Raw genomic sequence first — 72,089 nt, forward strand, 5'->3', positions numbered from 1 at the left:
TGAAAAAATATTGGACGAATATTGGACAAACTAAAACATAGAATCCTTCAGTAATTTAAATTTTAAATTCCAGAATTTTTCTCTATCTCTTCATCCAATACCAAATAAAGTGCTATTTAGTACTTTTCGGATAATTGTAGTATACATTTCCGAGACCACCTCCATAAGTCCAGGCTTCACATGAACAGCGACCCTAGTACCAAATTTTAGATTTGAAGAACTAGATGATCACCTAATAGCAAATTGTACCAAATATAGAACTATTTAGTACTTTTTGTGCACTTGTAGTACAAATTTTCAAAACCAAATTTTAGTACTTTTCGTTTCCTTTTAGTAACGTGTAATTTTTATAGGAATTACCTGTTATGGTTTTAGCTTACTAGGAGTGCAGAGAATAGGATCCAGAATGTACCTTCATAATCTACGTTTTGAAATTTCGATAGAGATGTTGAAGAGACTGGGTGAACTAGGCTAGAATTATCTAACCAATTTCCTGTGTAAGTGGACCGAGTGGTTCCTAGGGACATACACAGTTGAGGTCCTAGGGCAACATTCGGAAATTATTAAATTGAAAGGGTTCAAAATGCATTTCTAGGTACGTCGCTGGTGGTGAGGCAACTTAAGATAGGATATTGAAAATATAAAAAGCTATTAAAATTAAATCCAGTAAACCCTTTCCAAATTTGTCACATTCTAATATTTTTTGAATAGAGTTCGAAGATAAATAATATTTTTTCAGACCTTTAAAAAAATAGTTTTCATTATGGCCCAATAATATTGTTTCTATTTCACGTTCTCTTAAGTCTGAAAACTGATAACCTCATCTGATCCATGGCGAATATGTATTTATTGTCATTTATCCAAGTGGATCAAGTATAATTCAATTCCCAATTTCAAACAATGAATTGAATCATTGTTCGTATCTGTTGGTTATTATGGCAATTGTGAATATATAATATAACATATATTGAAGGGGGTTCATAAAGATTTAATATTTCAAATCGATTGGATTGGCAGGCATTTTGAGGTTGGTGTAAATTGAAACATTATAAGCATATCGTACATGCAGTTTTCTGAAAGATTGGGAATTCTGAAAGATGGGAGTAAAAATAAAAAAAAATTAAATAGTATCAGTCGGGTTTTCCGACATATGTACAGGGTGAGATAAAAAAAAAACAAAAACAACAAAGTCAATTGCCATAATTTTTACATTCTTTTTAATTTTATTGGATGAAAGTAAAAAAAGTCGGAAATTGCATTAAATTTTAGAATAAGTTTAGATTTGTTCGAATTGGTCGCCTTTGGCACGAATAATGGCCTTCAAACGGCCAATGAAACCATCACACGCTGCCCGAATGTTGCGGTATTTTGGACCATTCCCGGCGAAGCGCTTGCTTGAGGCACTTTGGTATTTTTTAAGCGCCAACCTTGCTTTCCAAAATACTCCAGACACAATAGTCCAACGGATTGGTATTCGGAAATTTTGGAACCTCATTTTGTAACCATTCTTGGGCGGCGCATGCTGAGTGCGATGGTGCTGAGTCCTCTTGGAATGTCCGAGGTCTGCGATCAGAATGATTGCGTGCCCAAGGCTTAAATACACCCTCCACAGTATTTTCGCGATAATATTCGGCATTTATTTTGATGCCACGGTCGATTAAAACTAGCGGAGAGCGACCATCGGCTGTTATGGCGACATCACCATGGCTTGAGTTCTGGTGGACAACCGAAGGTGCACATTTGACCTCTCTGGCAAGTACACAGAATCATTTTGTTTCTTTACAAACTGCTGGACAACGAATGTTTTCTCATGGGAGAAATGCAAATTCGGCAGTTCTCCACTTTCGGACAAGCGAAGCAACTCTTTAGCTCTTTAGAGTCTACTTTCTTTCTGTTGCGGTGTAAATTCTTGCACTTTTTGGAATTTCAATGGCTTTACCCCGAGCTCATTTCTCAATATTTGCCGAATGGAATATTGCGATATGTTCAGCTCACGAGCCATTTTTTGGCCATTGCGACGCTGGTTTCGATCAAGTCGCTTCTTTACTGTTCGAACCAATTCTGCTGATGTTGCTGACGTTTTCTTCCGTCCACTTTCTTGGCGTCGGGCTACGCTACCAGTGTCACGGTAACAAGCGATGGTACGAGATACAAAAGATTTATTCACATTTAAATTGTGGAGTGCTCTAATGATAGCCACTTGTAGTTTTCCAGCCAAATATAACAAAATCTCACTATCACGCTTGAATTCCATCACGAATAAATCTGGAAAATTCTCACCAAAATGCTTTTGTACGCTTGTAACCAATATAATGAGCTGTCGCTGGAATAATTTTAACAGCTGTCGGACGAGTGGCTTAGTAATGACAGCAGTCTGAAGTTGATTGCAGTTTTTTCATCTCACCTTGCATACCCTCCATACAATGTATGGTGGAGGGCATAAGTATGCAAACGGAACAAAAATTTAGCACAACTATATTTATACCCTACAACACTATGTGTTGGGGGTATTATAAGTTTGATTGGGCCAAAAATTATGTAACACCACGAAATATTGATTTCCCACATAGGAAAGTATATATGGATCTTCCTACCTCGCCGAGCTGAGTCGATCTAGCTATGTATGTCTGTCCGTCCGTCTGTCCGTCTGTCCGTCTGTCCATGTTAATTTGTAATCACTCTACAGGTCGCAATTATGGTCCGATCTTCACGAAATTTAAAATGGAGGTGGGGCTAGGGTGAGAATAGAACCCTATTTCTTTTGGTGATGATCGCATAATAATTAGGGGTTGAAATGGACCAAAAACTGAAAAAATTCCTGATTTTGCACTTGATCTATAGGTCGCAATTATAGACCAATCGACGCGGAATTTCGCATGTAGCTAGAGTTTAGGGCTGGCAAGAAGCCTGCCAATTTGGGTGGTCATCGGATAATATTTAGCGGGTAAAATAGACCATATCTTTTTTGTTGAAAAAATTCAAAATTTTTCATTAAACCGCGAATATTTTAAATCCTGGCGAAATCACAAAGCCATGACAAGGTTACTTCTGATCTTTACATTGATGTTAACATCCAACAAAACGGATATATAGCAAAATATGTGCGATATATGTCTATCAAAGAAGATATGCTTGAAAAATCTCTTATATGTCGAGAACGGCTGAACTGATTTCGACAGTTCTCATTAATTCAGAATGGCCTCTTGACAGGAAACATAAAACGTCTAAAAAAATCGCATAAAAATATCTCTCTAAAGATGGAAATATTGATTTTGTAAAATTTTCTCATATTTTTTCAATTTTGTCATATTTTTGGCATATTTTAATTTTGAATTAAACATTTGGTAATATTTCTACAGCTAACAAAACTAAGTAGTTAGGATATCAGGATATCATATACAGATCGCATTTATGGCCCGATCCTTACGAAATTTTGCATGGAGATAAGATGAGGGTCAGAATAAAAGCCTATTCTTTTTGGAGATGATCGCCATATATTTAGGGGTTGAAATGGACCAAAAAATTGCAAAATTGTCAGCAGGTCGTAATTATGGGGGTTACCGGACATTGCAAAAGCCAAGCAGTTTTGGATGGCCATCCAAAAATATTCAATGTGTGAAGGAGTTTGCCAACTTTTCTAGACAAAATACGAAAATGTCCATTCCAGTGACTTTTTGGAGAATTCACAAATACAGGAAAGACACACTTCTGACTATTTCGTTAACGCTGATTTCGTTGAAGAATATAGTCAAATGTCTGTATCTCATATAGACGCGTTTCAGTCAAAAACCAATAATAAATGTTAATCTTTGCCACTTCTGAGAGATTATAGGTCTTTGGGAAATATTGGTTCCAGATCTTGGAAGACCATTTAATGCAACATCTTCCAATAAATTGGAAATAAGCAAATTAGTTTAAGTTGCTATTATTCGAAAATTAGAGAACGAAACCTGATGGTTTTCTTTTATTATTTGTCACAATATCTTGTGGAATTCTTTCGAATATCTCGCCTATATAAACTGTATCGCTTATCATAGTGTTGTAGGGTATTCAACGGTCGGCCCCGCTCGACTGTAGCCTTTGCTTACTTGTTTTTAACTAAAAAAATTGAAAATTTCCCATATTTTTTCATAAAAAATGTACTCCACATCTATTATTGGTCTATAAAACTTATTACCCTCTCTCATAAACAAGAATCAATTATTTATGCAAATTTATGCGAAATAAGTAAGTGTATGAATATTGTCATTAATGGGCTTTGAAATCGATTATTTTTTAATTATCGTACAATATTTATTATATTTTAAATAATAAATGGACTAAAATCTACAACCATACACCATTTGGAAATAATGACGCTAATATGTTTGCGGTGAGCCAAAGCAAAAGGTAGCTGCTCTTTTTTTGGCAAATTATTTACAGTCGGACAAATTTATAGCAAACGCCATCGATGGTTTAGTATGACAAAATTGTAAAAAAGTACTATTTTTTGGGTAATTTGTACTTCTTTGTTTCCAAAAACTACGCAAAGGAATTGTCTATTATTTTTAATGTTTGAAGTTGTACTTGGACTTCAGATTCTCCATCGGAAAATATGCACATTTTAAATATTAATAAATATTGAACCAGTAAAAGTGATTTTAGGTCTTACAACACATAACCTCAAAGAAAAGTTGTTAAGGCTAGGTTTGGTCTTTCTCGATCTTCAATACACTTTGTTATTTCCCTTTATTTTTTGTACCCTACACCACATAGTGGTAAGGGTATTATCTCTTTGTGGATTTGTTTGTAACATGGAGAAGGAAGCGAGATAGACCCATAGTTACTTTTGAATCAATTTGTGAGTTGATTTATGTCAGTCCGTCTGTCCATCCGTCCGTCCGTCTGTCCATGTATTCTTGTGAACAAAATGCAGGTCGCATTTATTATCCGATTAAGATGAAATTTTCCAAACAACATTTGTTTGGCCCAAGGACGAACCCTATTGAAATTGGAGATAATCGGTAAAAATTTAGATATATCTCCCATATATATCTTCGTCCTTTTATTGTGCACCAAACGTGTAATATCAGGCCGAATAGTGTGAAATTTTACAACCAAATTAGGCTTGAAAATAAGTATGCCAAATTTGATCGAAATCGGTTCAGATATAGCTATAGCTCCCATATATATTATTCATCCGATTTGTTATTTTTGTCCTCCGCAGCCGTAATATGCACTCCGATCTTCACCAAATTTGGCATGCTAGCTTCTAGACTCAATTCGGTCGCATGTGCCAAATTCCATCCCATTTGGGTAAATATTAGACGCTTGGTATACAATAAAAATAAAATCGGACGAAGTTATATATTTGAACCGATCTCGATAAAATTTAGCAAAGGTATTTCTGAGCTGCATTTGATAAAGCATTTGATATATATCAAATGCAGCTCAGAAATACCTTTGCTAAATTTTATAGAGATCGGTTCAGATATATAACTTCGTCCGATTTTACTTTTATTGTACACCAAACGTCTAATATTTGCCCAAATGGGATGGAATTTGGCACATGCGACCGATTTGAGTCTAGAAGCTAGCATGCCAAATTTGGTGAAGATCGGTTCAGATATAGCTATAGCTCCCATATATATTGTTTACCCGATTTGTTGTATTTGTTACCCAAAGCCGTAATATGCACTCCCTAACAACGATATTCAGGGAAATATATCAAATACAGTTCAGAAATATCTTTGCCAAATTTTATCGAGATCGGTTCCGATTTGGATATAGCTCCAATATATATCTTTATCTGATTTCAAATTAATTTTGCACCAAATGGGCAATACAAGTCCGAATTTTAATGCTTCGGAATATTTAGTCCTTTGAACTTAAAATAATAATTATAATCATAGCGTGTATGATTAAATTCTCCCATAAAAACTTTTAATTGTTATGTGGATCTCTACTAAATTAGAAACGTGGTGTGGGGTATCATAAAGTCGGCCCCGACTTTAAGACTTTCTTTACTGGTTTTATTTATTTTTGTTTGTCCGCTGTAAAATATAATGTCGTATATTAAGGACAGTTATATTAAATTCTTAAATTAAACAGACGCACATGCCGTTTGGTATTTTCCAATATCCAGTCGAGCACACATTTATACAATTGTCTGTCTGTCAGCCTTATTCTTTCAAAGGGATACAGTTTCATTAGCATATTTGCTCCATTACACTTACACCCACACAAATGATAGGCCACACGTTTTCAAAGGAATATTTTCAGAGACGCCGCTAACGCACCCATACAAAGGCATTGCAACAGTTCAACATAAAGACAACTCTATCAGAAGGTGTTCGAACCAGACGGACACCTAGCCAACATTACCAAAGGTATTTTGTTGCCCTTGATGGCGAGAAAGACAATGATGGCTTTTGCGATGGACCGTACACAACGATCACCATCTGCAACACCTACACCACTATCAGCACCATCGCTTTTCATTATCAATGTTAAGAGTATACAAAGTACAACCGCAAAACAACACCATTGCCCAGACGAGCTGATTGGTTGGCTAACAATGCAACAGACAATACACAGCCTATTTAAACATACATACCTTCATACATAAGTATGTTCGCGAATCTGGCATTGGGGTTAACATAAATAACCCAGCGAAAATTTAGTTCACTTAGAAATAAATAATTAGGTTGTGATTTTTCCAAAATAATTTATTTTAGATAATAACGAAATTTAAACAAAAACAAACCTGGCATTTCATTGGAAGTCTAAAAATTCTTCAACGCACTTTAGAGTTGAAAAACAATGCCAAGGCCAAACAAACATTTTTGAGCAGGAAACGGAAAAAAGGGGAATGAATTTGTATATAGGGATAGGCAAATTGTCTCAAATGTTACTGTATCATTCAAAACCCAGTAAAGAAAGTCTTAAAGTCGGGCGGGGCCGACTTTATGATACCCTACACCACTTTGCTAATTTAGTAGAGCTCCGCATAACAATTAGAAGTTTTTATGGGAGAATTCAATTATACACGCTATGATTATAATTATAATTTAAAGTTCAAAGGACTAAATATGCAGAAGCATTTGTATCTTTTAAATTCGGGCTTGTATTACCCATTTGGTGCACAATTAATTTGAAATCGGATAAATATATATATGGCAGCTATATCCAAATCGGAACCGATCTCGATAAAATTTGGCAAAGATATTTCTGAGCTGTATTTTGATATATTTCCCTGAATATCTTTGTTACGGAGTGCATATTACGGCTGTGGGTAACAAATATAACAAATCGGATGAACAGTATATATGGGAGCTATAGCTATGTCTGAATCGATCTTCAACAAATTTGACATACTAGCTTCTAGACTCAATTCGGTCGTAAGTGCTAAATTACATTCCATTTGGACATATATTAGACGTTTGGTGCACAATAAAATGTAAATCGGGCGAAGATTTATATGGGAGCTATAGCCAAATCGGAACCGATCTCGGAACCGGCAATAAATGCGAACTGGACGTACATGCATAAATCGAGTCAGAATGTGAATGTGCGATAACTTACAAATTCATATCAGATTTCTGGCTAAGAGAAATATTTAGTTATAGCAAGTTGTAACGAATCGCCGACTTGTTTCGCATTGGAAATTGTGACCCTTTGTAGGTAAGGTATGAGAAGGGGTTGGCAGATTTACAGGGTGTGATGAAAAAAACTGCATCCAAATTCAGACTGCCGTCATTTCTAAGCCACTCGTCCGACAGCTGTTAAAATTATTCCAGTGACAGCTCATTATATTGTTTACAAGCGTACAAAAGCATTTTGGTGAGATTTTTCCAGAAAAAAAATTATTCGTGATGGAATTCAAGCGTGATAGTGTGATTTCTTTACATTTGGCCGGAAAACACAAGTGGCTCCAGCATTTAAATTTGAATAAATCTCGCACCATCGCTCGTTACCGTGATACTGGTAGCGTAGCCCGACGTCAAGGAAGTGGACGGAAGAAAACAGCAACATCAGCAGAAATGTTTCGAAAAGTAAAGAAACAACTTGATCGAAACCGCGTCGCTGTAGCCGAAAAATGGCTCGTGACATGAACATATCGCAACCATTGAAATTCCAAAAAGTGCAACAACTTACACCACAACAGAAAGAAAATAGACTCAAAAGAGCTAAAGAGTTGCTTCGCTTGGCCGAAAGTGGTAAACTGCCGAATTTGATTTTCTTCCATGAGAAAACATTCGTTGTCCAACAGTTTGTAAACAAACAAAACGATCGTGTTTACTTGCCAAAGAGGTCAGCTGAAAATGTGCACCTTCGGTTGGCCACCAGAACTCAAGCGTCGGCCATGGTGATGGTGTGGGCCGCTGTAACAGCCGATGGTCGCTCTCCGCTCGTATTAATCGACCGTGGCATAAGAATAAATTCCGAATATTATCGCGAAAATATTTTGGAGGGTGTATCAAATCCTTGAACACGCAAACATTTTGGCCGCAGACCTTGGACATTCCAACAGGACTCAGCTCCATCGCACATAGCATGCGCCACTCAAGAATGGTTACAAAATGCGACTAAAATCTCCGGATACCAATCCGTTGGACTATTGTGTCTGGAGTATTTTGGAAAGCATGGTTGGCACTAAAAAATACCAAAGTGTCGATCACTTTGAGCATTCGCCGGGAATGAGCCAAAATACCACAGAGCAACATTCGGGCAGCGTGTGACGGTTTCATTGGCCGTTTGAAGGCCATAATTCGTGTCAAAGGCGACCAATTCGAACAAATCTAAACTTATTCTAAAATTTGAGATATTTCCGACATTTTTTGCTTTATTCAATAAAATTTAAAAAAAAGTAAGTTGCAGTTTTTTACCTCACCATGTATATCGGTCCAAATTTTATGAAAGATTAATTATAAAATGTATTTAATTTATGCAATTTCTTCTCTCATCTATACACCGCCCTATTTCTACCAACATTATCTTAAGTTTCAGGAAGGAATATACCTACCTTTTCAGTAACGATTTTCACAAACCAAAAAACTATAAATAAGGATATGAAATATGAATTCCATTTAGTCGACTTTTGGTATTGAAAAAGTCTAAAAGTCGAAACTGATTTCCTCGTTTTCTATTCTATTTTCTCGTATTTTCCTTAGATTTTTTTCATATGAGCCGAAAAGTATGTGACTAAAACTTAAAGTGTTCGTGGGTACATTTTCCAAAAAACAAATCTCTACAGGGTTGCCCATATTCGACGGACCCATCTGGCAACGCCATAACTTTTGACAGAGATGTCACATCGCTTAATGACATACCGCGTTTGAAGCTTCAGTCCAAGCAGATTTTTGCCATGAACCAATACACGTCACGCGAGCGCTCTGAAATAGTTGAAATTTACATTCAACAGAAGAAGTCAATTGTGAAAACTCAACGTGCTTTTAAAACATTAAAAAATGTGAGAAGTGCGCCTTCTAAGAACACCATTAAGCGTTTATACGAAAAATTTTCGACTGGTAAGGCTCTTTCTAATCCGAAGAGGCCATATAAAAGTCGACCAAGGCGATCGGCCGAGAATATCGCTGCCGTACGAGCCAGTTTTAAGAGGTCCCCAAGAACATCCCAAAAACGCCGTTCTCAGCAGTTGGGCATGGCTCGGTGCACTTTACAACGGATTATTCGCATTGATTTGCATTTTTTTCCCGTACAAAATTCTATTGACGCAAAGAATGTTGCCTGCGAACAAGCCTCGTCGATTGGAATGGGTCCGTCGAATATGGGCAACCCTGTAGAGTGACAATTTACAACAAAACTATCAGCCATTTGATGGACAAGGTTATAGTCAACTGTTACCTCGTAAAGCTTCAACAAACTACTGTGGCCACGTATCACTTCAATGAAGGAGTGTAGCCGCCTTCTGTGTCTGATGGCAAACCACAATGGTATTCGCCTGACAAAGTCTTTAGCGAAGCGAGCAAATGACGATGCACTACTACTTGTTTTTTTAGTATGTGAATATCTATTTAAGCTTAATTTGTTTGTAACACCTATAAGGGCATCATAAATTATGTAAATTTTAAAAACATCATCGGATTGAAAGCTTAATGTAGTATGACAATGTAGAAATCTGTATACTTTTTTCTTTTTGTCAATTTAAACACGGAACTTTGAAACATACTTAATGTGGCAAAAAGCAGCTAATTCTGCTTACTCTGAAGCACAGAAGCACTCTCTGAAAACGAAATATATTTTTCGAAAAAAAAAAAAATAATTGGACAAAATTGAAAATTTCTGTTGTTTTCATTACGATTTGGTTTTGTATTTTGTTTTGTTGTCAAAATCAAAATTTGGATGGATGCATTGTTTTATAGGGAACTAGCTACTTTGTCTGTGAAAAGACCAAAAAAAAAATTTAGAATTGTTCCAACGATTCGTGTAAGGCATTTTTAGTACTCAGAATTCACAATTTGTTCAGTTTAACAAGAAAATCAAAATTCCAGATCTGTTTCTTCACCCAATACCAAATTTAGTAACATTAAGTACGCATGTCCAAAAATTGATCCAAAGTTAATACCATCTAGTAATTTTCGAACTGAAGAACACATTTCCAAATCATTTGATACGGCCAAAACGTGCCGAATCAAAATAACGTGTTTAGACTCTTGGTCTCTTTGGACCAAATCCGTGTCCGGACATTTGGAGTCGATCTGGCGATGTTCGCACGTCCGTCCGTCTGTCTGGCTGGTGCGCACGATAACTCTCGAATGGAGCATTCAATTTGATCCAAATTTGTTACATCATAATATTATTACAAACTTAGATCCAGTTCGGAGATGGGCAATATCGGTCCACTCCTTTTGGTACCTCCCACACAAAAAGTCGAGATTATCAAAAAAATGTATATTCTGCACTGAAGGACAATATCGGTCCACTTCATCAAGTACCTTCCCCTACAAAGGGTCAAAATTGTTAATAATTATAACTCTTATACAATGTGATGTAAGAGTGATTATCCCCAAATTGCAGAGATCACAATATTTTTATTCACCCAAGGACTGGTGTGAAGATCGAATATATTGGTCCACTCCTTCTGGTACCTCCCTCACAAAAGGTCGAAATTTTGAATATCCATTAAGCTCATAAAACGCGGAATTAACACCCGATTCCATTTAGACTTGGCACATATCAATATTTCTATCAATAAAAGATCTGTTATAAAGATAATAGAGATCGGACCATTTCTTCTGGTACATCCCACAAAAAGGGTCAAAGTTTTGAATAACCAAAACTATTATAAAACCGCAGTTCTCTCCATATTTCACACATCCCATTATTTCTACTAACACAAGATTTGCTGAGTATATGGGATATATCGGTACACTCCACCACAGAGGGTCAATATTTTGAATAACTATGAAGCTCATAAAACGCGAAATTAACATGCGATTCCATTCAGACTTGGCACATCTCAATATTTCTATGAAAACAACATCTGTTAAAAAGATGGTAGAGATCGGACAATTTCTTCTGGTACCTCGCACACATAGGGTCAAAATTTTGAATAACCAAATCAATTATCAAATCCGATATAACCATCCCGTTCTCTTCAAATTTCCATTATTTTTACTAACACAAGATCTGCTGTGAAATGGTCGCTAAAATCATCAAAATACTAAATATCGAGAAGTGCCGTTATATGGGGGCTATACGAAGGCGTGGACCTGCACGGACAATTTTCTGTCATAGGCTGTAATATACATTCCGAATTTTAAATACCAAATTTGAAAAAAAAATCCGGTAAACAATGTCGCTAAAATCACCAATATACCGAATATCGGGCGATGCCGTTATATGGGGGCTATACGAAGGCGTGGACCTACGTAGAAAATTCTTCCAGGGAACATGGTATTTGGAAGGAACTGCTTGTGTAGATTTTTTAGACAATTCTATTTAAAATATTGATAAAATCATAAAAATACCGAATATCCGGAGGTACCGTTAAATGGGAGATGTACTGTATCGTGGACCTATACAGACAATTATCTTCCAGAGGTAAAGAACTCAAAAGAAGCTCCTGGTGTGGATTTTCAGGCAAGTTCATTGAAAAATTATTATTTCTATGTATGGTGGAGTGTTTAAAAATGGACTCACTTGACCCATTTTAGGATAATGATTCTTGAAGTGATCCAACGGTCTCTATTCAATTTCAAAGTTGTGATATATGTCTGAAAATATCGAATCCCTTTGTGTATTGGAAACATAAAAGACCTAAACGAAGCTGCCCTTGATCTACAATTCAAATACTACAAAATCAATTTGGAATTTCCTACGCACCAGATTGGCTGCTGCACAGTAAAATTTTAAGAAAACAAAAATTATTTACAAAAATTGATTATATTTTTTATTGTACATATTAAATTTACACATTAACCTGTTCAGAGACTCTCAATGAAGTTTGTTCTAAAATATTTCTTCCTCGACACTTTCCCCAAAAATTAGTATCCGTGCTATATTTTTTATTTATTTATTTATTTTTTTAAATCGATTATTGTTTCAGCTTTGTAATACGTAACACCGTCCTGTCGAAACCAACTGTTGCCCCTCATCTTCAAGTTTTGTGAACAAAAAATTTTTCAACATGGCTCGATTACGTAACCATATTTTGTAAAAATTTCCAAAAAGACCCCAAACCCTTTTACCTAGGTTACATTGCTATGTAAACATTTAAAACGCGGATGCGCATGCCATGTTATTAGATCCTCGCCTCCTCCTTTCAAAATCTAATGTGTTTTTCTGTAATAATAAAAACAATTAATATTTTCGCATAGTGTTACAATATTTTGATCCTTTTTTGTAAGAAATTTTTTAAATACTCACTTCCTTTATTTATCAATCTGGTGCATTTTTTCTGAACATCTTTTAAACTCTGCTCTAAAAAAAAACAATTTTCTAATATTAATGTTAATTCCTGTACCATACTTACTAGTTACAAATTCTTTTTCACTTGCAACTGCTTTGAAAACATTAAAAATTTATAATCTTCAAAAAAAAAAGAGAGAACTAAACCCCCATGACCACAGAACTTCATTTATTTATATTAAAATATAAGTTCAGTTACATGCAAATATGTACGTATGCTTCTTTTTTTGTTCTTCTACACAGATCTCTCCCCACTGCCCTTCGAACAAATAGGGAATCACATACATATGTGAGTGTGCGTGTGCATGTATGTAATTTTGTTTATAAGCTCGAATTTATTTGCATATTTGCAATTGTGGTCCCTTTGATACTGTGAAATGAAGCCACCACAGAATAGCATTTCTCTTCATTCATTCATTCGTTCGTTCGTTGGCGTGGCTCATAAGAAGTTGCCTGCCTCACTACACGCAGCCAGCCAAGCTAACGCACAAACCATGCGAACGCAATTCTAACAATTCCAGCCAAAACACAGAGAGAAACTTTTATTTATGCGTTAACAACCATGGCTCATTCTACAGCGTTGTGATTAAAAGCCGCTCTTGCTAAACTTTTCACCACCCAATGATGCTTCAAATCGAGAAATCAAGTCAAGTATATATTCAAAATGTACACAACAGCCGCAGAAATGATTTATTTTGTACAGCTATCGCTGTACCACAGTGTGGTGGAATGGTCCGAAATATTTTGGAAAAAAAAAACAAATTAAAATTTAAATAAAAATTATAATTGTTGAAATGTTTATCTTTTGAACCAAAAAGTCTCCAAAATCTTTCATTTTGAATTTTAACGACGAGCATATCATTAAAACCATTGCATAATGCACCCACATCCAATTTTTTTGTCCAAAACTATTTCAAGGTCTCCAAATTTAAACCCTAGGAACCAAAGTGACCTCAATATTAAATTTCAGATTGTTAGCTCTATCACTTCACCCAAAACCAAAATGTTACTAACATTTAGAACGCATATTCAAACAATATACATCTAGACCCATTCTAGACACCAACAATGATCCAAAAATAGTACTTTTAGAACAATTATAGCACAAATTTCCAAAACAACCTCCAATCTCAATCCCCGAGATACCAACAGAGACTTCAATATAAAATTTCGGGATTCCTGCACCACATAATCACTCAATGTGAAATTTAGTACCCCTTAGTACATTTCGAACAACTATAGCACGCATTTACAAAACTATCACCAGACCTCAACACCAGATACCAACAGAGACTTCAATATCAAATTTCGGGATCTAGTTCTCAATGCCTAATTTAGTAACATTTAGTACTTTTTGTATAATTTTAGTACCCATTTGCAAAACCGTTCCATAACACAATTCTAGACACCAACAGATTCAAAATTTCGGGATTTCAACTCTATACATTCGTCCAATACCAAATTTAGAACCACATAATACTTTTCGAACAATGGTTGTAAACATTTCCAAAACCACCTTCATATCTTAACCAAAGATACCAACAGAGACCTCAGTATCAAATTTCGAAATTCCAGCTTTATCCCTTCACTCAATACCAAATTTAGTAATTATAGCACACATTTCCAAAACCACCATCAACTCTCAATCCCAAATACCAACAAAGACCTCAAAATCATATTTCGGGATTCCAGTTCCATCCCTTTATTAAATACCTAATTTAGTACTATTTAGTACTTTTCGAACGATTATAGTATGCATTTGCAAAACCACCACCAAATTTCAACACAAAATACCAATGTAGACCTCAATATCAAATTTCGGAATTCCGGCTCTATACCTTCACACAATACCAAATTTAGTACCATTTAGTTTTCTTACAAATGTAGGACGAAAGTCCAAACCATCGCCAAATCTCAAACGCAGATACTATCAGTAATCTAGATATAAAATTTCGGGATTTCGGCTCTTTTCCTTAACAAATAACAAAAGTCAGTACTATTTAGTACTTTTCAAACAATAAAGTAAGCTTTCCGAAACCCTCCTCCAAATCTCAAACATTAATAACCTAAATAACAATTTTCAGAATTGTATTTATATCCCTTCACCCAAATATTGTATCGTTCAGTACTTTTCGAACAATTATAGTACCTGATCCACCACCTAATCTCAAAACCAGATCCCAACAGAGAACTTAATATTAAATTTCAGAATTTTTAGCTCCCATTTTTCCCATTATCAAATATAGTACCATTTAGTACGATTATAGTACTCATACTCAAAATCAGCTCCTTATCTCAACCATAGATACAAACAATGAAATCCATATCAAATTTCGGGATTTCAGCTCTATTCACCCAATACTGCATTTAGTACTATTTAGTACTTTTTGAACAATTTAGTACACCACTAAAACCACCGCCAATACCAACAGAGACCCCAATACAAAATTTCAGCTTAATTCATTCACCCTAAACCAAACTGTTCCAAATTTGGTACAGTTCGCACACTTAGTATACCTTTCCAAAACCACCTTGATATATCAACATTACTTTTCAATCCTAATTCTCCTAAAATTCAATTTTTTAGCTTTATCCATTCACATAATACAAAATGGTACCATTTTAGAAGTTTAGTAACATTTTTTGTAACATTTTAGAATATTTCCTAAATTTAAAGTTCGAATTTCGAATAGCCCTTTGGTGTATCCAACATCAACATCAGTGATTCTCATTCCAAAATTCAGAATTCCAGCTCCATCGGTTTTTTACCAAATTTTTACCAAATTTGGGACCATTTAGTACATATAAGTACGATTTTCCAAAGCTTCCTACATACCCCATTCCTACAGTTTATTTTATAATTCCACCCAAATAAAAATATGGTTCGCCCAAATAAAAATGTACTTTATTTAGCTTTTTCGTTCACCCAAATCCAGGTTGTACCAAATGAAGTACCATTATGTTCACTTAAATACAAATTTTCATAACTACCTACATAATAAAGTCTAATAGAAATCTTATTTTCAAATTTCAGTATTCCAACGCATTAAATTTAATTGTACGAAATTTAGTAACATTTAGTACACATAAGTACGAATTCACAAAACTACCTACATTCCTCAGTCCTAGAATGCAATACTAATATTATTTCTAAATTTCAGAATTCATTCAGTTCAATCAAATCGAAATTGACTCAATTTAGTACCATTTAGTACTTTTCGTGCACATAAGTACAATTTTCGAAAACTTTTTCCATATCGCAAATCTACACTCCGCCAGTAATGTTAATTCAGCTCCATCCGTTCCTCCAAATTCGAATTGTACTAAATTTAGTACCGTTTAGTACTTATCGTATATATGAGTACACACTTGCAAAACTACCTCCTTATATCGACCCTACTCTTCAACCTTGATTGCCATTCCAAATTTCAGTTTTTAGCTCAACCGTTCACTTAATACGAAATGGCATTAAAAATAGTACATTTTAATACTTTTCGTACACATACACATATAGTGCGTAGAATTTCCAAAAACCCTTTGGTTCATCTATCACACACTCCGTCAAGTATCCTCATTCCAAAGTTAAGATATCTAGCTCTAATGCTTCCTCAAATACAAAGGGTACTATATTTAGTACCTATTTAATAAATTTTTTACCGTTCTAGAACGAATTTGAAAAACCTTTAAAAAATGTTAGCATTTTTTAAGAGACGTCGTGTATTAATTTGAAATTTTTTTCGTCCCAAAAATCTGAAATGAGCTCTTAACCAGTTCTTTCCTTATTTTCAATTCCAATCCACTATGCAGCAATTTGTCTTAGTTAAATACCCAGCCCATATGCAACATGAATATGTACGTATGCATGTACGCACCACGAAAACTTAAAATTAAACACCAAAGAAATTTTTCTGCGGCTATTACTCATTTGGGAATATTAAATAGCAACCGATGAACAAATATTAGCTACAATTTGAATCTTTTAAACTTACGAATGACTGGCTGCTTGGCTGGCTTTCCAAGCGTTCTTTTACTGTTTGAGATATCAGCGAAAGTTTCATGGAGAATATGTTCAACATACACACACACACACATTGAGAATGAAGATAAATTTGTATTTATTTTTGGGTTTCTATGAGAGAGACAGAGAAAAGTTTTGCCAAAGATGTTTCATTTTTCAAAGATATTAAAAAAAACGATAATGTTTACAAATTACCACTATTTTCCCCAACGCAAATGAGAATTTTAAGGAAAAATTTAAAATAGAAAAATAAATTGAAATGAGAAAAATATTTTAAAGGATGGTATTTCTTTCTAGAAATGACTCTACTATGGCCAATGTTCCTGGGACATAATTCAACAATTGCAGAGAAAATCCAGGAGATTATGAATTAATAAAGGAGAATTTTTTAACATTTTCGGATTAGGTTTCCCTGGAATCCGTTCATTTTAGGTATACAGTGTTTTTGGAATATACAGGCATGTCACAGAAGTTTTACGAAATCGATTTATTTTACCTTTTCCAAATCGTTACGATTTGCTTTTGCTTCTTCAGCACTCGTACGTTTTGACTAATCCGGAAAAAAAAAATCATTTCACATTTTTGAAATAAAAATATGGTAACTCCATGAAAAAAAAAGTCGTAAACAAATTATTGACAATTAAAAAAGGAGTTTAAATTGTTTTTTATAATATAAACACCAAAAGTAAAAATGCCAGGGGCTTCAATACTTGCTGTAATGGATGAAGAAATAAATCAGCGGTCTACTGAAAAAAATCGTCGCCGGACATTGAGGAACGCATCAGATCCTTTATCTCACTCAAATGCAGAGTAAGGATCCACCAGCAATGAGTTATTTTCAAATTTATTTTAATAATAATTTATTTCTACAGATTTATAACTTATTATCGGCTAAATAAAGAAGCTTTTGTTTTAGTTTTGGAAAAAATTTCTCCCCACCTCAAACGTTCCAATATACCGGCTATTATCCAGCTTGCAACAACACTTAGGTTTTTGGCTACGGGTGCATTTCAAGGAGTTATAGGTAGAGATGTGGAGCTAAGCCTTGGGAGAAGTACAGTTTCTACAATTATGTGGAGAGTTATTAATGCAATTGAAGCTGAAATTTGTCCACATTGGATCAAATTAAGAATGTCTTCCGAAGAAAAAAGAAAGTCGAAACCAAACAATTAATTGTTTTTTTTGTTTTTCCCCTTTCTTGCTTTTTGGTCTGTCAGTTGTACATTTCTACACCTTCTTCTTCAACACATATGGCAATAATTCAACAATACAAGTCTGCCGTTCATTTCTGCATATTTTTTTGCGTTTTCATCATGGATTAGAAAAATAATAGATTTTTTGTAAAATAAATTCCAAAAACATGTTCATTCTAAGAGAATTTGGTTAAAACAATATTTTCTGTTAAATGTATGTGTCTTCTGTTTATTTTTTACGTTAAAATCACTAAACATTTCAATTTCACCCTGCTTTTTGAAAGTGATATCAAAACGCAAAATTTTTGCGTTTTCCGTTTTTTAGAGAAGCTAAAACCGTTTTCTTTTTCACTCTTGAACGATTTTACATTCTGTGACATGCCTGATAATGTCTTGCTGATAAAAACACTGCAAAATCGATTTGAAAATATGGCCAAGACCCTTACTATAAATAAAATCAAGAGGTATCTTTATATAAAGACTGTAGCAAAACGTGGGCCTGTATTGATATTTTTTTCGTAAATAAACTTTCTGCATGATAAGGACAAATCAAAATGCCAGAATTTGGCGAAATTAAATGGAAACATGGCCAAAGCTTTCAAAAATACTTGAAATCGAAGTTATCCTTAGAAAAGGGGGCTATACCTATTTTCTGTACCAATTATTCTGGTTGCAATCCAAAGACCTCTGTTGCAAAATATATATCTCAAATTACGGGGGGTCTCTTTGGATATGGCAAAGAGAGTCCCATGGGATAACTGTGTGTTAACCAACACAATAGTAACAAGTAAGCAAAGCAAGTCGTGCGGGGCAACCATGTGATACCCTACAACAACATTAGCATGTGTTGGAAGCCCCTTTATGTTAAAATCCATTTTGGAACATCCATTTGCTAACATTAGCTTTTTCAACAGGAGCATTTGCCCAATATTTACGCAATTCTAGAGCTAAATTTATTCCAATGGCCATCCAAAATGTCCTTAATTTTCCTCTCATGCAAAATTCCGTGTCGTTTGGTTTTCAATTGTGGCCTATAGAATGACTGCAATATCAAACAATTTTAATTTTTTTGTTCCATTTGAACCACTAACTGTATATCTTCAAAAAACAATAGTCTTTAATTCTGATTCTAATCCTATAATCCGATAATTGCGACCTGTATATAATACCCTTAGCACAAAGTTTTATAGAGTGTAAAAAAATAATTTTACAAAATATACAATTCAAAATTTTAAGTCAAATTGAAAAGATCGCATGCGATAAGAAATATGACAAAAATATAAAAAAATTATGAAAAAAATGCACTTTTTTACCAGCATATTTTTCTGAGATTTTTTTAGATTTTATCTTCTACTGGCAAGAGGCCATTTCGAATTGGGGAGAATTGTCAAATTCAGCCCAGCGGTTCTTGACTTAACTAAAATTAATTTATTTTACATACATATTGTACCTAATTTAAATATTAAATATTCGATATTTTTGATATAAGCGTCAATATAAAGATTGGAAGTGACCTCTTCGTGTGTTTCCGGTTTCGACAGGATTTTGAGATATTTGCGGTTAGTTGAAAATTTTCGTATTTTCTCATATTGAAGTTAGGGTCTATTTCAACCGCTACATATTGTCCGATGACCATCCAAATCCAATTAATCTCTAACCCCATGCTAAATTTCGCTTTGATTGGTGTATAATTCTGACCTATACAGCAATTGAAAAATCAGGTAATTTTTCTGGTTTTGGTCGACTTCAACCCCTAAATATATTGCGATTATCTCCAAATACAATAGGCTTCTATTCAGACCCTAACCCCAATTCCATTTTCAATTTCGCGAGGATCGGACCATAAATGCGACCTGTAGCTTGATTATAAAATAACATTGACAGACGGACATACATAGCTAGATCGACTCAGCTCTGTGAGATAGGAAGATCCATATATAGTTTCCTATGTCAAGGACCAATATTTCGAGGTGTGACATAATTTTTGTCCCAATCAAACATATAATACCCCCAACAAATAGTATTGTAGTAAACTTTGCCCAAGGTTTTCAAAAATCTGAAATATTCGTGTTTGGGTCGACTTGGGTTTAACGAAAAATACGATTTTTAGCTGATTGGACAAAATCAAGTCTTTTTTCGATTGAAGACAAAAGTCGACTATGGTTTTCGACTAAGCATGCCTCGAAATCAGGGTTATCAGATTTTTATCTACCAACATCGCCAAATCATTTGTCAGAATTCGCCAAAACGAATATGTCACCAAACAAAAATCTAATAATAAAATATATCTCGCATTTATCACCAGAATTCAATAAAACAAACGCTCTTGAAAAAGTTGGAAACAATCCAACGAAACGTTGAGCAAAACATTTTCATTTAATTAACCTGACCATAAAAGCCCAATAAACCCATATGGAAAATTCTTCAGATTATGTTGAAAATTGTGGCGCATTTAGCTTTTTTTATAATTTCTAATTGATTTATTAAAGGCAACATTTATTTTCCACTAGAAAATAATTAACTTATACTAAAATTAAGTACAAAAATTAATAATTTTATTTTTGGTTCAGTTTCATATATAATGATTTATTACTTCAACCTTTTCAAAACGTTTCAAATGGAAGCATCGCGGTAATCATCAACGTTTCTCAAAAATAAAGTCCATTTTCATTGTTCCACTTTATACACTTTAATTTCACCTACAGATGGAACGCTTGATTTCACAATTTTATGATTTCTCGGACAAAAATAATATTCTATTCCCTGATTTCAAATTGATTAAGTTAAAAAAAACAACCACTCAGAAGTAGTTCTCTACCCGTTTGAATCGAGCGACCATATTAATTTTTTTTTTCAAATTGATTAAATCAAAAGGAGCAACCACTCAGAAGTCGTTCTATCCGTTTGAATCGAGCGATCATCGAAGAAACAATGCCACCGATGGAATTCCGAAGATATCCCAAAAGAATGGCAAAGTTCAAAACCTCACGCTACAGATAGAACGATGTACCTCCTCATCGCAGGTTGATGGTTTTCCATTTTGCAATGAAAGTAATTGAAGACTGACTACAGAAATGATCCTGTGAAGTATAGTCTTAATTTTTCAACGCCAACGGTGAATGTTATTAGTATTGGAGAATATAAAGTGAATGAGAATTATAATTATTGCGTCAAAACAGACATTTCTTCTTTTTAAACATGAAACCACAAAATTGGGAATATTTTGTGTAGAAAAGACGTTTGCTTAGCACTCACGACTAAAAATCTATTTTCAGCTACCTGAGGGGTAATTAACACAATGAGTGTGTATTTTTGTTGTTGTTGTTCTTAGTAAATGTATGGTATGTGGTCACACGACTTTAGCACTCGGCATGCTGGCGCCCAAGTGTTGTTACTATGAGCGATCGAATGATCTCAAATATGTTATTTGTACCATGAGCGTCAAACATTGGTATATAAACATACAAAATAGTTTTATATAAAACCTTTTTCGATATGAACATGTTCGATTTTTTGGCTTAGCTTATTTTTATTTTATATGTACGAACGTATGTCAGTTTGTATACATGTGTGTGTATTTCTGCTTTAGAATCTAAAAGAAAAAACTTTATATTTTATATTAAGTAGAATTTTCAAAAGATTGATTATCAATCTGTTAAAAATAAGATTTAGATTGGTACTTTACAAACTATTTTGAAAAGTTAAAATTAAAACTTATATTCATTTTCATTTAATATGTATATACTACATTTTGTTGCTTACTGTATGCGACCACTAATTTCCATTTTAATGCCCAATTAATGGTTCATTCCCAGCAAACAATTTAGTAGTCCCAAAACATTTCACTGAAGGGGGAAAAACGAGTCCGAAAGCGATTTCTAAAAAGTAACTGAAAATTCAAAATTAAAGTGAAGGTCAGTAGAGTAGAAGAATCAGAGCACTAGGCCACCATGGGCATGTGTTAATATATTATGGAATATCTAAACTTAGCAGGATGTCCTCGTTTATTTTAAGCCAGAATTGAATTTTGAAATTTTAACAAAAAGCCGATATATAAGTGTGGCGATCGACTTTAGAAATATTGAAGGTTTTGAAGTACTTATAACAGATTTGAGTTAATTTATGTTTTTATTAGGCGAATAGAAACTGATCATTTAGGTTCTTTTTAGGGTAGTCCACACATAAAGGGAACGATCGATTACAGCCGTCTAAATTTATGAATACAAACGTAAGTCTACAGATCATAAAATGTAGTGATTATTTTTCTTTCTTAGAAAACTTTAAATCACAAATTAGTCCTAGAATTGTCAAAATATTTGATGAAACTGAGAAACGGTACAAAATGGATTATTATAATGTTTGTTGGGATAAAACTATAATCACCACCTACACCATTTCCAAAAGTGTTATAGGCACATCAATATTGTGGCAAAATTTAAAATTTGTTTCATTGAAATAAAATTATAAGTTCTAACAGCCCAAATATCAACTCAAAATTTATCGAATATTTTTATATATGTCAATCATATCATATACAGGGTGCCCATATTCGACGGACCCATGTTTTTTTAAAAAATCAAAGAAAAAAAATAAAAATTTGGCGGTTGGCAATGTTAATCATTTAATTTGTTCCAAGTAGATTTGTTTACATCAATTTTTGAATATGATATCTCTCAAATGGCCGCCTCTGGCGTTGATGACGTATTGTGCCCTTTTTGCTGCATTTTCCATCGTTTTTGCCAACATTTCGGCCGGAATAGCGGCTATTTCTTCACGAATGTTGTCCTTGAGCTCTTCTACGGTCCTTGGCTTGTTAACGTAAACCTTTGACTTCAAATATCCCCACAAGAAGAAGTCAGGCGGCGTCAAATCGGGCGAACGCGGTGGCCAGTCCAAATCACCACTTTTCGACATCAAACGGCCCGGAAATAAATTCTTCAGAAAATCGATTGTTATGCGACTTGTGTGCGGTGGAGCGCCGTCTCCAGAACTGCCTCATACGCTTTAGACGAATAATTGGCATCACAAAATTGGTCATCGTGTCGCGATAACGCTCCTGATTGATGGTAACAGCATGGCCATTTTCTTTTTGGAATAAAAACGGTCCAGTGACCGTTTTCGCACTAACGTCGCACCAAACTGTGACTTTTTCGTCATGAAGAAGCACTTCTTGAATCTCCTGATGATCAGTGGCGTAAAAACGGCAATTTCCTTATTTACGGTCCCATTCAATGTGAAATGGACTTCATCGGACATGATAATTTTGTTCCAAAATTGCTCGTCATCTAAGGCCATTTCGATGACTCTTTGGGCCCATTCCAATTGACGAGGCTTGTCCGCAGGCAACATTCTTCACGTCAATTGAATTTTGTACGGGAACAAATGCAAATCAATGCGAATAATCCGTTGTAAAGTGGACCGAGCCATGCCCAACTGCTGAGAACGGCGTTTTTGGGGTGTTCTTGGGGACCTCTCAACACTGGCTCGTACGGCAGCGATATTCTCGGCCGATCGCCTTGGTCGACTTTTATGTGGCCTCTTCGGATTAGAAAGAGCCTTACCAGTCGAAAATTTTTCGTATAAACGCTTAATGGTGTTCTTAGAAGGCGCACTTCTCACATTTTTTAATGTTTTAAAAGCACGTTGAGTTTTCACAATTGACTTCTTCTGTTGAATGTAAATTTCAACTATTTCAGAGCGCTCGTGTGGCGTGTATTGGTTCATGGTAAAAATCTGCTTGGACTGACGCTTCAAACGCGGTATGTCATTAAGCGATGTGACATCTCTGTCAAAAGTTATGGCGTTGCCAGATGGGTCCGTCGAATATGGGCAACCCTGTACCCTATGCATTTTGTTACTCGGTTTTAAAGTATAAATAACATTTTGCGAAAGCCATTTTTATACCCTCAGCCATATGGCTAGAGAGGGTATATATCATTTTTTTTATAATTGACATAAAACCTACAATTTAAGGACTAAAATAGAGCCAGTAAGGAAAGGTCAAAAGGCGAGCGAGTATATTATACCCTACTCCACTATGCGCAGCTTACACAACAAAAAAGTTTATGTTGGGAATTTACGTGAAGTAGATCATACCAACTATAGCTATATCTGAACAGAGATCTTCACCAAAATTAGAAGCACTTGCTTTTAAACTGAACTCCTTCGGAGGTGCCAAAATTCAGTACATTTGGGTTGATATTAGCCATTTGGTGCACAAAAAAAACCTGGAATCGGATAAATATTTATATTTATATCTAAATCTGAACCGATACTGATAAAATTTGCAAAACTTATTTATGAGCTGTATCTGATATCTGGCACCAAAGATTATTGTTTTGGAGTGCATATTACACTTGTGAAGGGACTGTTAACCCCAAATCAGATGAAGCATATATATGGGAGCCATAGCTATATCTGAACCGATTTTCACCAAATTTGAAGTACCAGCTTCTAGACTGAATTTGGTCGGATGTGCAAAAATTCAGGTCATTTGGACTGATATTGGCCATTTTGTGCACAATTAACCCGATATCGGTTTAGGATGTATGTGGAAGCTATATCTAAATTTCAACTGATTCTCACCAATTTCAATAGGGTTCGTCCTTGGCTAAACAAATATTGTTTGCAAAATTGCATCTCAATCGGATAATAAATGCATAAATCGACTCAGAAAGTGATTCTATGAAGATCCTCCATCTCGCTTCCTTCTCCATGTTACAAACAAATGCCCAAACACATAATAACCTTACCGCTATGTGGTGTAGGGTAAAAAAGATTAGTTCATGCTTATCTTTAAAAAAAATGCCTTCGATTTCCTTAAAGGCTTCTGTTTATTCTTGAAAACGGTGTAGTGAATAAAACTACTTAGTATGTATGTAAGACAAATGTTGATGATATTTCTCGTACAATCGACTCCAGCTTACTGCAATATTCTTGCCATCAACAATTTCTAAGAACTGCAATACACCTCCTAATCGTAAATAGTTAAATCGAGCTTCCTATTATGTAGCCTAAAAAGACGGCAGATATAATTTGCATTGTCATATTTAATTCAAATTTGTTCATAAAAATCAACATTTCAAACTAAGTGGTAATTCACACAAATTTGTCTTTTCACCCGTTTTTGTTTCAATTATGCGGAGTCGAATGTGTTCGGATCATGTTTTTGATCATTTCACTAAAGGCCTCACATTTTGAGAAAATCTGCAATGTATACACGCTTATGTATGTATGTACTATGAACCTAAAACACTCGTCGCCTATTATCAATGAGTTTGTCTGCAACAACAATAACATATCAACAATTAGGTAGGTAGGTAGTCTTGCTTGGGGTTATTTCTAGAAATCCACAATACAACAACTACAACATACCTCAAGCAATATAATTTCTCTACCTAAGCCATTATCGCAGCACATTGCCTCACATTTGGTTGATTTTAGTGGTTTATGAGCACGTTCACATTTTTCGTTACTCTTAAAAAATTCTCATTCACTTTATATTCTCCAATACTAATAACATTCACCGTTGGCGTTGAAAAATTAAGACTATACTTCACAGGATCATTTCTGTAGTCAGTCTTCAATTACTTTCATTGCAAAATGGAAAACCATCAACCTGCGATGAGGAGGTACATCGTTCTATCTGTAGCGTGAGGTTTTGAACTTTGCCATTCTTTTGGGATTTCTTCGGAATTCCATTGGTGGCATTGTTTCTTCGATGATCGCTCCACTCAAACGGATAGAACGACTTCTGAGTGGTTCTTTTTTAATTTAATTAATTTGAAATCCAATATACGGTAAATCTGAAATAGTTTTAAAATTTCTAATCAGATGTTCTCATTAATATAATTCCAATTTAAAATAATTTTCATAATTTTGCTGAGGATCTTGAAAATATTACGGCGTCTGTTACCTCCTGTGCAATTGACAAATTTCATGACAGAAGAATATAGGTAGATGCAAGGTAGATGTACTAGGTAATCGCATCAGCCCAGATGACGGCACCATTAAATGTCAAAACAAATTGTTGTAATAAAGAATTCGCCCTAAATGAATGCAACAACAAATTTGTTTATGTTGTCTTCCCTAAAAGTACCTTTTTAAAATATTTCAAATAATTTAAGAGCAAGTTAAGAGTGAAACAAGTAAAAAAAAATAAAAGAAAATGAAGGAAGGAGGTTAGAATGGAGTGCAGCTTTAAGAATTAAGTTAGCCTCAACATCTAAGATTCCCAAAGCACATCACGGGAAGTACTGCAAGAATTCGACTCTTGTCATTTGCAGTTCCGGAAAACTTTCGGTTTAAACCAGTAAAATATAGTCATTATAAGTTTCTTGGTTTAAAAAATATCGCAATACTACAATTAATACTTATTTTACTCTTATTTGTTTTACAATAAAAACTTTTATTGCGACGTTCGTCTACGACGAGAGGCACACAAAATAAAATGTAAACAAACACCTCGTTTCTGATTGGTTGAAACAAATTTGCCGCAACCTTTAAATGTCACGGCGAATCTATCTTTTTCGCTTTAGATGCCAATTTTGACATTTGAGGGGACCACAAAAGTTGCTTTGTTGTAGCAATTCGCCGATGCGGTTACCTGTTAGATCTACCTTGGGTAGATGCATCAACGCTTGGGAACATTGATATGTCAAAATTTTTAAAATGTTTTATCAAAAATAAGTAATTTTTTAAATGTTTTCCTATACGACGCAATTCGTAGTTTGTTATAATACGCAATTTTTACAAATTTCAATAATTTTTCATTCAACATTTTCAATTCCAAAATCGGTTTGACAGTTCATTGTCCCAGCAGCTGTGTCGATGCGACTACCTGTATTCTTCTACCATGTCAAATAAACGGAATTAAGTTTAGAACTCGGCATAAACAACTGTAATTTTTTGAAAATGAACGTGAAGTGGCCGTTTAATTACGTTATGAAATTTTGTTCACCAAAATTAAAGGAGGCAATATTTGGTCTAATGCATTCATTTGCGAAATCTTAGAAACAAATTAAAAAGTATGAATATTTTATTCCCGGGTATTTGCCAGCAATATTACCGGAGACCTAAAAAGCATAGATTGCCAGAAATCGTATGTCGAATAGCTTCAAAAATTTAAAAATGAGCAGTTCATAACGGGTTCTACAGCCTGTCACACCTATGCAGGTTCAGCTCTTCGTATAAATAACGGTACCTCCCTACTTTGAATGTTTTGCGACATTATTCCCCGGAAACTAAGGGCTCATAATAACCTAAGGCGTAGTTCTTAGGATAGACATTTAAGTTTTCGAAAACAAAAGTGGACTTTTAGAAAGTTTAGTTCCCTTAGTTTTATAAAATCACCCTAATTTTGAAGTCGCACTGTCGCGGCCCGTATTTGAGTGTTTTTATACCCCTACCATATGGCTAGAGAGGGTATAAATCATTTGATACAGCCTCATCGAAATAATGGTTTAAGATCCTAGGTCTCCTTGGATCAAATCCGTTTCAAGGTAATTAGAGTCGATTTAGCGATGTCCGTCCGCCCGTCTGTCGGTCTCTCGAAGGGAGTATCCGATTTAATCCAAACTTGGTACATCGTAATGTTAACTTAGATTGAGTGCGAAAATGGACAATATAGGTCCATTCCTTCAAGTACCTCCCTTACAAAGAGTCAAAATTTTGAAAAATTGTATCTCTTATAAAATGCGATATAAGATTGTTTTCAAATTACACACATCACAATATCCTTATTGATCCAAATTCTGGTGGAAAGATGGAATATACCGGTCCACTCCTTCTGGTACCTCCTCCAGAAAGTGTCAAAATTTTGAATAATCATGAAGCTCATAAAACGCGAAATTAACATCCGATTCCATTTAGATATGACACATCTCAATATTTCTATCAACACAAGATATGTTACAAAAAAAGTAGAGATCGGACCATTTCTTCTGGTACCACCCCCACAATAGGTTCAAAATTTTGAATAACAAAAACGCTTATAAAATCCGAAATAAGCATCCGGTTCTCTTCATATTTCACACATACCATTATTTCTACTAACGCAAGATCTGGTGTGAAGATGGAATATATCGGTCCACTCCTTCTGGTACCTCCCCCACAAGGGGTCAACTTTTTGAAAATCCATGAAAGTCATAAAAGGCGAAATTAACATCCGATTCCATTTAGACTTGGCACATCTCAATATTTCTATCAAGACAAGATCAGTTATAAAGAGAAATAAGCATCCGACACTCTTCAAATTTCGCACATCCAAATATTGTTGCTAACGCAATATCTGCTGTGAAGAGGATATACATCTGCCAAACCCTTCTGGTACCTCACCCACAAAGGGACACAATTACCGATAATTATATCTGTCATACCTTGGGAAACAAGTCAGCGATTTTTTATTACTTGCTCTATCAGAACTCAACCATAACCCCCAGATACTTCTGTCGGCAAAACCGGTTAATACTATTTTACCCTCCACCATTCTATGGAGGGTATATTAACTTTGTCATTCTGTTTGTAACTCCTCGAAATATTCATTGTAGACCATACAAACTACATATTCTAGATCAGCGTAAAATTATAAGACGATCTTGCCATGTCCGTCTGTCTGCCTGTCCTACAGTCGGTATTTTGATGATTTCAGCAACATTATTCACCAGAATCGTTCCAAATTTCGTATTTGAAGTTCTTAATGGATACTACAACCCATGGCAAAAAACTTATTATGCAAGTCCACATCTTCGTATAGCCCCCATACAACGGAACCTCCCGATAGTCGGTATTTTAATGATTTCAGCAAAATTATTCACCAGAATCCTTTCAACATTCGTATTTGAAGCTCTTAATGTGTACTACAGCCCATGACAACAATTTATGTATGTAGGTCCAAGTCTTCGATAGCCCCCATATAACGGTACCTCCCGATATTTGGTATTTTGAGGATTTCAGCAACATTATTCACCGGAATCGTTTCAAATTTCGTATTGGAAGATCCTAATCGGTACTACAACCTATGGCAAAAAATTTCGTATGCAGATCCACGTCTTCGTATAGTCCCCATATAAAGGTTTTCATTTAAGTGGTACTTTTCGATTTTTTTTTTTTAAATTTCAAGGTCATTCCAAATGGTGGAGGGTGTTAAAAGTTCGTCCCAGCCGAACTGAGCTGCTTCTTTACTAGTTTTGTTTTTTTTTTTAAATTTTGAAAATTTTCAAGTTCCTTCCAAATGGTGGAGGGTATTTCTTTATTGTTAACTTGTTTTTTTTTTTTAATGTTAAGTCATTAGGTCCTGGAAACAGTTCAAGGATAGTTAGGGATTGCAATCGCATAATATTGGGAGTATTTTTAACGGTAGCCTCACCTTTGAAAAATGTGGGAATAGATCTGATCATTTTATTAACTGTCAACATTCGGTGTCAATTAGTAGCATGTTTTCTGAGGGTTTACATTTTACTACTTTATGTAAATTACATTAATCTCCTTCGAATTTGCAATCAATCTCAAGCCATGTTGCTGATCCAAAACATAAATAATCGGTGTTAAATACAGTTCATATTTAACCTAGAAATTAATAAAAATTACAACTATTATTCCTTCTGACCATTTTTATTAATGGTAGATTATTAATTAAATTTTAATCGCATTTCCTCCGGAAAATATGCGTACATCCATTTAAACGATTGTTTTACAAAACAGTTCATAAAAATTTAATACAGCTATTGTGGATAATTACAATTACCACATTCGGAACACAGGTGCAGGTACATACATACATATGTATGTCCATATGTATTATACCTATGCTACGCACACACACACTATTATTGTTCATTTGGTTGGTTATACCGAGTCGATAGCAGCAGCAGCAGCAGATGTGTTGAGTTGAGTTCAAACCTATCCAATTTTAATAATAATAAATCTGACAATTTATCAAAATGTGGTAGGGAAATTAAATTTCATTAAAATTGCACACGGACGCACACACACACATCTGGTCTGAACCAATGACCCCAATAAAATATGGACACATATGTTAGAGATTGCAGTTACCAACTTGTTGTTGATGTTGTACACTTCCCTCTCCCTCGCTCACTCACTTCCTCAATTACATGGTTGGAAACAAAATATCTACCCTGTATTGGTATTCAATTTAAAACGGAAATTCTCCCTGCCATGGGTATGTAGAACCCGTTACTCATCTACCCAATTTCATCCATTCCATCCTCTAGATGAGCAGATGAGCTTTCATGTGCTAAAACCACAATTGAGTTGATAAGCTTAAATTGGTGTGCCAGACAAAGTGGCAGCAGGCTGGTTGCGAAGGCAGACAGCCGAAATGAAATAGCATCAACGGCAGAATGGTAGGGAAGTCAAATTCGTTTCGGTTTTACAAAATGGTTAAAAAATTCGAACGAAGTCCATGTGCCATATTAACTGGGTTTTGGTCACTATTTTATGGCAAAATTTTGGATATTGATGTTTTAAGCTGCTTATAGATTTTGAAAAAAAAAAAAATAAATAAAATGTACATGTTGCATAAAAGACGTACAGGGTGAGATAAAAAACTGCAACAAAGTCAAACGCCATATTTTTTATATTTTTTTAAATTTTATCGAATAAAAGCAAAAAATATCGGAAATAGCATCAAATATAGGATAAGTTTAGATTTGTTCGAATCGATCACCTTTGGCACGAATTATGGCCTTCAAACGGCCAATGAAACCGTCACACGCTGCCCGAATGTTGCTCTGCGGTATTTTGGCCCATTCCCGGCGAAGTGCTTGCTTGAGCTGATCGACACTTTGGTATTTTTTAGTGCCAACATTGCTTTCCAAAATACCACAGACACATTAGTCCAACGGATTGGTATTTGGAGATTTAGGTGGCCATTGTGAGTTGGTAATGAAGCAATAAGCCACATTTTGTAACCTTTCTTAGGAGGCGCGTGCTAAGTGCGATGGTGCTGAGTCCTGTTGGAACGTCCAAGATCTGCGGCCAAAATGTTTGCGGGCCCAAGGCTTTAATACACCCTCTAGAATATTTTTGCGATAATATTTGCAGGTATTCTGATGGCACGGTCGATTAATACAAGCGGAGAGCGACCATCGGCTGTTATGGCGGCCCACACCATCACCATGGCCGGCGCTTGAGTCCTGGTGCCCAGCCGAAGGTGCACATTTTCCGCTGACCTCTATGGCAAGTAAACACGATAATTTTGTTTGTTTACAAACTGCTGGACAACGAATTCGGCAGTTCAACACTTTTGGCCAAGCGAAGCAACTCTTTAGCTGTGTTGAGTCTATTTTCTTTCTTTTGCGATGTAAGTTCTTGCACTTTTTGGAATTTCAATGGCTTTACCCCGAGCTCATTTTTTAATATTTGCCGTATGGAATATTGCGATATGTTTAGCTCACGAGCCACCTTTCGGCCACTGCGACGCTGGTTTCGATCAAGTCACTTCTTTACTTTTCGAACCATTTCTGCTGATGTTGTTGTTTTCTTCCGTCCACTTCTTTGACGTCGGGCTACGCTACCAGTATCACGGTAACGAACGATGGTACGAGACACAAAAGATTTATTCACATTTAAATCCTGGAGTGCTCTAACGATAGCCACTTGTGGTGTTCCAGCCAAATAAAAAGAAATCACACTGTCCCGCTTGAAATCCATCACGAATAACTTTTTTTCTGAAGAATTCTCACCAAAATGCTTTTGTTCGCTTGTAAACAATATAATGAGCTATCACTGGAATAATTTTAACAGCTGTCGGGCGAGTGGCTTGGAACTGACAGCAGTCTGAAATTGGTTGCAATTTTTTCATCTCACCCTGTTTCCCATCTTGCGTTGGTAAAAAGTGGAGTGGGCCAATATTGCCCATCTCCGAACTCGATCTAAGTTTGACAATAATATTACAATAGACCAAGTTTGAATTAAATCGGATACTCCCTTCGCAAGTTATCGTGCAACCAGTCACACAGACGGACTAATAACTCTAGATAGGCTCCAAATGTCCGGAAAGGGATTTGGTCCAAAGGGACCTAGAGTCTCTCTGTAACCATGCGGCTGAGAGTATTAAAATCAGGTATTCATTTCACTTCCTATAAAGTATATGATTTGTTTAACATCCGACCGTTGGTGGAGGAGGTAGCAGAAAGAGTATGTTACTCATCTTGCAGCTCAATATAATATTACAAGGTGTAACGTTGGAACGAAATCGTATATTTCCCTCAGATATAGTGCCTCCAAACTTTCCGAAACAAGTTGTTCATCTTGACAAGACATATTTTTATACCCTCCACCTTGGAAAGGAGGGTATATTAACTTTGTCATTCCGTTTGTAACATCCTTAAATATTCGTCTTAGACCCCATAAGGTAGTTATATTCATAATCAGCATAAAATTCTAAGTCGATTTAACGATGTCCGTCTGTCTGTCTGTCTGTTGAAATCACGATACAGCCCAAATTATTTGACGTAGAGCGCCAAAATTTAGCAGAGCTATTTGCATTGTGTCTAGGATGGTTGGTATTGAAAATGAGATATTTCGGTCCACATTGTGGTATAGCCCCCATATAAAGGTAACTCCCGATATTCGGTATTTTAGTTTTTTTTTTGCCACATTTTTTCATGGATTTGTCTAAAAATTGGTATTTGTGGGTCATAATGGTTTCCAGCTCCGGTAGCGAAACATTGCATGTATGGGTCCATGATTTGGTATAGCCCCCATATAACGGTACCTCCCGATATTCGTTAATTTGATGATTTTTGCAACCTTTTTTCACGGATTTGTCTGAAAATTGGTATTTGTTGGTCATAATGGGTTCCAGCTCCAGTGGCGAAACATTGCATTTATGGGTCCATGATTTGGTATAGCCCCCATATAACAGTACCTCCCGATATTCGGTATTTTGATGGTTTTTGCCACATTTTTCACTGATTTGTCTAAAAATTGGTATTTATGGGTCATAATGGGTCCTAGTTCGTGTAGCGGAACATTGTAATTATAGGTCCACGTTTTGGTATAGTCCCCATATAACGGTACCTCCCGATATTCGGTAATTTAATGGTTTTTTGCCTCATTTCTTGTAATGTTTCTTTTACCCTAAGGTGGAGGGTATTAAAAGTTTGTCCCGGCCGAACTTATAGTTTTTTACTTGTTGAACTATCAAATGATCTATGACGACAAGGCTGGGATTAAAAAAATCTATCCTTTGAGTACTACATTAAATCATTCAGTTACTTCTTTCTTTTCTGATATCCTAAAATATCTGCTGACTTCCATACAGATTTCTGCCAAAACTTGGGACTTTTAATTTGCTGGGTTAGTGGTTAAATTTGTTTGAATACTTCGAAATAAATTTGAAAATTTTGTATGTATGTAGTATATATATGAACGTGATACTACCAGCCAAATATTCCGACATATCCCTGATGCTGATGACAACGAAACTAAAAACGACAAATGATAATTTAATCGACAGAAATGAAATGAAATCGAACACGAAGGAATACAACATTCGAATGAGGTGTGTGTGTGGGTGTGTGTCTGATCCCTTTTACAGTGTTTCTCGTGTAAATGTGACACCCTCTCATTCTGCCAGCCCTGGCATAGCTACACACACACACCCTTCCACCAGAGACGATTGGTGTAAACAAAAATTGGGTATCACAATGAAATTTTCGCCTAATTTGACATGTAACATGGGGAACGATGTCGTTCTTCCACAGGATGTGGTTGTATCAATGTGTGAATGTGTTTGTGAGTACGTGTATTTGTGTGACTCAATAAAATTGTATGGGGAATATAAATGTGACATTTTTGAGAATATAATTCCAATAACACGGAGACACAATTTAAAAATTTTTGACTCATAATTGCTGTCAAATGCGGGAGCGACCAAGGGGGAACTGTGTGGGGGGTATATATTTTACCAAATAGGAGACAATATATTAGAGAGGTATTATTTTTGGCAAATGCCATTCGAAATGTCTGGATGTCTAGTTTCCGGAGAAAAACAAGGATATTAGACAGGACAACTTTGGATTTTCCACAGAAATTCCTAAATGGAAATGTTTTAAATACATTCGAATCGTTTAACCCCCACATATTTGTATACTCTCCACCATACATAGTATGAAGGGGTATATTAAGTTCGTCATTCCATTTGTAACTCATCGAAAAAATAAATTCATACCTAAAAAGTATATACAAGGTGAGATGAAAAAACTGCAGACTACAGTCATTTCTAAGCCACTCGTCCGACAACTGTTAAAATTATACCAGTGACAGCTCATTATATTGTTTACAGAAATGGTTCGAAAAGTAAAGAAGCGGCCGAAAAATGACTTGTGAGATGAACATATCGCAATACTTCATTCGGCAAAAAAAATTGAAAAATGAGCTCGGGGTAAATCCATTGAAATTCCAAAAGTGCAAGAACTTACACCGCAACAGAAAGAACATAGACTCAAAAGAGCTAAAGAGTGCGCCGCCCAAGGTGATGGTTTAGTCCGCCATAACAGCCGATGGTCGCTCTCCGCTCGTACTAATCGACCGTGGCATCAGAATAAATGCCGAATATTATCGTAAAAAATATTCTGGAGGGTGTATTAAAGCCTTGGGCACGCAAACATTTTGGCCGCAGACCTTGGACATTCCAACAGGACTCAGCACCATCGCACTCAATGACCTCCAAAATCTCCAGATACCAATCCGCAAGGTTGGCACTAAAAAACACCAAAGTGTCGATCAAGCAAGCGCTTCGCCGGGAATGGGCCAAAATACCGCAGAGCAACATTCGGACAGCGTGTGACGGTTTCATTGGCCGTTTGAAGGCCATAGTTCGTGCCAAAGGTGACCAATTCGAACAATTCTAAACTTATTCTAAAACTTGATGCTATTTCCGATATCTTTTGATTTTACTCAATAATTTTAAAAAACAAAATTAAAAATTATGGCGTTTGACTTAGTTGCAGTTTTTTCTCACCCTGTGGGTCCACGATATCGTATAGCCCCTATACAACGGTTCCAACCCGACATTCGGTATTTTGACGATTTTAGGGACATTATTCCCCGGAGTTGTTTCAAATTTCGTATTTTGAGTTCATAATGGGTACAACAGCCCATGACAGAAAATTGTCTATGCAGGTCCACGTTCTCGTATAGCCCCCATATGTCGATACCTCCCCATATTCGGTATTTTGACGATTTTAGGTACATTATTCACCTGAGTTGTTGGAAATTTCGTATTTGAAATTCCTAATGGGTACTACAGTCTATGACAGAAAATTGTCTATGCAGGACCATGTTCTCGTACAGCCTCCATATTACGCCACCCCCCGATATTCGGTATTTTGATGATTTTAGGGACATTATTCACCAGAGTTGATTCAAATTTCGTATTTGAAGTTCCAACTGCATACTACAGCCTGTGACAGAAAATTGTCTATGCAGGTCCACGTTCTCATATAGCCCCCATATATCAGTACCCCCCGATATTAGTTATTTTGAAGATTTTGGGTAGAATATTCACCGGAATTGTCTCAAATTTCGAATTTGAAATTCCTAAATGGTACTACAGCCTGTGACAGAAAATTGTCTATGCAGATCCACGTCCTCGTATAGCCCACATATAACTGTACCTCCCCATATTCGTTATTTGGAAGATATTGAGTACAATATTCAGCGGAATTGTTTCAAATTTCGTATTTGTAGTTCCTAAAGGATACTACTGCATGTGACGAAAAATTGTCTTTGCAGAACCAGGTCTTCGTGCGGTATTTCGATGATTTTAGCTACATTTTTCAACGGATTTTTTTCAACTTTCGAATTTGAATATTGCAATGGCCCATAACAAAAGATGTCTGCAGACCCACCTTTTCGTATAGACCCCAATATAAGGACTATATTCGGTATTTTTAAGATTTGAAAAGAATTTGTAACGTATTTTATTTTTTTGTACATTTCCAACATCATTGCAAATGGTGGAGGGTCGGGGTGAAGGTCGCCCAACCGAACTTACTGCTTTCTTACTAGTTTTTCCTGAAACAAAATGGCCTTTAACCTAAAATTTCATATTTAAAATTTCCTCCTCTGCAGTATTGTAATTTTTCAATATAAAAATCTGAGCTTAGCACAACTTCCGTTTCCACTTTGTTGAATTTGCATAGATTTTATCCCCGATTTTTTATGCATAGCAACATCGAACATTTTTAAAATTCTGTGCATATTGGCAAAGTTAATGTGGCGAGCATTACAGCGAAACGTTTTCAAATGTTCGGCTTTAGCGGCCAAGGGAGATTGCTGTTCCCGCTCCCCTCTTCCCAGCCAACTTGCTGCAAAACTTCAACATATCACTTCCACTGTGGAACATGTTGCCCATGTCCCACCAAAAAAAAAAAAAAATAATAAAAATCAGGAGGGGCAACGTGACGTTCCAAACATCGCTGAGCATGCAAATACCCGTTGATAGCAACTACCTCTGGCATAGCTGGCTGCTATTGACTATTCCATGTATTTGTGTTGCTTTCCATTTTAATGAAGAAAACAAGAACAAATAGCCGAGCATTCAAGCTGCTACAACATGTCGAAGGATCTGTGTGCGCTAACACAATTTAATGACAGCTGCTGCCACTGCTGGAGGCAAAGATGGCCATAGGAAGTGGAAACTTTAGTAATTAAGTCAACTCATCAAATACTTACAACTGAAAAATACTTGAAAATGAACGATGAAGAAGAAGAAGAAGCCGGAGAAGTGGATTGAAACAGCATCAGAGCAGACGAGAGAGAGAGATAGAGGGAGAGCGGGGACATTTAAATGAAATGCAAAAAAGCAGCAGTCCCTCAGAGCATCTTGGTTGCAAGTTCCAATATTGCTACGAAAATGGCATCTACTTTTCTTCTTCTTTTTCTCCTCCTGTAGATCGACAATTGGTGGTGTGGGTTACCGCCATGAACACAAGTGGCCAACAAACATCCATTATTGGACCCCGGCAAAGAGTAAGCCAATAAAAACTGCACCAAAAAAAAAAAACACCCTCAAGAAAAAAACTTCCGCAAACTATTTCCAGGCAAAAATGCTGTGAAAACAAGAAGTAAAGTCTTTGAAAGCTTATAAACGCATTAATTTCACTACAACCTAATTGTGAAAAAGAGCCGGACAATTATGCTGGAGGTAGGATTTTTTTTTGCTTTTGCATGTTGGACAGCAAAGGAAATGGGAAAAATTACATTTTTCAAAATTTGGGTTTCAGGTTATGTTATTTCAAACAGTATAATGCCTTCCGGAGGAAATGGGATGAAGGTCACTCTGGGTCTTATCGGTACGAAACATAACTTTGGAATGTGGGTCACTGATGGAGTAGTTTTTTTGGAAATTCGCACTATAAGTGTACGAAAGATACTAAAATGTACTATATTTGGCACCATTTCGTATAATGTGAACGGTGACAGGTAAAAACTTGAAATTTGAAATGGGAATCAAGGCTGAGGAGTAGAGCCGATGTATGAAAGTAGCATTGGAAGTGTGTACTCATCTATACGAAAAGTACTAAACGCTACTAAATTTTGTACAATTTGAAGGAACGGAATTTGTAGGCTAGAATCTTGAAATAGGATTGAGACATGGAGGTAGTTTTCGAAAATTGTACTTATGTGGACGAAAAGTAATAAATGGTACAACATTTGGTGCAATTTCGATTTGTGTGAACCGATAGAGCTGGAATTCGGAAATTTAGAAAAAAAAGATTACAATTGCATTCTAGGACTGTGGAATGTAGGTAGTATTGGAAATTAGGACTTATGTGTACTAAATGGTACAATCTAAATTTTGGGATAACCAATAGATTTGGAACCCTGAAATTTGGTAATCACATTATTATTTCATTGTAGGACTGCGGAATGGTGATGGTTTTGAATATTCATACTTATGTGTACTAAATGAACCAGTAGAATAGGAATCCTGAAATTTTAAATTAAGATTTTGTTTGGACTGTATAATGTAGGTAGTTATGACTATTAGTACTTAAGTGTACTAAGTTTGGATTTAGGCGAACCTATATAGCTGGTATCTTGTAAATTGGGAATAAGATTACTATTAGAGTTTAGGTTTGGATTATGTAGGAAGTTTTGGAAATTCGTACTTATGTGTATTATATCGTACTAAATTTGGTAAAATTTGTGTTTAGGCGAACCGATAGAACTGGAATCCTGAATTCGGGAAATAAGATCACTGTCGGATTGTGGGATTGGGATATGGAGGTATTATTTGAAATTTGTACTTATATGTACTCAATTTGGTACAATTTGAATTTGATTTCTATTGGATATATATATGAACTAAATGGAACCAAATTTGGTACAAGTTTGAATTGTGGTGCATCGATAGAACTGGAATTCTGAAATTTGGAATAAGAGTCGCTGATGGAGTGAAAGATAGATGTTCCAAAGGCTTTTTGGAAATTCGAGTTTTAAGGTTAGAAAAAACTAAAATGGTACTAAACTTCTAAAATTGCACCATTTGGCATTATGTGCAATTTCGTATGAGAATCAAAGTTGGAAAGTATATTTGATATATGAAGGTGGTTTTGGAAATGTGTACTAAGTGTAAGAACTGTACTAAATTTGGAACAGTTTTATTTTGGGTGAATGGATGAAGCTGGAATTTTTATATTTTTTTGGCGATAAAGAAGAAGTTTTGGAAATGTTTACTACAATTGCACAAAATTAGTGAAAGGATAGAGATAAAATTCTGATATAATTTATTTAGATTATTGATGGCATCTGTGTTTAAGATTTTTCGGTGGTTTCCTATAATTGTACAAAAAGTACTAAATGTTACTAAATTTGGTATTGGATGAAGAAATAGAATTGGAATCCTATAATTGTATATTGAGAGGTTTCGAAATGTTTACTAAAATGTTACTAAATTTTGTATTTAGTGAATGTTACTGATTTCTGTATTGAGTGAAAGTATAGTGCTGAAATCCTGAAATTTGATATTGAGGTCACTTTTGGTATCTGGTTTTAAAATACACTTATACTTATTATAGCTTATTTTGTGCATGTGTACTACAATTGTTCGAAAAGTACTAAGTGATGCTATGATGATGATGCTGGAATCCCGAAATTTGATATTGAGGTCTCTGTTGGTATTTGGAATCGAGATATGGGGGTGGTTTTGGAAATGTGTACTGTAATTGCTCAAAATAGTACTAAATTTTGCATCGAGTGAATGTATAGAGCTGGAATCCTGAAATTTGATATTGAGGTCTCTGTGTTGGTAAATTCGTACTGTAATTGTTCGAAAAGTACTATATGATACTAATTTAGCAACACTGCTGATACCTAGGTACTAAGCGTTACTAAATTTGGAGATAAAGTTCTAAAATTTGATATTGAGGTCACGGTGGTTTTTTTAGTTTACACATTGAGACTTTGCAATAGTTAGTAGTTTTATATGTAATTATGGTCCGGTCCTCACGATGGAAGTGGGGATAAGATCAGAATATGAGCATATTGTTTTTGGAGGAGATTGCATAATATTTAGGGGTTTAAATGGACAAACAAGAGAACAAATCTTGATTTTGTAATTTCTCTAGAGGTCACATTATAGACCATTTGATTTTGAATTTCCCATTGAGCTTGAGTTTAGGGGAGGGAAAAATCCTACCAATAATATTTACCGGTTGAAATTGGTCATAAGTTTTATAGCAAAAAATACTCAAATTTTCTTTAAATCGCGAAAATTGTTAATTCCAGTGAAATCCCTATAAACGAAAAGGTCACTTCCGCTTGATGCTAATATCCAAGATATCGCATACATAGCAAAATATATACAATCATATAGATCATCATCAGGATGTTACTTAGACCAGGATTTATCCGTATTTATTACTGTCTGATTCAATCTGACATATTCTCGCGGTATTAGCTATTTATATATGTAAAAGTGGGAAATGTTTATATGTTTGTTTGAAATTTATGGACTCGAAAACCGCTTCACAGATTTTCCTGAAAATTTCCAAGTATACTACTACATCGCCTGAAAGTGACATAGCCTACTAGAGATATTGCATGGAACTGGAGATATTACATCAGAATCGAAGGTACCTCCCAAAAATTTAGATTTTATATGCACATATCTATTCATCGATTGCATATACAAAATTTGGAATGTGTAACGGAATTTGGAACAAAAATAAATTCGTCAAATTATATTGAAATCGATTCAGATTTGGATATGTCTCCCATATATATTTTCGATGGATTTCGTTTATTTGATGCACCAAACTCGATATTTATGTTCGATTCCAATGAAGTTTGGAATGTGTGACGGTATTCGATCAGAACATTAATTCGTAAAATTATATTAACTTCGGTACAGACTTGGATATAGCTCCCATATATATTTTCCGCCGATTTTATATGTTTGATGCACCAAACACAGTATGTACCTCCAATTTCAATAAAATATGGAAGGTGTGACGGATTTTGGTGTAAAAGTATATTTTGTCAAATTATATTGGAATCGGTTCAGGTTGGAATATATCTCCCATATACATTTTATATTTGCCAAATTATATTGAAATTGATACAATTTGGATATGTCTCCCATGTATATTTTCGATGGATTTCGTTTATTTGATGCACAAAATACGATATGTATGTTCGATTCCAATGAAGTTGGAAATGTGTGACGAGATTTGATTACAAAATAAATTCGTAAAATTATATTAAATTCGGTACAGATTTGGGTATAGATCACATACATATATTTTCGGCCGATTTTATATGTTTGATGCATCCAAGGCGATATCCATGTCCGATTCCAATGAAATTTGGGAAAAAGACGAAATTTGGTACCAATTGGCAAAATATATTCTTGGCCGATTTTACATATTTGATGCACTAAATACGAATAAAATATGGAAGGTGTGACGGAATTTGGTGTAAAAGTACATTTTGTCAAATTATATTGGAATCGGTTCAGATTGGAATATATCTCCGATATACATTTTATATTTGCCAAATTATATTGAAATTGATACAAATTGGGATATGGCTCCCATATATATTTTCGATGGATTTCGTTTATTTGATGCACCAATCACGATATGTATGTTCGATTCCAATGAAGTTTGGAATGTGTGACGGGATTTGATCGGAAAATAAATTTGTAAAATTATATTTAATTCGGTACAAATCTGGATATAGCTTCCATATATATTTTCAGGCCGATTTTTTATGTTTGATGCATCCAAGGCGATATGTATGTCCGATTCCAATAAAATTTGGCAAAAAGACGAAATTTGGTAACAAAAAATGGCGAAATATATTCTCGGCCGATTTTACATATTTGATGCACTAAATACGGTATGTACCTCCAATTTCAGTGAAATATGGAAGGTTTTACGGAATTTGGTGTAAAAGTACATTTTGTCATATTATATTGAAATCGGTTCAGATTGAGATATGATTTTATTAAGAAACATTGACCCACAACGCCTTTGCAATGATATTAGGCTAACAGTTAAAAACTTCACAACAATTTAATTGAATAATTTAAAATTATTAAAGCCCCAATTACCAACAAATGTTTCAAACAATAGTTAAGCTTACAATGATTCCGGTAATCCGTCATTAGAAATTAAAAAAAATAAATATATGTAAATAGATTTAACAAAATATCATGTTAAGCATTAAATTAAGTACTTGTAATGCAACATATGTCCCATGTGTCCTTGATATTCATATCCAACTTTGTGGTCCAGCACGGGGTCAAAACTAATTACGTCGAACAGACCAATACCACATGATATTATTGTTATGGTTGAATACATACAACGCAATTGGGTATTGTAATTCAAATATGTGCATACACACACATATATACATACATATATGTATTATGCATCCTTAAGTACATAAATATATTATGCAACCCACACACCCTAATCCACATGGTGTCACCTATAATCCTTTTCATAATTCAATTTCTATGCGAATTTCGTATGCCGGATATTTCAAGGAATACGAACACTAACTACAACAATAATAACAACATCTACGACGTCAAAGTGTATATAAATGAGGGATAATATGACATAATGCATAACAGGATATGGATGGTAAGCAACGTACACACACATATATCCACAAACGTGATGGACATGAAGACAATCGTTTATAACAAACACTTACGATGATTGGTCAATCGGACGGATGGTCTGTCGGCCGCTCGATTAGTTGCCGGCTGTTTGATTTGATTCATGAGTTTGAATATTTATAACCGCAACAAATGAGCTATGTATGCATTTGTAGTGGTGTAAGTGGCATACGTACGTGTGTGTGACTATGTTTGCATAATGTGTTTGCCTTGGCGATAATGCTACGATGGCGATGGCTTTTGGGGTGTAAGTAATCTCTTTTGTAAAATATTAAGTCTGCAACGAAACATAGTTGAAATTTTAATAGAATCGCCTTCAATTAATGTTGTGTTATGTGAAGCAATCAATCGAATTGAAATGCTCAAAATATACGCAGATATATTTGAATAACCATTGCAATGCTGTGGGCACAAAGGGTATCGATGTAGACCCATGTTGTTATTTGGGGGCAATAGCAAAATGTTAACCTATACAGGGTGAGATGAAAAAACTGCAACCAAATTCAGGCTGCTGTCATTTCTAAGCCACTCGTTCGACAGCTGTTAAAATTATTCCAGTGACAGCTCATTATTTTGTTTACAAGTGTACAAAAGCATTTTTCAGAGTATTTTCCAGAAAAAAAGTTAAGTTTATGATGGAATTCAAGCGTGATAGTGTGATTTCTTTATATTTGGCTGGAAAACTACAAGTGGCTATCGCTAGAGCACTCCACCATTTAAAGGTGAATAAATCTTTTGTGTCTCGTACCATCGCTCGTTACCGTGATACTGGTAGCGTAGCCCGACGTCAAGGAAGTGGACGGAAGAAAACAACAATATCAGCAGAAATGGTTCGAAAAGTTAAGAAGCGTTTTTATCAAAACCCGCGTCGCAGTGGCCGAAAAAATGACACGTGAGCTGAACATATTGCAATATTTCATTCGGCAAATATTGAAAAATGAGCTCTAGATAAAGCCATTGAAAATCCAAAAAGTGCAAGAACTTACACCGCAAAAGAAAGAAGCAATAGACTCAAAAGAGCTAAAGAGTTGCTTCGCTTGACCGAAAGTGGTGAACTGTCGAATTTGGTTTTCTCCGATGAGAAAACATTCGTTTTCCAGCACTTTGTAAACAAACAAAATGATCGTGTTTACTTGACAAAGAGGTCAACTAAAAATGTGAAACCTTCGGTTGGCCACCAGAACTCAAGCGCCGTCCATGGTGATGGTGTGGGCCGCCTAACTGCCGATGTTCGGTCTCCGCTCGTACTAATAGACCGTGGCATCAGAATTAATGACGAATATTATCGCGAAAATATTCTGGAGGGTGTATTAAAGCCTTAGGCACGCAAACATTTTGGACATTCCTACAGGACTCTGCAGCATCGCACACAGCACGCGCCTCCCAAGAATGGTTACAAAATGGGGTACCTCGCTTTATTTCCAGCGCACAATGGCCACCAAAATCTCCGGATACCAATCCGTTATACTATTGTGTCTGGAGTATTTTGGAAAGCAAGGTTGGCACTAAAAAATACCAAAGTGTCGAGCGCTTCGCCGGAAATGGACCAAAATACCGCAGAGCAACATTCGGGCAGCGTGTGACGGTTTCATTGTCTGTTTGAAGGCCATAATTCGTGCCAAAGGTGACCAATTTGAACAAATCTAAACTTATTTTAAAATTTGATGTTATTTCCAAAATTGTTTGCTTTCATTCAATAAAATTTAAAAAAATCTAAAAAATATGGCATTTGACTTTGTTGCAGTTTTTTCATCTCACCCTGTATGACAATGTTCTGTTGGGTTATTTAATTTAATAAAAAAATTTCAACAATTCCGTTAGAAAATGAGACATAAAACGACGAATACCGAAACGATAGTCTTCTATCTCAGTTTGTTTGAACGATATAGTGATTGAAAGAGACAGACGGACATCAGGAAATCGAATTTTAGGGTAATCAGAATAAAAATACATTGTAGAAATAAACGGCTGAAGCTGGAATCTTGAAATTTTGCACGACGGCCCGTCTTGTTACGTAAGCGCTTTTAAAAATTCGTACTAAAAGGGCACAAAAACATGTGCTAATGGTACTAAATTTGAAACACTTTGGGATGGATGAAGCTAGTATTTTGATATTTTGCATTGGGGTACCTGTTGGTGGTAGTTTTGTGATAAAAATTTAGTTTTGCAAATGTGTACTACAAGTGAACGAAATGTACTAGATAGTACTATATTTGGTAGGGTTTTATATTGGGTGAACAGATAGGGCTTGAAATTTGAAATTCGGTATTAAGGTCACTGTTCATGTGTAGACTGGACATATGGAAGTGGTTTCGGAAATGAGTATTATAATTGGAAAAAAGTACTGAACGGTACTATATTTGGTATTGGGTGAAGGGATAGAGATACAATTTTGAAATTTAATATTTAGATTACCAATGGTATCTGTGTTTGAGATTTAGCTGTGGTTTCGAAATGCGTTCTATATTTTTACGAAAATTACTAAATGGTACAAAATTTATTATTAGATTAAGGGATAGTGATGACATCCTGAAATTTGATATTAAGATTACTGTTGGTATCTGAGGTTGAGATTTGGAAGTTGTTTTCAAAATGCGTACTATATTTGTGCGAAAATGGATGAGGGGAGGGATAGGGCTGGAATACCGAAAATTTACACTGAGATCTCTGTTGGTATCTAGTGGTGGTTTTTTAAAATTCGTACTAAAAACAAAAAAATTGAGTGAAGGGATAGAGCTGTAATCTCGAAATTTGTAATCTCTGTTGGTATCTGAAGTTGAAATTTATAGGTGGTGTTGCAAATGCGTACTATAATTTTTCTGAATATTCTAAATTGTACCAAATTGGTGAAGGTATTAAAATACAATTCTGAAATTTGGTATAGATGTCCCTGTTGTTGTTGCGATTAAGATATGAGGGTTGTTTTGGGAAAGTGTACTATAATTGTTCGAAAAGCACTAATTGGTACTAAATTGGATATTGGGTGAGCGGATAGAGCTGCAATCCCAAATTTTGATATTGAGGTCTCTGTTGGTATCTGAAATAGAGTATGTAGTTGGTTTCGGAAATGTGTACTATAATTGTACGAAAATTACAAAATGGTACTAAATTTGGTCTTGGTTGGTTCGAAACGTACTGACTTGAACTAAAGTTGATATGGGGTGAAGGGAAACCTTGAAATTGTATATTGCGATAACTGTTGGTATCTAGAATTAAGATATGGAGGTGGTTTAAGAAATGTGTACCATAATTGTACGAAAAGTAATGAATAGTTCTAAATTTGGTATTGGGAGAAGGAATAGAACTGGAATCCTGAAACTCGACATATGTAGATGTCACTGTTGGTGTTTGCGGTTAAGATTTAGAGGTGGTTTTGGAAATGTGCACTATAATTGTACGGAAAGTACTAAGTGGTACTATATTGGGTATTAGATGAAGGTATAGTGATAAAATCCTGAAATTTGATATTTAGATAACTGTTGGTATCTAAGGTTGAAATTTGGAAATGGGTTTCGAAATGCATACTACAATTGTACGAAAAGTACTAAATGGTACTAATTTTGATATTAGGTGAAGGAATAGAACTGATATCGTAATATTTGAAATAGGATTTTAAGGTTGGTGTTTATGATTAAGAGATGGAGGGACTTTTGGATTTGTGTACTATAAGTGCACGAAAAGTACTAAAAACGACAATATTTGGTACAGTTTGGTATTGGGTATACAGATAGGGCTTGATATCTGATATTAGGGCCGCTATTCATGGACATGTGAGGGTGGTTTTGAAAATGTGTACTATAATTGTTCGAAAAATACTAACTTGCTGGTGCGCACGATAACTCTTGAAGGGAGTATCCGATTTGGTCCAAACTTGGTACATCGTAATATTATTGTCAAACTTATATCGAGTTTGTAGATCGGTCCACTCCTTCTGGTCCCTCCCACACAAAATGCCAAAATTTTCAAAGAAATTAATTTACTGCACAGGAAGAGAAAGGATAATCCGATTTTACTCCAACTTTGCAAATCCTAATATTTGCATCAGTGCTATATGCTAAAATGGACAATATCGGTCCCCTGCATCAAGTACCTCCCCCACAAGGGTTAAATTTTTGAAAAAATATAACACTTATAAAATGTTATGTAAGTGTCCATTGCCTTCAAATTATACACATCACAATATTTTTCTTAACTAAAGTTCTGCTATGAAGATGGAATATATCGGTTCACTCCTTCTGGTAACTCCCCCACAAAGTACTCATAAAGCTCATAAAATAAGGAATTAACATCCGATACCATTCAGACTTGGTACATCTCAATATTTCCATCAACACAAGATCTGTTATAAAGATGGTAGCGATCGGACCATTACTTCTGGTACCTCCCCCACAAAGGGCCAAAGTTTCGAATAACCGAAACGATAATAACGATAAAATCCAAAATAGGCATCCGGTTCTCTTCAAATTACACACATCACAATATTTTTATTAACCCAAAGTCTGGCGTGAAATTTGGATATATCGGTCCACTACTTATGGTACCACCCCCACAAAGGGTCAAAATTTTGAATACCTAAAAGCTCATAAAACGCGAAATTAACATCCGATTCCGTTCAGACTTAGTACATCTCAATATTTCCTTCAACACAGATCTGTTCCATACAGGATTCAAAATTTTTTAAAAGCAAAACGCTCGAAGAAATTGATATAAGAATCAAATTCTCTTCACACTTTTCACACACCCAAATATTTTTGATAACGCAAGAGCTGTTGTGAAGATGATATGTTTCCCCCTAAACCCTAAACCAGCTGAGATGAATATTGAATTTATGATTTTGCATAAAATTGGATATAAATGTTCGATATTCTTGTAATTTTGTCCATACCAATATTTTTATCTGTATTATGTGAAGTATAAAAATGGAATACTTCAGTAGACTATATTTCGTATCTCGCATATAATAACATTTTTTAAAAATTATCACATATCTCTTATAAAGTGAAAGAAGTAACCAATATAGTCAATATTGGCCCATTCCTTTAGGAACCTACTCCATAGAGGGTCAACAATTTGAATAATCATAACAGAAGGCAAAATATATTTAAATAATCGAACATTGGCTGAGGTTATAAATCTCTCAGCTAAACCGACTGATACTTTTTCATTTATTTAATTAAAGTTCAAATCATATGTCCAAAGATTGTGAAATAGTCTCAAAGTTCGTTTAGTTTTTAAGTCTTTAATAAATGTTTAATTTTGAATGTTCTCAAATTATCATGTACCATTCAGTTCTTGCCGAGTATTGACTGTATGTAGTAATTTTAAATTTTCTTTTTTGTTTTCTTTCTCAAAGGATGTCTCTGGGAATTTAATTCCAAATTAAGAGGAATATGTCTACCACTCCCATGCATATGCACTTGTCTGAGTGTGTTTGTGTATGTGTGTGTGTGTGGGAGTGACGTAGCAGGATTTGGAAAGGTATTACAATTCTAATGCCATTTAATTTATATTCACTTGCTTTAATTGTATACCACCAGTAGCTGAAGGCATCATTTCAATGTTTGTTGGGACACTGAGAGGCAAACGTTTTTGAATAAAAATGAAGCCATAATTGAATTTGATATCATCTGATCATAAACATTCTTACAAAAAGCTTGAACTCAGTTGATACAAAATAAATCATAAAATGAAAAATCCGCCAATAACTCCAATAGTTTGCAAGCACAAATTTGCTTGCCACTGTTAAAACGTAAATATAGTTGACACGTTTCCACCCACATTTGGTGTGCAAATATGTGATGTACCAGCACATCCATATGTGTTTATACATGTGTGCATTTCCACATGTATGTACACCCACTACGTGTTTGTATGGTAGTAAGACGAACACCTATGGGCCTTAATGGTGGGCCCACTTAAAAATAAAATAAGTAAAAAAACGTCCATATTCGTACGGGCCGGGCTATGTATTATCCTGCACCCCTAAATTTAGGCCAAATACAATTTGAATAGGAGAGTAACAACTCTCTTCGATCTCATTGTAGAGAAATTTTATAGAAGAAAATTTTTTTGTTGGAAAATGGTCAGGCTTAATCCCTTTATTGTTGTTTTTATAAAAACAACGTTTTTTTTTTTGAATAAAATATTTGAGACATCTGTTACAAATTTTGATCGAATAATGATCGAATTATAAAAACAACGTTTTTTTTTTTTGAATAAAATATTTGAGACATCTGTTACAAATTTTGATCGAATAATGACACAGTGTGACAAAATTCAATTTTCAAACAATTACTAGGGAAATTCTACAGAACATGAAAGTAGAGCTAAAAAAGAAGACAAGTGTAACGCGGTTTTCAAAGTTTGCATCGCAAAGTAACCTAAACAGAAAGGGGCAAGTTCTGTCCTCTCTACCACACATTTGGACATGTTCGAATTAAGATACCTCTGATTCTGTGCATTTCAGGTATATAGTACCTTCGGCAATATTGTAGGAAAAAATCTGAGGAATATTATGGTTTTTTAACCCTCAAACGAGTCCACCAAGGGGTCTTTTTGGTCCATTTTAAAAATTATTGTTGAAAACTCCCTTAAAATGGGATCCTTAAAATGGGAGCAAGTCAAAATATTACATAAAATCTTACCTAAACGCCAGGAATTCATTTATATTAAAAACACATTTTAGGGTTAAAACAGTACTTTGTGAGAGTTTTGGGCAAAAATTTCCAACAAGGCCTAATTTCAGAAGGATGACATCAAAGACGAAAATATTATTTTTTTCTTTTTCATTGTATTTCAAAAAAATACTAGTATCAATGTTCCCAAAAAACCGAATTATAACCTCAGAAGGAATATATGGCCAAAACGTGCCTCGCCGAAATAACAGATTTAGACCATGGGTCTCTTTGGACCAAATCCGTTTCAGGACATTCGGAGTCGATATAGCGATGTCCGTTTTGTCTCGAAGGTGGTATCTGATTTAATCCAAACTTGGTACATTATAATATTATTGTCCAACTTCGATCGACTTCGGAGATGGGCAATATCGGTTCTGGTACTTCCCCCACAAAATGCCAGCATTTTTAAAGAAATTAATTTACTGCACAGGAAGAGAAAGCATAATCCGATCTTGCTCCAACTTTGTGAATCCTAATATTTGCATCAGTGCCAGGTCAGATGCGAAAATGGACAATATCGGTTCACTCCATCAAGTACCTCCCCCCAAAAGGGTAAACATTTTGAATAATTATAACTCTCATAAAATGTGATGTAAGAGTCTGATTGTCCTCAAATTACACGCATCACTATATTTTTATTAACCCAAATTCTGATGTGAAGATGGAATATATCGGTTACTCCTTCTGGTACCTCCCCTACAAACTTTGAATATCCTTACAGCTTATACAACGCGAAATTAACATCCAATTCCATTCAGATTCGGCACATATCAATATTTCCATAAATTTAAGATCTGTTATAAAGATGGTAGAGATCGGACCATCCTTCCTTGTAGTACCTCCCCCGCGAAGGTTTAAAATTTTGAATAACCAAAACGATCATAAAATCCGAAATAAGCATCCGGTTCTTTTTAAATTACACACATCACAATATTTTTATTAGCCAAAGGTCTGGTGTGAAGATGGGATATATTGATCCACTCCTTCTGGTACTTCCTCTACAAAGGGTTAATATTTTGAGCATCCATGAAGAAAATTACGTCTAGTTCTATTCGGACTTGATACATCATCATATTTCCATCACAACACAAAATCTGTTATATAAATGGTAGAGATCGGACCATTTCTTTTGGTACCTCCCCCACATAGGATTCAAGATTTTTAAAAACAGAATGCTCAAAGAAAGCAATTAAGCATCCAAATCCATCCATCCCGTCCTCTCAAATTTCACACAAATATTTTTGCTAACACAAGAATTGTTGTGAAAATGATATACATCTGCCAACCCCTTCTGGTACCCCACTCACAAGGGGTCACAATTTCCAATACTTATATCTGACATAACTTGCCAAATAAGTCGGCGATTCTTTATTTATTTATTCTCTTAACCAGAAATCCGAATCCCTTAACCAGAGATATGCACATTCCAATATTTTTATCTGCATTAGATGAAGTATGAAAACAGAATACTTCGGTCAGCTCTTTCTGTTACCTCACGCATATTTCCACACTTTCCAAAAATTTACACATTTCTCATATCAAGCAAAGGAAGTAGTCGATATAGTCCAAATCTGTCACGTTGTAATATTTATATAAGTCTTAGGTCATATACGAATAGGTCAATATAGGCCAACTGCTTCGGAACCTCCCCTATAAAGAGTCAACAGTTTGAATAATCATATCTCAAGGCTGGTCGTATACATCTGTCGGCAAAACCGACTGATACTTTTTTCCTTGTTAGTGTTTGTTTGTAGAATTTGAAAGATGTCTGTAACTGGCTTCATACCTATATTTATGGCGATAATATCGATATTTTGAAATCCAATTATCGGAAATATTGAATATGGTTTTTTTCACTAATAAATTTATTTATTTTTATACGCTCTACCATACTATCCTCGAAATACTCATGTCAGACCCAACAAAGTATATATATTCTTGATCAGCGTAAAATTCTAAGTCGATTTAGCCATGGCCGTCTGACTGTCTGTTGTAATCACCCTATCTTTCAAACGAATTGAGATAGAAGGCTAAAATTTTGCACACATGTTTATTTTTCCAGCAGGCAGGTTAAGTTCGTAAATGGGCCATGTAGGTCCACGTTTTCATATAGCCCTCATATAACAGTACCTCCCGATATTCGGTATTTTGATGATTTTAGCGACATTTTTCACCGGAATTATTTCAAATTTGGTATTTGAAGTTCGAAATGGACACTACAGTCTGAGACAGAAAATTGTCTGTGCTAGTCCACGTCTTCGTATAGCCCCCATATAACAGTACCTCCCGATATTCGGTATTTCGATGATTTTAGCGTCATTATTCACCGGAATTGTTTCAAATTACGTATTTAGATCTCGTAATGGGAACTACAGCCTATGGCAGAAAATTGTCTATGCTGGTTCAGGTCTTCGCACAGCTCCGATATAACACTACCTCCCTATATACGATATTTTGATGATTTTAGCAACATTATTCACCGTATATTTCAAGTTTCGAATTTGTATATGGTAATGACTTATGACAAACAATGCCGACGTAGGTCCACGTCGTAGACACCAATATAACGGTTATGTTCGATATTTTTAAAAATTTAAAAGAATTTTTTAAAGATTTTATTTCCAAATTCATTCCAAATGGTGGAGGGTATTCAAAGTTTGGTCCGGCCGAACTTACTGCTTTTTAACTTGTTATTTATTTATTTATTTATTATTTTATCTATCTCGCCGGCCCCTTTGAGTACGAACCTGCAATCAAAGTTACTAGTCCATGAAACAGTGAGAGTATTTATTGTTGCCGGGCTAAAGTTTTGGTTACGGAGTCTGTTGTTGGAACAGTTCTAAGTTAATGTCTGCGCTAGTTAAATTAGCAGCTGCTTCCACAAAACTACAGATTCGAATTTGAATTTGAATCTGTTTTTGGGTTTGTCTGTTTGTTCCGATGCCAATCCCTTTGGTTTTAGTTTCCTTTCCTTGTTTTTTTGGGATTCTGTTTTTGGTTTTGTTGGGACAACAAGAGTATTTTACACAAATACAGAGAGTGGGAGAGAGAGAGAGAATGGAGTGTAACGACTTCCGCTCCTAGTCAACCTAAAATATTGAAGCATAAAAGTGTTTTTGATCTGCAATTTTTGGGTGGTTTGCATATTTTTGCTAAATTTCCCCAACTAAAAACCCCGAATAAGAAAAGTTGCAGCAGCCGGTGCCACACACGTCATGTTGATTTAGTTAATTCAAGTTTACATTATTATTATTGTTGTTGTTGTAAAGGTAAAAACTTTGGGTTTTATTTAAACATTTAAAATGTGAAAATTTATGAATAATTATCATTGTGTCATCATCAGCGCCAAACGTAATCCTTTGTCATGCCATTGAAAAGGATTAAAAGTTGCACATGTTGGTGTGTGTGTAAGTGTGTACGTGTGTTTTTGTGTAAATCGCATTAAATGAAATTAAAACTAGGCATTGACGATGGATTAAAATTGGCTCTGTTTTGTTTTTGTTGTTGTCGGTCGCATTTGTTATATTTATTATTAGAAACAAAAGCTTAGTTTGACCCCTAATTATGAACGCGGGATTATATTAATTAATAATGCCAAATGGGTTTAAGCTGCGACAATGATATAGTTTTTGTTGAAATTTTCTGAAGGAAATTTAATTTAAAATATTGATAGTTGCTTTTTTTAAAAGAAGATTTGAGAGAATTAATAATATTTAGTGTAGATTTAATTAGAACTAATTCATGCATAATGTATAAGAAGGACTAAACTTGAAGGATTAAAAAAACAATTGCGATGGTAAGATAGAGTTGTTGTAGACATCATTGCTGGATTTAAAACTCTATAGATGCAGAATGCCTTTTGTCAATGGGAAATTAAATACAGGTCTTCTTTTGGAGGACTTTTTAAAGCTCCACTACAGGGTGGGATGAAAATAACTACAACCAACTTCATACTGCTGTCATTTCTAAGCCACTCGTCCGGCAGCTGTTAAAATTATTTCAGTGGCAGCTCATTATATTGTTTACAAGCGTACAAGAGCATTTTGGTGACAATTTTCCAGAAAAAAAAGTTATTCGTGATGGAATTCAAGCGTGATAGTGTGATTTCTTTATATTTGGCTGGAAAACCACAAGTGGCTATTGTTAGAGCACTCCAGAATTTAAATGTGAATTAATCTTTCGTACCATCGCTCGTTACCGTGATACTGGTAGCGTAGGCCGACGTCAAGGAAGTGGACGGAAGAAAACAGCAACATCAGCAGAAATGGTTCAAAAGTAAAGAAACGACTTGATCGAAACCTGCGTTGCAGTGGCCGAAAAATGGCTCGTAAGCTGAACATATCGCAATATTCCATTCTGCAAATATTTAAAAATGAACTCGTGGTAAAGCCATAGAAATTCTAAAAAGTACAGGAACTTACACCACAGAAGAAAGAAAATAGACTCAAAAGAGCTAAATAGTTGCTTCGCTTGACCGAAAGTGGTGAACTGTCGAATTTGATTTTCTCCAATGAGAAAACATTAGTTGTCCAGCAGTTTGTAAACAAACAACATGGTCGTGTTACTTGCCAAAGAGGTCAGCTGAAAATGTGCACCTTCGGTTGGCCATCAGAACTCAAGCGACGGCCATGTTCGCTCTCAGCTGGTATTAATCGAACGTGGCATCAGAATAAAAACCGAATATTATCGCGAAAATATTCTGGAGGATGTATTAATGCCTTGGGCACGCAAACATATTGACCGCAGACCTTGGACATTCCAACAGGACTCAGCACCATCGCCCTCAGCACGCGCCACCCAAGGATGGTTACAAAATGAGATTTCTAGCTTCATTTCCTGCACACAATGGCCACCAAAATCTCCGGACACCAATCCGTTGGACTATTGTGTCTGGAGTTTTTTGGAAAGCAAGGTAGGCACTAAAAAATACCAAAGTGTTGATCACCTCAAGTAAGTGCTTCGCCGGGAATGGGTCAAAATACCGTAGAGTAACATTCGGACAGCGTGTGACGGTTTTATTGGCCGTTTGTAGGCCATAATTCATGCCAAAGGCGACTAAGTCGAACAAAACAAAACTTATTTTAAAATTTAATGCTATTTCCGAATTTTTTGCTTCCATCCAATAAAATTTAAAAAAAATGTAAAAATTATGGCCTTTGACTTTGTTGCAGTTTTTTATCTTACCCTGTATATAGTCAAGGATTTTTAACGAAATAAAATTTAAATACCAATTTAAATGAATTCCATGGAAAAATGTAGCTAGGATCGTGAAAATACCAAATACCGGTGAGTACATTTATATGGAGATTGTGGACCAATTTGGACAATTTTTTGACACCGATGTACCAAGTCTAAATAGAATCGAATGTTAATTTCGCGTTCTATGAGCTTAATGAATATTCAAAACTTTGACCATTTGTGGGGGAGGTACCAGAAGGAGTGGACCGATATTATCCATTTTTGCACCTGATCTAGAACTGATATAAATATTAGGATTTGCAAAGTTGGAGCAAAATCGGATTATTACTTCTCTTTATGTGCATAAAATATATATTTATTTATTTATTTTATTTTATTTTTTTTTTTTTTTTTGGTTTTGGAAATTTCGACTTTTTTTTTGGGAACGTACTAGACGGAGTAGGTCGATATTTTTCATCTTAACACCTCATCTAGCACTGATGAAATTATTAGCATTTGAAAAGTTAGAGCAAAATCGGATTATTGCTTCTATTTCTGTGCAGAAAATATATTTTTTTTGAAAATTTCGGCCTTTTGTGGGGGAGGTTTCAGAAGAAGTGGGCCGATATTGCCCATCTCCGAACTCGATCTAAGTTTGACAATAATATTACGATATACTAAGTTTGAATCAATTCGGATACTCCCACAGACAGACAGACGGACGGATATCGCTTGATCGAGTCCAAATTTCCTGAAACGGGTTTGATCCAAAGAGACCTAGGGTCTAAGACCATTTCGATGAGGCACGTTTTGGGCGTATCAGCCATAAGGCTGAGGGTGAAAACAAGTAAAAAAGCTGTAAGTTCGTCCAGGCCGAACCTTGAATACCCTTCACCATTTGGAACGAATTTGGCAATTTTCAAAATCCAAAACCGTCAAAAAATGCGACGACGTGGACCTGTATAGGCAACATTCATCATAATATTCAAATGCGAAACTTTAAAAAAATCGGTCAATAATGTAGCTAAAATCATCAAAATACCGAATATCAGGAGGTGCCCTTATATGGGAGCTATTCGAAGACGTGGACCTCCACTGACAATTTTCTGTCATAGACAGTAGAATTCATTACGAACTTCAAACACCACATTTGAAACAATTTCGGTGAATAATGTCGCTAAAATCATCAAAATACCGAATATCGGGAGGTACCGTGGGGACTATACGAAGATGTCGACCTGCACAGACAATTTTCTGTCTTAGGTTGTAGTAACCGTTACGAACTTCAAATACCAAATTTGAAACAATTCCGGTGAATAATGTCGCTAAAATCATAAAAATACCGAATATCAGGAGTTACCGTTATATGGCGGCTATTCCAAAACGTGGACCGATATATTTCATTGTTAATACCAAACATCCTAGACATAATACAAATTGTTTTGCCAAATTTTGAAGCTTTACGTTAAATAATGTGTGAACTGACGAATTTGGTTTTATCCGATAAAAAAATATTCGTTATTTTTTAAAAATATTTTTTCAAAGGTCACACGAACTATAAACTTGGATTTTTTAAGAATATTTTTTAAGGGAGATTTGAGTTATGAGGATTTTTGAAAAATATTTTCTAAAGTTTCGTGGATTTTGAAGAATATTTTTAAGGGTCATGCCAATTATAAAAGTGAGTATTTTAAAAATATTGAAAAAAAATATTCAAATAATTTTCAAAAATATTCGTGATTTCAACAAACAGACGGACATCGTTAAATCGACTTAGAAGGTGTGCGACAAATATTTATGGATGTTACAAACGGAATGACAAAGTTAATATACCCTCCTTTTTAAGGTGGAGGGTATAAAAAACATAAAAATTGCAGGTACATGGGCCACTTTCTCACACGAAAACAAATGTTTCCTATTCAAAGGCATTCAACCTTTTTAAAACTATCCAAATTAAATCCTTACTCCAACTAAGTGAACCCTAAGACATTCAATTTTTAGAATTTATTTCTCAATTATCCATAAAAAAAAAAACATTGCATGTCTTGCAATTATTATAAACAAAAGCAAACATTAATTTCAGCAATCATAGCAATAATACTTTTGCTAAATAAACATTTATTTCATTATTCCATTCGGCTGTTCCTCAAAGTCATGTGTTCGCCGCTCAAAGGAGAAAAGAACAACATTTTCACATTAAAAATAAACTTTAATGGTGCTAGGAAAATGAAAGCGAGAACCAGAGAAACACAAACTCTGCGAAAGGTTATGTTTGCCTTGTTTCCTATTAATTTAATGAACTTCCAACATGCAGTGCAGTGCAGTACGGCTCAGGCACATCATCCAGCCATAAGGCGAGGTGAGGCAAGGCAGCCAACCATTCAGTCAGTCAGTGCAAGAATCAAGCGTCAGTTGCAGGTGGAAAACTTTAGCGTTAAGAAAACACAACGCAACTTCAAGTTTGGCCCAAAGAAGAAAAAGTTCTCCGAGCGAGAGCGAGAGAAAGAGAAAACACAAACACACGCACACACATACCCAACACAAAACAATGTGAACTCGTTAAAGTTGTTAAAACAGACGAAACCTTGAAATGTTCATCGAGCAGTTCATAGAAGGAAGCAACTATTTCTAGCTGTCAGTTCGCAGGTTTCCGTTTTTACCTTTTTAACGAAAAATATGATATATCCATCCCATGTCCTGGTGGCTGCCATTATTAAGTACGTCAAACTTAACAAACAACAAGCCAGCCAGCCCGCCAAGAGAAGTTGTTCAAGAATAACTCATGTTAATCATGTGAGTTACATGGTTGCGCCATACCATCACACCATACGAAGGAGTAGGTGAAAGTTTGAGAGGGGAGAAAGTGTTTGGCTCGATTAAAAGACCAGGAATCTTAATAGTTTTTAAAGACGATTTTTTCGATTGGAATAAGAAGATTGTTGTTTAAAATTAATCATGAATTTGAATGTAGATTACCCTTATGGAGTGGAAACCAAATGGTCTGGGGATGGACACTAACACATTCAAATATATATATATATATATATATCTCTAACGTGGCTTTGACTCAGATAGTTCAATCACAATAACCTATAAAATGGCTTATGATAAAAGTTGCCTTATACAATGGCTACATTCGGTATTTTTATGATTTTAACAGATTTTTTAGCGGATTTTATTTTCTGGAAATTGCCAAATTCGTTAAAAATGGTGGAGGTTAATAAAAGTGATCCAAAATTAGTACAATTTAGTTCTTTTCAAACAATTATAAAACGCTTTTGCAAAACCTGCACCAGATCTCAACCTCAAATACCAACAGTGACATATATATCTTAACCACATACACCAAGAGTGACATCTGATCAAATTACAGGATTTCAGCTCTATTCCTTTGCCCAAAACCAAATGTAGTACTATTTTGAACTTTGTATTTTGTACAAGTATTGTACATATTTCCAAAACCACTTCCATATCTCAATCCTAGATACCAACAGAGACCTCAATATGAAATTTGATGATTCCAGCCAATGCCTACACCCAGTACCCAATTTAGTACCACTTATTACTTTTGGAATAATTATAGTACATACATATTTTCAAAGCCACCTCCATATCTTAAACAGAGAGCGGCAACATCTCTAATTTCAGCATTTCAGCTCCACTCCTTTACCCAATACCAAATTTAGTACTATTTAATACTTTTCGCACAACTGTGGTACACATTTCCAAAACCACCTCCATATCTCAATTTCAGATACCAACAGAGACCTTAATATTAAATTTTAGGATTCCAGCCCCATTCCTTCACCCGGTACCAAATGTAGTACGACTAAGTACTTTTTGTAGAAATATCATTTATAAAACACAGATCCACACAGATCCCATCAGTATTTCAAATATCAAAATTCAGAATTATATCTCCATTCCTTCACTCAATACCCAACTTTCTTACACTTAGTTATTTTCGTACAATTATTCGTACACCAGATACCAATAGACCCCCAGATATTAAATTTCGAGATTCCAGCCCTATCCCTCTATCAAATACCAAATATAGTACCATTTAGTATTTTTCGTACAAAAATAGGACGCATTTCTAAACCACCGCAAAATCTTAAACAAAGATATCATCAGTAATCGAAATATCAAATTTCAGAATTGTATCTCTTTCCCTTCACCCACTACCATATTTAGTACCATTTAGTACTTTCCGTACAAATATAGCACGCACATCCGAAAGCACCTCCATATGCCCTGGCTACACATGAACAACGAGCATAAACCAAATGTAAGATTTCCAGCACTATCTTGTCACTCAATACCAAATTGTACCTAAATATATACTATTTAGTACTTTTCGTACATTTTTAGTACACATTTCCAAAACCACCTCTTTTCACAATCCTTACATCAACGGGGACCCCATTACAAAATTTCTAAAATTCCAGCATAATCCGTTCAACCTAAACCAAACTGTTCCAAATTTAGTACCATGTAGGAGAGTTCGCACACTAAATACACACTTCCAAAACCACATTCATGTTACAAACTTTCTTTCCAACCCTAATTCTCATACCAAATTTCAGGGTTCAGCTTTATCTGTTCGCATAATATCAAATGGAACCATCTTAGAAGTTAAGTACCAATTTAGAACATTTCGTAATCTTAAAGCTCGATTTTTCAAAAACCCTTTAGTACATCTTTCCTACAGTCCATCATTGACTCGAATTTCAAATTTCAGAATTCCAGCTCCATCGGTTCATCAAAATATCAATTTGTACCAAATTTAGTACTATTTAATGCACATAAGTACGAATTTTCAAAGCTTTCTACAAAGCTCCTACATTCCCACAGTTCCAAATTTTAGGATTTCACACCTGTTGCTTCGCCCAAATACAAATTGTACTTTATTTAACACATTTCCGTTCATATATGTACAAATTTCCAAAACTACTTAAATATCTCAATTCTACACTCCGATAGTAATCTTATTTCCAATTTTTAGAATATCAGCTCTATTGGTTCACCCAAATCGAAATTGTACCAAATTTAGTACCATTTAGTACACTAAAGTACACATTTTCATAATTACCTACTTCATACAGTCCAAAAGAAATATCATTCTCAAATTCCAGGATTAAAACTCTACCAGTTCACCCTGGATTTAAATGGTAGCAAATTTAGTAAACATAAGTACGAATTTCCAAAACAACCTTAATTCTTTCAAAATTAACATTGTAAATAATTAATTAATTACCATTTAGTACATATAAGTACGAATTTCCAAAACTACCTACATTTCTCAGTCCTAGAATGCAATATTAATTTTATTTCTAAATTTCAGAATCCGAGCTATATCGGTCACCCAAGTCGAAATTGTATCAAATTTAGTACTTTTGATGGACATAAGTACACATTTGAAAAACTACCTACATTCCTGAGTCCTAGAATGCAATGGTAATCATATTTCTTAATTTCAGAATTCTAGCACTATCGGTTCACCCAGATCGAAATTGTACAAAATTTAGTACCATTTTGTATTTTTCGTGCACATAAGTACACATTTCGAAAACTTCCTCCATATCACAATCCTACACTGCGGTAGAAATTTTAATTTCAAATTTCAGTATTTCAGATCCATCTCTTTCTCCAAACTCAAATTGTACAAAATTAAGTACCATCTCCAAAACTACCTACATTTCTCAGTCCTAGAAAGCAAATGTAATCTCGGCACACCTAAATCGATATTGTACCAAATTTAGTACCATTTAGTACTTTTCGTGCCCGTAAGTACAAATTTCGGAAAATTCCTCCATATCCAAATCCTGCACTCTCCCAGTGAATTTCAAATTTCAGGATTCCAGTTCCATCCGTTCCTCCAAATTCAAATTGTTCTAAATTTAGTGCCGTTTAGTACTTTTCGTATATATGAGTTCACACTTCCAAAACTACCTACTTATATTGACTCTACTCCTCAACCTTGATTCCCATCCCAAATTTTAAGGCTTTAGCTCTAACCAATCACGTGGTACTCGTCCTCGTACGAATTTCCCAAGACTCAGCCTTATCTGACCCCTTCGGACCAAGAGTGACCATCACCAAAAATATCAAGATTCTAGTGATAGTTTCAGCTGACTTATATATAAGACTGACGACTCATCAACGCCCAGACGAAACGGCTGAAACTAGAATCTTGATCCCTGCTTGAATTGGTCTGAAAATTTCTCTGTTCTTCCCTCCTTCTAAAAAATTTAGTCCAGAAAAGATTACCCATTTAGGATAGCAAAAAAAATTATATTTCGGTTAAAATTTAACCACGCTCCACCTTTTCTAAAAAAATCTAACTTCAAGCTTCAGCTGATCATCTATAGAAATTTTCCATGCTTACGTGCCATTACCACCACCATATCCACAATTTCACATATATTTATGAAGTTGCATTGCAATGCCTTTTGCAAATGTTCCGGATGTTGTTGAGCATTATTGCTCATCGTTGTCGCACATATTCAGGCACAGGGAATTTGATACATAATGTTTTTGGTTGGGGGCCACACACAAATACAAACATATTTTATGCAATCTAATGTCAGTACTCACACAATGACATGCCACGAAAAACAGACACAACATAATAAAGTACCGGAAATGCCTACAACATTAACATTTCCCTCTACAATATCCTTTTGATTGAATGTGAATAGGCGGATGGATGGATAGATGGCTGACTGGTTGGCTGGCTGGTTGGCATTTCATTGCAATGAAGTAGATATAAACGGAAGAAGAATAAGAGCAACAACAACAACAAAAATAACAGCAACTACTACTACTACAACTGAAGTGAAATGATCCTTGAATTGTCATGGCAATTTTATTGACACTGCACCGAGCTATAAAACTTGACACATGCAAAAGTACGGGAAAATTAAACATTTCCTCGTGTTTCGGAGTTCATCAAAGCACTACGAGAGAGAAAAACAAAGTTGGGAGCTGCAAAATATAGGCTATATAGGAAACAAGAAACTTTGCGAAAACTTTTACTCACTTTCCATTAAAACGTAAACAAATACATGTTCACTAAACACAAATGCACACACACACAAATACATATGCAACTGCATATGAACAAAGAAAAAAAAAACGCTGTAGCATTTATCATTCGTTGTGAGTGTATTTTATGGTTGCCATGACACCATCAATTCATCAACACTTGTATGCATTATCCTTCACACTACAATGATTCAAGTGAGCGTGTATGTGTGTCAGAGTGAGTTTGTGTGACTATTATTATATGAGGCATTGCATTATGAAATGGGAATTAGATTGAAATTAAATGAAGTTGAAAAGACTATTATCAAGGAAATGTTGTCAGTAATCTAGCCGAAAATACTATATACCGTATAAGCAAGTATTCCAAAGAATCTGAATCCAGATATTTCAAAAAATGTAGAAGATTAGGAAGATTGTGCCACCTTTGTTTAGGTTATTTTGCGATGTAAACTTTCAAAACGCCCATACACGTGTGTCCTATCATAATCTGGGAAGCTTTTCCTTTAATTATTTATTCAAATTTGGTATTTGAAGTTCGCAATGGATAATACGGCCTATCACAGAAAATTGTCTGTGCAGGGCCACGTCTTCGTATAGCACCCATATAACGGGACCACCCGATATTCGGTATTTTAATGATTTTGGTGACATTATTTACCGGAATAGTTTCATATTTGGTATTTAATGTTCGTAATGGATACTACAGCCTATGACAGAAAATTGTCTATACAGGTCCAGGACCTCGTATAGGCCCCATATATCAGTACTTCCCCATATTCGGTATTTTGATGATTTTAGGTACAATATTCTCCGAAATTGTTTGAAATTTGTTATTCGAAGTTCCTAATAGGTACTACAGCCTGTGACAGAAAATTGTCTATACAGGTCCAGGTCTTCTCATAGCCTCGATATAAAGGTACCTCCTTATATTCGATATTTTAATGATTTTAGCTACATTATTCGTTTAAATTTTTTTTCAAGTTTCATATTTGAAAATTGTAATGGCTTATGACATATGTTGCCTGCGCAGATCCACGTATTCGTATAGGTTCCCATATAAAATATTCGATATTTTTAAAATTTTAATAGAATTTTAAACGGATTTTATATTTTCTTAAATTTATAAATTCGTTCCAAATGGTGGAGGATATTTACTTGTTGTATTAATAAAAGAGTAAAATAATTGACTGTCAGACTGACTTAAAGATTCATCAACGCCCAGACGAAATGTCTGAAACTAGAATCTTAAAATTTTGGTGAAGGTCTTGATCCGAAATAAGGAGGTTTTTTTTTGAAAACTCTTACTAGAACGGTAAAATTTTTTTGAGGAAGCGGTAAATTTGGAATTAGGGACACTGATGGAGGTATTTGATATATGTACCCAAAGGAACATATAAACGCATTCGCACTATGAGTGTACGAAAAGTACTAAAATGTACTACATTTGGTACCATTTCGTTGATGTAAACGATTAGAGCTAAAATTTGAAATGGGAATCAAGGTTGGGGAGTAGAGTGGAAGTAAGGAGGTAGTGTGTATAAATGAATACGAAAAGTACTAAACGTTACAAAATGTTGTACACTTGGAATTTGGAGAAACAGGTGGAACTGGAATCCTTAATGGCGGAGTGTTCGATTGGGATATGAATGTAGTTTTCGAAATTTGTACTTATGTGCACGGAAAGAATTAAATGGTTCTAAATTTGTTACAATTTCGTTTTGGGTGAACCGATACAGCTGGAATGCTAAAATTTAAAAATAAGTTTACCATTGCATTCTAGGTCCGAGGTATGTAGGTAGTTCTGCAAATTCAGACTACATTTGGTAAAATTTAAATTTTGGGAGAACTAGTAGCATTCGAATCCCATAATTTGAAAATTACTACTGCATTGTAGGACTGAAGTATTCTGGTAGTGTTTCGAAATTCGTATATATGTGTACAAAATGGTACTAAATTGTGCACATTTTAAATTTTCGTTGAACTTATAGATTTGAAATCGTGAAATATAAAAATAAGATAGCTTTTTTAATTGTAGGATGGGAGTATGTAGAAAATTTTGAAAATTCGTACTCATGTTTACTAAATGGTACAATTTATATTTTTGTAGAAACTGTAGAGATCGAATCCTGAAACTTGGGAATATTGTACTTATGTATACTACATGGTACTAAATTTGGAACAATTTGGAATTGGGTGAACCCATCCTGAAAATCCTGAAAATTAGAAGTAGGATTACAGTCGGATTTTTTTTTTTGGATATGCCTACTATAATTGCACTAAATTTCGTAACAGGGGAAATTACAGATCTGAAATCCTTAAATTTGATATTAAGGTCACTGTTGGTATCTTGTGTTAAGATCTGGTGCTGGTTTTGGAAATTGTATAATTGGCCAAAAAGTACTAAGGGGTACTAAATTTGGTATTGGGTGAATAGATAGAGCTGGGATCCCGAAATGGGATATTGTGGCCTCTGTTTGTGTTGATACTATAATTTTTCGAAAAGTACTGAATAGTACTAAATTTCGTTTTGGGTGAAGGAATAGAGCTAAAATGCTGAAATTTTATAAAGATATCACTGTTGGTCTCTGTGGTTGAGAGAAGGGGCTAATTTTGGATATGTGTACTATAATTGCACTAAATGGTACTAAATTTGGTAATGGGGAAAATTACAGATCTAAAATTTGATATTGATTTCACCGCTGGTATCTGAGGTTGAGATTGGGAGGAGGGTTTGGGAAATATTCGAAAGTATTAAATTTGGTATTGGGCGAAAGAACGGAGCTGAAATCCTGAAATTTGATATGGATGCCATTGTTGGTATCTGTGGCTAAGAAAATGAGCTGGTATTGGATATGGGTACTATATTTGTACTAAATGGTACTAATTTAGTAATTGGGGGAAATTATAGAGCTGAAAATTGATATTAAGGTCACTTTTGGTATCTAGTGTTAAGTTCTGGAGCTGGTTTTGGAAATGTTTACTATAATTGTCCAAAAAGTACTAAGTTGTACTAAATTTGAAAAATTTGATATTAAAATTAGAGATAGTGAAATTTGGCTTGGTTTGGAAATGCGTCCTTTATTTTTACTAAAAGTACTAAATGGTCTTAAATCGAATGGGATAGAGCTAGAATCCCGAAATTTAACATTGATGTTTCTTTTTGTTATCTGTCGTTAAGATATGAGATTTGATGGTGGTTTAGGAAATGTGTATTATAATTGTTCGAAAAGAACTAAGTGGTACTAAATTTGGTATTAGGTAAAGGGATAGAGCTAAAATCCCGAATTTTTTTGGCGTCTAGGATTGAAATATGGAACAATTTTGTAAATCAATACTAAAATTATACGAAAATTACTAAATATTACTAAATTTGGTAATGAGTTAATGTAAAGAGCTGGAATCCCGATATTTAGGTCTCTCTTGGTATCGGGCATTGAGTGTCCTATAATTACTCGAAAAGTACTAAACGGTACTAATTTTGGATCACTGTTGGTGCCTAGAATGGATAGATGTAGGTTGTTCGGGATATGCGTACAGAAGTTGGTATTGGCTGAAAGTTTAGAGCTGAAATTTGATTTGAGGTCACTGTTGGTTTCTAGAATTTCCATATAAAGACGTTGAAATAGTTTTGGTCGAAAAAAGCGGATGTGTGCTCGCTTTCTAAAATGTAATAAATGACAACATATTGCCCATTTACAACCTTTACAAAATCATGGAATCTCTCATATAAAAACACATAACTTAAGTACAAATTATTTCAATGTTTTTGTACATTTACGCAAATTGCAACTCCGAACATTTGGAGATTCAAAAAAATTACTGCAATGGTGTGTGGGTGTGTGTGTTGGGTAGCAATCATTTGTTGCATTTTTAGTTTTCTTGATTTTTTGTTGCACGTTGTTGTGTGAATGTCAAAAGTGCATCATCACGCCTGGAAAAATTTACATTTTTCGCATCATTACCCTTTTGCGTGTATCTTTTTCTGTGGTATTGGTGATGGTGTGTGTGTCACACATATGCGTATATCCGAACGTGTATTGGTGTAAATTCAATTTTTATTCGTTGCAAAATCACGACACCAAAGTGAAAATTGAATTCAGTTTTTCTCTTCATTTCCAGCGGCATGCACATCGAGCATAATTCGAAAGTGTATTTGTAGTGTGTGTGTGTGTGTGAATGTGTGTGCGGCGAGCGAACAGATGTCATCGGTGCATGCATAAGTGTTAAATATAAATGTGAGTAAATATTTGATATTCATCAAATATAAATTAATTTTTTATGCCCCAACGTTATTTGGTTATTATCTTAACTCGACTCTGCTGGCAACTGTGCGTGTGTGTGAGGGCGCGCGGTCGGTGTGATATTCAGATGTCATTATACATGTTTGTGATGAGATTAAAAATAATTGAGAATCATGTTTGAGGGATATGATTAAATTGTGTTTTTTGGATCCAATATTTTATTTGTTGCTGTTAGAGGCAAGTTAGTAGTGTTGAGAAAATTCTGTTAGGGTAGGAAAGTCTTCTTGAAAATATGTTTAAACTCTGGAAACTGCATACTTGAAAATTTCAATTATAGACTGTATGAGGGAATTTTAAAATAAAATCTAAATCTAAAAAATATAAAATGTGCTTCGAAATCGAAAATAAAATGTTTTTATTTTTTTTTTTTTTTATTTACCTTATATACGCCGCATAGGATGTACATAGCTCGTTCAATTCAAATTTTCCAAAGTGTTTTTTTGCGGTTCGAACACCAAACTCAGTTTCGCCATGATTTACTCACATCACATGTGAAAAAAAAAAAACAATATAAACTAAAATATACATCCTGTCAAATTGTTTATATTATCATAGTTTAGTATAAAATTACAAATTTATTTGCATGCTTTTTACCACAAATAGACAAATACACACACACACTCACACACGCAGCAACAGTTTATTAAAGTCCCTTTTTGACGCGTCGAGCTGGCTGGCTGGCTGTTATGTAAACATTTTGCAGGATAGCTAACACTTAATGGTTGCATCATAAAACTGAAAAAATACAACACCACTCATAATTTAACCGCCAACAAAAACAACTGAATTTTACACCAGCAGCAATGGTCAGACGTAATATATTGTAGCTGTGTAACTGTCTAAAAGGTATAATACATGACAACGTACTATGAATTAATTACACTGTGCAAAAACAAAAAATAATTACAGGTACCGTTATATGGGGTATACACGATATCGTGGACCAATATAGACAATTTTCTTCAAGGGGCCAAAGTACTCAGAAGGAACCCATTGTGTGGAATTTTAGACAATTCCATTAACAAATGTGGCTACAATCATCAAAATACCGAATATCCGGATGTACCGTTGTATGGTGGATATACAATATCCTAGACCAATATAACCCATCTTCGAACTTGATCTGCCTGCAGACAAAGGACTAATCAGTGCAAAATGTTAGCTTCCTATCTTAATTCGTTTTGACTCTCACGTAATTACAACAGACGGACGGACGAATAGGGCTAAATTGTCTTAGAATTTTACGCTGATCAAGAATATATATATATTTCTTACGTCTTAAATTATTATTTCGATGAGTTATGAGAACCTAGTATACCCTCCATAATTTATGGTGGAGGGCTTACAAATTTACCTTATAGAAAGAGAAAGAATCATTCGATTTTGTGCAAATTTTGCAAATCCCAAAATTTTGTCACTGCTAGGTCAGGTGTGAAAATTGACAATATTGGACCACTCTATCAAGAACCTCCCTCCTTATAACTCCTATAAAATGTGGAATAAGAGTCCGATTATCTTCAACTTCTACACATCCCAATATTTCTATCAACAAAAGATCTGGTTTGAAGATTCAATATATCGGTCCACTCAACCAAGTACCTAACCCGCAATGGGTCAACATTTTTAATAATCATGATGCTCATAAAACGCGAAATGAGCATCCGATCAAATTTCACACATCCCAACATTTTTACTAACATAAGATCTGGTGTGAAGATGGGATATATCGGTCCATTCCTTCTGGTGCCTCCCTCGAAAAGGTTCAAAATTTTGAATAACAAAACGCTCATGAAATGCGAAATAAGCATCGAATTCTTTCCAAATTTCACATATTCTAATATTTTTACCATCTCAAGATCAGATTTGAATATGAGATATATCGGTCTACCCCTTTTGGTATCTCCCTCATCCTATAATTTTTAATACTCATAAGTAGGGAAACAAGTGGCCGATTTTTACAACTTGGTATATCTTAATATTCCTCTCAGCCAGAGATCAGATGTGAACATAGAATTTATTGGCCCACTCCTTCTTGTAGCTCCCACGAAAAGGTTACAATTTTGATTAAAAATTATTCTCATAAAATTGGAAATAAATATAGGGTTCCCTTTCAATTTTGCACATCCCAATATTATAATTATTCATCCCAATACGAAATAATTCGGGCCACTATATCTCATATCCCACTCACATTTCAACATTTTCCAGCAATTACAGGGTGAGATAAAAAAAATTTGCAACCAATTTCAGACTGGTGTCATTTCTAAGCCACTCTTCCGACAGTTGTTAAAATAATTTCAGTGACAGCTCATTATATTGTTTACAAGTGTACAAAAGCATGTTGGTGAGAATTTTCCCCCAAAAAAGTTATTCGTGATGGAATTCATGCGTGATAGTGTGATTTCTTTATTTCTTTGTGTCTCGTACCATCGGTCGTTTCGTGATACTGGTTGGCTCGAGAAGTAAAGAAGCGACTTGATCGAACACCGCGTCGCAGTTGCCAAAAAATGGCTCGTGAGCTGAACATATCGCAATATTCCATTCGGCAAATATTGAAAAATGAGCTCGGGGTAAAGCCATTGAAATTCCAAAAAGTGCAAGAACTTACACCGCAACTGCAACGGAAATAAAATAAACTCAAAAGAGCTAAAGAGTTGCTTCGCTTGGCCGAAAATGGTGAACTGCCGAATATGGTTTTCTCCGATGAGAAAACATTCGTTGTCCAGCAGTTCGTAAACAAACAAAATGATCGTGTTTAATTGCCAAAGAGGTCAGCTGAAAATATGCACCTTCGGTTGGCCACCAGAACTCAAACGCCGGCCATGGTGATGGTGTGGGCCGCCATAACAGCCGATTGTCGCTCTCCGCTCGTATTAATCGACTGTGGCATCAGAAAAAATGTCTTGGGCACGCAAACATTTTTACCGGAGATCTTGGAATATCGCACTCAGCATGGTTACAACATGAGGTTCCCCGCTTCATTTCCAGCGTACAATGGCCACAAAAATCTCCGGATACCAATCCGTTGTACTATTGTGCCTGGAGTATTTTGGAAAGCAAGGTTGGCACTAAAAATACCAAAGTGTCGATCACCTCAAGCAAGCGTTTCGCCAGGAATGGGTTAAAATACCGCAGAACAGCATTCGGGCAGCATGTGACGGTTTCATTGGCCGTTTGAAGGCCATAATTCGTACCAAAGTTGACCAATTCGAACAAATCTAAACTTATTCTAAAATGTGATGCTATTTCCGACATTTTTGCTTTCATTCAATAAAATTTAAATTTAGTTTTTTTTTTATCACGCCCTGTGTAATATTCCACTTCATATAATACTGAAAATATACGGATGAGCATGTAAAAATTATTTCCAAATTTATTGGAATAATTAATGGAAATTTAAACCATTTGTAGGGAGGTACCAGAAGGAGTGAGCCGATGAATTCAATATTCACATCAGATCTCAGGTTACCACGTTTTAAAATAATGGCTGATTTGTTTCGCATATTATAAAAGATATAAAAATTGAAAATTGTGACCCTTTGTGGAGGAGACACCAGAAGAGGCGATATCTATCATCTTCACACCAGATCGTGTGTTAATAGAAATATTGGGATGTGTGAAATTTGAAGGGAATCGGATGCTTACTACGCATTTTTAAGCGTTTGGGTTATATAAAATTTTGATCCTGTTGTGTGGTAGGTACCAGAAGGAGTGGACCGATATGTTCCATATTCACGTTTCACATCATTACGCGTTTTATGAGCTTCATAGTTATTTAAAGTTCTGACACATTGTGGGGAGGTACCAGAAGGAATGTTCTGATATATTTCATCTTCACAACAGATTATGTGTTGGTAGAAATATTGTGCTGTGTGAAATTTGAAGAGAATCGGATATATATTTGCAAATTATAATAAATATAATTATTAAAAATTGTGACCCTTTGTGGGGGAGGTAGTAGAAAAAGTGGACTGACGTATTCCGTCTTCACACCAGATCTTGGATTAATAAAAATATTGTGATGTGCGAAAACTGAAGACAATCGGATGCTAACTTCGCATTTTATAAAAGTTATAATTATTCCAAAGTTATAATTATTCCGATATTTTTAATTTTCACCCTGACCCAGAACTGATACGAATATTGGGATTTGCAAAGTTTGCACAAAATGAGATGACCCTTTCTTGTTCTATGAGGAAATTAATTTCCTGTGAAAATTTCGATCTTTTGTGGGGGATATACCAGAATGAGTGGGCCTATATTGTTCATCTCCGAACTTGAAATCGGATTCTCCCTACGAGAGTTATCGTGCGCACCAGCCAGACAGACCGAAGGACGGACGTCGCTAGATCGACTCCAAATGTCCTGAAACGGATTTGGTCCAAAGAGACCTAGGGTCTAAAACCATTATTTTGATGAGACACATTTTGGCCGTATGAAATTACAAAAACTTTTTTACGATATGATGGCGATGAAAATACACTTTACAACACTTTTGACGTTATGCACCCCAAATTTTTTTTGTACAACTTTTTTTCCAATGTGCCATCCCTACGACCCGCATAAAACTAACATATTTTTGTGGTAATAATGTTCATGTAAAAATCATAATTTTTTTCGATCGCCGTCACACAGACACTACTGGCAACATTTGCGTTAATTAAATTTGCGCAAATTTTGCTGAACACGTAATTTTTTATTGCATATTTCCCTGATACATAATTTTTTCTGTAGTTGTTGCTGTTGCTATTGTTATTTTTTGTAATGTCAATAATAACCCCGGACTACAGTGAAAGGACAATTTAAAAACAAACAACTTGAAATGAAACAAAACAACGACAAAAAAGACAACACGATACAGAATATAATTCATTTTAACGAGAAAAAGTATTGTGTAAACAAAATAAATAGTTTGCATTTCGGCTAAGAGTTTTTTCTCCTAGCTTGTTTGGTCATGGAGACCGGGGTCATTAGTTTGAGGTTTTTCCAAATAAAGATAATTACGTTGACAACACAAAATCATATTTGCTCAACAACATTTAAAGTTTTGCATTTTGTTTGCTTTGGACTTTTATTCGGTTCTCTACTTTGTCCTCTGTCTCTCTATCTCCCTATCACCATTCAACCATGCTAATGGAATCAGTGTTGCCGTTTGAAATTTTTATTTCAGCCCAATTTTTTTCTAAAAACCGCCCAAATTCGACCATATCCGCCCAAACTGTAAAAAGTTGAATAATTTATATGTAGTTTGTATTCAAGTAAATTTTATTGAAAATTTTACACTATACATAAAAAGGTACACAAGTTTTATTACATTCAATGTATTAAATACATTAGAGAAAATAAAAATTTTATGTTATTTTACTTCAAGTTTTTTATATATATATATTATATATATTTAAAAAAAAAGTGTGAAAAATCAAAAAATGTGGTTTCAAAATTTTATTCCATAGACCTTTCCAAAAATTTGCAATTGCCTTAGCGGTTTAGATCAGTTAACATTGGTAACTATGTTGTTATGATATCGTAACAACAGAGGTATTTTCATAGGGTTGGCATATTTTCACTCTGTCTTGTTCTATATGTGTTGGGGGTATTATAACTTTGATTGGGCCAAAAATTATGTAACACCACGAAATATTGGTTTCCAACATAGGAAAGTATATATGGATCTTCCTATCTCGCCGAGCTGAGTCGATCTAGCTATGTATGTCCGTCCGTCCGTCCGTCCGTCTGTCCATGTTAATTTGTAATCACTCTACAGGTCGCAATTATGGCCCGATCTTCACGAAATTTAGAATATAGCTGAGGTTAAGGTCAGAATAGAACCCTATTTCTTTTGGAGATGATCGCATAATATTTAGGGGTTGAAATGGACCAAAACTGAAAAATTTCCTGATTTTGCAGTTGCTCTACAGGTCACAATTATAGACCAATCGAAGCAAAATTTAGCATGGGGCTAGAGCTGGGCAGAAGCCCTCCAATTTTGATGGTCATCGGGTAATATTTAGTGGTTTAGTAGACCATAGCATTTGCGATAAATAAAAGTCAATTTTCCATTAATCCGCGAATATTTTTACTGCCGGCGAAATCACAAATAGACGAACAGGTCAATTCTGACCGTTACGTAGATGCCGATAGTAAAAATATAGGATATATATAGAGAAATATATACAATGTATATATACAAAGGAAGGGGATGTCAGCTAGAATGCTTATATCTTCAGAATGGCTGGAGCGATTTTGACAAATTTTGTCAATTTAGAATGCCCTTGTGGCATTAAAGTATAAATACTAAAAAATCGCATAAAAAGATACCAATAATGATGTTCATATAGATTTTGTAGTATTTTGTGACATTTTTTTTATTATTTTTATATTTTTTATCGCATGCGATTTTTTCAAATTGACTTATAATATTGAAGTATTTGTTTTGTAATATTTTTTCACTTTACAACATAGATTAGGGTTATTATTTATATACAGATTGCAATTATCGTTAGATCCTCAAGAATTTTTTTACAAAGGTAGGGTTAGGCTCAGAAGGGCTTAGCCTATTGTTTTCAAAGATGTCCGCAATATATTTAGGGGTTG

At 35.1% G+C, this 72,089-nt stretch overlaps 1 long non-coding RNA gene and 2 other non-coding genes across 3 annotated transcripts; 2 read left to right on the top strand and 1 right to left on the bottom strand.

Annotated features, from left to right (window-relative positions):
• Positions 1–17,498: 17,498 nt before the first annotated feature.
• On the top strand, positions 17,499–18,292 carry LOC131801324 (uncharacterized). The gene is made up of 2 exons (XR_009341786.1): positions 17,499–17,740; positions 17,803–18,292. It is a non-coding gene; the product is annotated as an uncharacterized LOC131801324 (long non-coding RNA).
• A 2,710-nt stretch (positions 18,293–21,002) lies between these two features.
• Positions 21,003–21,220, bottom strand: LOC131801330 (small nucleolar RNA U3). Its single transcript, XR_009341790.1, has one exon. It is a non-coding gene; the product is annotated as a small nucleolar RNA U3 (small nucleolar RNA).
• Positions 21,221–25,667: 4,447 nt separating this feature from the next.
• Positions 25,668–25,885, top strand: LOC131801328 (small nucleolar RNA U3). The gene has a single exon (XR_009341788.1). It is a non-coding gene; the product is annotated as a small nucleolar RNA U3 (small nucleolar RNA).
• The last annotated feature ends 46,204 nt before the right edge of the window (positions 25,886–72,089 follow it).

This window comes from Musca domestica, unplaced genomic scaffold (assembly GCF_030504385.1).
Source record: "Musca domestica strain aabys unplaced genomic scaffold, Musca_domestica.polishedcontigs.V.1.1 153, whole genome shotgun sequence".
NCBI classification, from domain to species: Eukaryota; Metazoa; Arthropoda; class Insecta; order Diptera; family Muscidae; genus Musca; species Musca domestica.